The sequence below is a fragment of the Lissotriton helveticus genome, chromosome 8 (genome assembly GCF_964261635.1).
Source record: "Lissotriton helveticus chromosome 8, aLisHel1.1, whole genome shotgun sequence".
Classification (NCBI taxonomy): domain Eukaryota; kingdom Metazoa; phylum Chordata; class Amphibia; order Caudata; family Salamandridae; genus Lissotriton; species Lissotriton helveticus.
The window spans coordinates 600,471,508-600,543,596 of record NC_136069.1 but is presented as its reverse complement, the minus strand read 5'-3'; the positions used below and the strand labels follow the sequence as shown (position 1 = coordinate 600,543,596).

The following is a 72,089-nucleotide window of genomic DNA, read 5'->3' as shown; positions in this document are numbered from 1 at the left end:
TCCTCTATAGCTATCAGGTAGCTCCACCGGGCTTTGGCCAAATAGCTAGGTCTCAATGGGAACAAATTTAAAGAACATGGAGGACAAAATTATTGGAGCGTGGAGGGGACAGGGAAGGTGAGAAAGGGAGGATAGGGGAAGAGACAACAAAGAGAGATGAAATTAAGTCTGTCTAAAGGCCTACTGGGTAGGTGACGACCAAGGAGGGAATCCACGGCCCATCCCCCCTATAGCTAAACCAGGTAGCTCCATCGGGCATCAGACAAAATAGTTCAGTCTCAATACAATGAGAGAGGAGAGAAGGAGAGACATAAATAGAGGGAGGATGCGGGAAGAGACGACAGGAGAGATGAAAGGAAGTCTGGCTAAAGACAGACTGGGTAGGTGACGACTAAGGAGGGAGTCCACGGCCCATCCCCCCTATAGCTAAACCAGGTAGCTCCATCAGGCATCAGACAATATAGCTAAATCTCAAATGACGAGGGAAAATTCACAGGTAAACAGGGTGGAAACTAAGGGCCAGGACAGGTGAGGGCAGAGGTTAGTAGCAGGAAGGTGGAGAGGAGTAGAGCGGGGAGGGGTAGGGGGTAGGTAGTTCGGTAAAAGTTCCCATGGATCTGCTTCCAGTCATTCAAAAAGCAGGTCCGTTCCTTCTCAGGCGCCATCTTGTGGTTAAAACGCCGGGTGAGATTTTCGCCGAATACACTCCCCCAGACAGATCCAAATCATAATGGGCCTAGAAATTTGAATTGATGCACTGACCAGGTTTACTTCTCTGCCCTTTGCACATCATCAACTCACATCACTGCAGATTAACAGTCCTCCTTTCCCAAAGATCTGAATTTTGATATACTTGTGTATGGCTTGTGTGACTTAATGGACATTGGAGGGGTGCTTTTTTCTATGGAATGCTCCTCGGAGCTTCCTCCTACACACACACCGGTCTACTTCTGCTCTACCTACTTTACTTCCCATTTACACTACATTAGTCAAAGGTCCTGAAATTCTACAGTGAAGAAGGCAGCTGTTTGATCCCTACATTCTCCCGCCTCCCACCCTCCGCCCATACAGAAGCTACACTGCATTGCAGTCATTGGCTCACTCTCCTAAAAGCCCAAGATTCTCAAATCCTAGAGCAAAATGGGCAGGGGTCTGCACCTTCCATCTTCCTCCCCACAAACTGCATTGCACTGTTCTAAAGCAGTCCATGATTCAGGGCTTTTTGCAGCACCCCTCCTTTTTGGCCCCACTTGGACTAGTCAATGCAGTTTTTTGGACTAGGAGAGTACACTGAGGCCTGCTGTGCAGATATCGGCCTCAGTGTTCTTCTGACCCACTACAATCTGAGGCCTTGCATCTGGCGATCTGCCCTCGATTTAAACTCAGCAGAATGGGTGGACGCTCTTTCCGGGTGCTTGCTGCAGGATAATGGAACTCGCTTCCAGCGCACACCCGTGCTCTGAATGATCTGTTCACTTTTAGGCGCACTATCAAAACACTCTTGTTCTCCACTTCTGAATAGCCCTTTTTATTCCTGCCTGTTATGTTACAGTACCTGTCTGAGCGCCTGGACGCCCCTTTGCTGAGGTATCAGTGCGCTTTAAAAAATATAAATAACATAACAAGAGATGCTGAATTGGCAATACCCAATTAGCAAGGACTGACTTATAAGTCCCCAGTATATTGTATCCAGTGAATGTAAAGCAGAGTGCCCACATAGGACGGCAGCACAATTCGAGCATCCTTACGTGACAAAGGACAAAATGGCTCCCAGCCTGCGACTGCAGGCTGGAAGGGCAGTGGGTACATGGATAGTTCGACTTTGCCATTAAAACCAATAGCAAAGCAACCACATCTTAATAATATATACAAGTCTCCCCTAAGGAAGGGCTATATAGCCCTATGGAAGGGAGCTGCATTTTATTGAGTTAGACATATTTTCATGTATCTTAACAACTTCAAAATTGTCGTTTTGTTGTGGATAAAGTTAGTAGAGCCATTGGCTAAAACAGGGTTACCCGGCTGGAACCCCAACCCAGTTAACTCCGGAGTGGGACTACCTGACTGGGTCATGTAAGGTATCAAATTAATTGTGACATTAAATGCGACTTAATGGTCAAGTCAGCATTTGTCACTTTTAAAGCTTGGGAACTTTAGCTACTAGCCATTTTTGTGTCCAGCTAGTACAGTGGGCTCACAAAGACTTTAGCACACAGCCAGAGTTCTGCCCGCCTGGGAAGACATGTGAGCAACTCCCACACCATGAACAAAGGCTGTTGCCGTGTAGAGGTGGTCACCCCCTCTCACAGGATGGCCCCTCAGGAGGATTAGCCCAAAGTTAAGCTTTAAGGGTGAAGCCAACTTTGGGAGGAAAGCTGCGCCAATCCCGCAGAGCAGGTTGCCTTTAGTTCCGGTAAAGTGGAGACATGGTTGAGAAGGGAAAACTCACCCCCAAACCGGTAGTCCTCTGGAAGCCACACCTCTAAGGTGGGCTACCACACCCTCATAACAAAGGCATGGTCGTGCTATTTTGAAAGAGGCAAGAATGTGCCACTCTGGGATAGCCAGGGGCCGCAAATCGCAGGAACTTTGTCACTAGGTAGGAGGGGCCCAGTAGCCCATTGGCAAATGACTACATGCTTGAGGAACTTTCCTGGGATAAATAGAGCACCCCTGGCACCCTGTACAATAGTACACACAGGACTTGAAGAAAGGACTGAAGGACAGCCCTGCTGCCCTCAACCTGCACAAAGAAAGGATGCATTGTCAAGAAGACGACACCAGCTGCACTTAAAAGGTTAGTGAGATTGGGACTGTGCAGCTTCTGGCCCCGCTAAAAGTTGGTTTTCCACCTTCATCAACAGCAGTAACTCCAAGGATCAGTCGGCTGTTCTCCTGGAACTAGCTACAGATCACAAGAGCTGAAAGAGCCCAAGTTGCATCGCGGGTAGCAACCGCAGAAGTCTTGCTGCTACCGGATGCCTGGTGAACGCCAAGGACTATTCAGATTTTGTCAAAAGGTGCATCCATGTCTTCTGGACTCGTGAGTGTTGGTTGGGATTAGATTAGTACTCCAAGTGGACCCACCCTCCACCAAAGATTTGCACCCTGAAAGCTGTGTTTCAAAAGCGTCGTTCCCACTCACCTGTGGACTGAGAACTCAACGGGACTTCACCCCTGAGAACCGGACAGCATCAGGAGCTTTCTTTAGCATCCTTATTCCTGCATTACTCAGCATAAGGACCACTCCATTGATGTTTATGGCGGTCGTCTTATAACATCTGGAACTTGCCTTAAAAACAGTCTGGTGGCCAGGTACCTGTCCAGAGCATCCTCTCCGGTCCCTAGACCTTTTTTCTGTCGGAATTAGTCACCCAACCCAGACCAGAGTAGTTGAACAAACTTTTCAAAAGTTTGCAAACTTTCTGGTTTGCGTATTTAAATGTTCTAAAATCTGCAGTTCTGGAACCCTCTGGTGGATTTTCTCCTCGAGGTCTCTAAAAATAGGTTACATTTTTCATAAATTGTTGTCTCTCGTTGCATTACTTTTATATCGTTATTTGGTGGTGTTAAATGCTTTGCACATTATTTATTTACCAAGCATTGCTGTTCAGAGACATAGCTACCCAGGGTTGAGCTTAAGATTTTCAAACAAGCCTGATAGGACCCAAGACAGTTTTTGCAAGTGTGCTGCATGATAAGGTCAACGGCCATATCATATAATACAGCCAAATCCTCACAGACATCTTCAAGCAGAATCCATAGGGCTCAGCATCTTGCACCCTCCCTCCCTTATAGAAACAATAAGCTGCACTGCAATACACTGCACTCGGTTACAGCAAGTTCTGTAAGGCAGTGTATGAGATTGACAGACTGACAAAAGTTGACACCAAAGACAAACAGAGGTATTATCAATTGTGTCAGCATAGGAGCATATATCGAAACCCCATTTCCTACTGATGTCTGCTATGGAAGAAACATATATGTTAAAAAGCGTAGGGCTTAAAGTAGCTCCCTGCGGGACTCCATAATTGACTTTTTTTGCAGTGGAAGAATAGGGGCCCATTTGAGTTATCTGGGTTCGGTTTTTAAGAAAGGATGCGAACCATGCCAGGGCTTTAGAGCAGAGCCCTTTTTCATAGAGAATGTGTAGCAGCTTGCTGTGGGACACAGTATCAAAAGCCGCTGTGAGGTCCAAAAGGATCAGTGCTACGGCTTTGCCCTGATCGACTAAGGACCGAATATTATCAGACACAGCTAACAAGGTAGCCTCGGTACTGTTTGCTCTAAATCCGGTTTGTGAAGGGACTAATAGGCAATTGGTTTCCATAAAAGTTGTTGTTTACTAACCAATTTCTCTAAAACTTTAGACAGACATGGTAATTGAGAATTTGGCCTATAGTTGGCTGTATCCAAGATTTCGAGACCGGGTTTCTTTAAAAGGGGGGAAGACAACGTTTTTTTCCATATATCAGGGAAGGATGCAAGGTCTAAAGATTGATTGAGGGCTTTGGTGACCTGGGGGCATAATATATTATGGAAAGTTAATTAGCTGTGGAATGAGTGCCCACACATTCAGAGGGGGAAGAGGCATCAGCTTCTTACCCACCAGGCCATTTAATTGTATTTCCATGGCCAACCAAATTTCTGTCAGACACCCATTTGTGTATTCAGAGACACAAATCTATTTTATTTTTCACTCACTTTGTTTGTTCCCTAATTATCACACTCTTTGTAAACAGCAGCTTGCCCACAATAGGTTGACACAGGAATGTCCCTCACATGGTAAACCATCATGTACCCCTGCCATGAGTGCTCCACTGCAGGTAAAACTGGCTCTCCTGACTTTTGTTTAGCTCTTTTGTCATGCTAATTGTAGGAAGGTAGATCCCTGACTATGGTTGCCCCCAACTTTTTGCCTGGTGTTTTGCTGGTTTTCTGACTTAGTTGACCTGGGGCCCTGCTATTCAGGACCGCAGGCCTACTGCTCTCTCTGTAAAATGGATTCCATGTACTCTAGGTACATATCTAATTGGATACTGAGTCACCTTATCAGTCCCTGTACGGTGTACCTTAGGTACCCAGGGCAGAGGTGTACCCAGGGCCTACCAGGGGCTGCAGCATGTATTATGACACCCCTGGCTGGCCATCCAAATCTGACACAACTGGCTGCACGACAGCTGGGGCAAGGTGGTGTAATCACCCCTTGCTTTAGATATAGTATTCCTATATCTAACCCTAAAATGGGCACAGAGATCTCCTATCAGTCACTCCTATGGCAGGCCTTGACAATCCTGAAGGCAGAGTGCTTGGAATCGTGTGAGATAGTGCTCTGGCATGAGCTGAGCCTGTCTGCGGCTTTCGGGATCCATCCCTTAGCCGTTTCCATGATATCGCATACCATATACTCTTAAGTGCATTATAATCCTCGCGGTTATATGCCAACTCTGGTATCGCTTTATCAAAACATGTCGAGTAAGGTGTCATACGAATTGGAATACTAACCCCTCGCCAATTCTGGCGACGGGGTTAGCATTCCACCCTTCTAGAGGGACACGACATGTATGTAACCCCTAACCCCGGTTAAAGTCAAACAGAGCCTCAGCTCCACAAAATGGATGCTGCCACCGAGACACAAGTCTGCCCTCCTGCTGCTGGGAGTCCTCCCAGAGCAGTAGATAAGGACAAAGGGTTTTCTGCCAGGGGCGGTGCCAGCACCGTCCCAGACAGGATTTTGTGTATTGTAGGTAGGCAGGGCTTCAGAGGAAGGTGACTGCACGTGGCACCCCGGTGCTCACTGTGCATAGGCTGGCTTGAACCAGTTCCAGGGAAACTCCAGACCCTGTGCTGGGGAAAAGCCCGCCAAGGAAGTGGGTGTAACCACCCCCCTCCTGGTCCCACCCATAGGGCAGGACTTAGTCGCGTGCCAGCCCCCTTTTCCCAGATAAAGGTAGGGACTGGCCCCCTTCCAAATTAGATCATCTTTGGAATCAAGACACGACTTTCTGCGAAAGGACTTCAAGATTTCCTTCTTCAAGATTCTCCCTTGTGACTAAGGAGTAGTCACCCTGCATCCGCAGGCACCATCAAGAACACTGCGGTCTGCTGCACGTCCTTCCTCCGGAATCCGACTGCCCAGCTCGACAAGACCCGGCTTCCCTGGCACCTCCGGCCTCTACTCACCTCTACAGCCAAGCTGAGAACCGTGAGTGCGACGAGACCTCAAGGGACCGACTATTGCCAACACTGCACGACTTCTGCACAGCAAGCCCGCCGAGTACTTTCCTGGCGAGTGCTTTGGGGTCCGAGAAGCCCCGACCCTGAGCAGCTCCAGCACCGAAGAGCAGCCCCCCAGCATCTCCACGATCGGCGTGGGGCCCTTCTGCTTTTTGCTGCTCACCGCGTTGTTTGGCTACTAGCCCGCTGGCTTGTGGCCTTCTGAACGACGCCCGACGACATCACTGCTGCTGGTCTGGTTGCTCCAGACTGGCCCTTGCTCCCTTCCCGAAGAGTAGCACCCCGGACCCTCCTGGTCCACTCAAGACGCCATTTTGAGTCCACCGCGTGGGCTTGAATTAGCCAAGGCTTGTTGCCCAATCCTGGGTAACTTCGACGCCGACAGCTTCATCCATCGTGGGACAGCTCGCCTCTCCATCCTGGTCGCCGACAACGCCTCCTGGTCCGTGAGATCTGCAGAGCCAGCGTCGCACACTCACCTAGTCGAGGTGACTACCATCCGGTGCCCTCCTGGTGCCCACTGACTACTGGCTAGTAGTCACGAACTTGGTCCCCTCTGCTTTCAGGTATCATCCTTCTTCCAGATCCAGGCTTGGATCAACTCGAACAATCTTCACTGGTCGCCTGCCAGCATCTTTCTTCCAGGCTCCTGGTCCGGCAACGAGGATTCCCGACGTCTTTTGAGACATATGCAGCTGCAGCCCCTGGGGTAGGTAACTTCGGCATTTCGGTGCCCCAGCATAGCCTCACTATCCAAGGGTCAGGATCCACTGTCGTTTTCTCCCTACCAGGTCGGGTTCGCCCGTGAACACTAACTTTAACTTTACTAGCTTCCATAGACTTTGTCCCGCATCCCGCGTGAGAGTGCACACTCTGCACCCGAGTCCCCTGGGTCTCCTAGAAGTAATCTAACGATTCTATAGTCAAGTCCTAGCGATTCCAAAGCCTATTAGTACTGTTCTTACCTGCTAGTAATTTCGCATTCCACTTTCAGAGTATATGGTTTTTCGTGCCCCTCGGGCATTTGTATATACTGTGCTAACTTAAGTATTTTCGTAAGAGTTTTGTTGTGTGCCTAGCACCCTGTCCTCATAAAGAGTACAGGGTTGTTGTGATTCTAATAAATACATTGTTTATTTTCATAACACTTGTGTGGTGTCCTTTCACTGGGTGTTCAAGGGGTAATGTGATGGTAAAACAGCTGGCTTAACACGCCCTCTAGAGTCTTAGCCTTAGACTGCTCGTATCCATGCTACTAGGATAGCTGGTCTATAAGGTTGACTTACAACCAATCATCAATAAGGGTTGTTTGGACTGATATTATAGTGATCACTAGAATAGTGAGCACTGCACATCAGGCCAACTTCTCACATTGGTGAGCAGCGGTTGGGATTTGAGCTTGCTGTTGTTTTACCACACATATCCTAAGAATATCTTGTGAAAGATCACATAGGTACTAAAGGTACATATAACTTAGCTTAGAATACTCTGAGTTCTACTGAACCAGCTGTTGTAGCTCCTAGGGCCTAGCACACCCTAAACTACAACTCTAGCAAGGGATCAGTAGGCAAACATATAGTGTAGGTAAGTGCACCACTTACACCTCACTAGAAAAGCATGTCTACCCATGGAGAGTCTACTGAGACTCCCCTTGTGGTTATTGACCCTCCACAGGTCAAATCAAGATATGCAGCTCTCAGTTTCCAGGAGATGAGACAAGTGTGTACCTCCAGGAAACTGAAACAGGGGTCTAACCCCACCATTCCCTTTCTGATAGGTCTCTTAGAGACATATGATGCCAGAAAGATTTCTCAGTTAGATGGGAATATGCCAGCCTTAGAGGGTACCACTGGGGATCCAGACCTCCTTGACACTGAAAATGCAGTTGAGGAGGAGGATCTAGAGGAACTCTCTGAGGGTGAGGCAAACAAGGGTCCTGAGTTAGTCAGCAGACTCACAAGGGCCAACTTAGACCTACTTGGGGAAGGATCTGGGGGACCCCCAGTACTGACCCTGATGAGGCCTAACCTTGGAGTTAGGAGAGATAGATCTCTTTCTAGGGACTCCATTAGATCTCTGCACTCTAATGCCTCTTCTCAGAGGAGAGGGAACTCTCCACAAAGGAGATTGACTTCCCCTCAGAGAAAAGAGCATGAAGCAAGGATGAGACAAGCTAAACTGAGGATTGAAAGGGAAGAACTTGCCCTGGCCAAAGAGAAGCTTGCCTTTGCTAGAGAGCAGCAGATGAGTGGGTTAGCACCCACTGGTGGCAGCACTCTCCCAAGAGAAAAAGAGAAGGGTTTAGATACTAAACACCTGACAAAGATAGTGCCCCCCTTTAAGCAAGGGGATGACATCCAGAAATGGATGGCTGCTTTGGAGAGGGCCTGCACTGTGCAGTGCATTCCCCAAAGTCAGTGGGCAGCTATACTGTGGCTCTCCTTTGATGGTAAAGGTAGAGATAAGCTCCTCACTACAAGAGTGGAGGATGCTAATGATTACCAGGTCCTGAAAAATGCACTGGTTGATGGGTTTGGCTTAACCACTGAGCAGTACAGGTTGCTGTTCAGAGACACCCAGAAAACTCAGTCTCAGGACTGGTCTGACTTTGTTGATTGTGCCACTAAGGCTTTGGAAGGCTGGCTACTGGGTAGCAAGGTTACTGACTTCACAGGATTGTATAATCCTATTATGAGAGAGCAAGTCTTAAATAATTGTCAGAACCAGTTATTACACCAGCACCTGGTAGACTCTGATCTGACCTCTCCACAAGAATTGGGTAAGAGGGCAGACAAATGGGTCAGAACCAGGATTAGGCCCAAGAACCAAGGTGGTGACCAGAAAAAGGAATCAACCAAGCCTCAAGAGAAGGGTGGGAATAAATCTCCAGATCAAACCACATCAGGGCCCCAAAAATCCTCTGAGGGGGGTGGGTCCCAAAATCCTTCCAATAACCAGAAGAAGCCTTACTGTTATCCTTGTAAACAGGTGGGTCATTTAAAAACTGACAGCAGTTGCCCAAAGAATAACAATAAGGAGAACATACCCCCAGGTAACATTCCCAAACCTCCTGTTACTACTAGTAGTAATCCCCCAGGTGGTGGGAGTGCCCCCAAGAATTTGGGTGCATTTACTTTGGGAGTTCCTGGGGACTCTGGCCTAACCAGGTCCCCAAACTTAGATACTCTTGTCTGTGAGACTGGCATGGGGTTTGCCAACTTCACAACTTGTCCCAACACTTTGGGCAAGTACAGACAGGAGCCCCTCATCAATGGAATGAAAGTTGAGGCCTATAGAGATACAGGGGCTAGCATCACCATGGTGACTGAGAGTCTAGTCCCCTCAAGGCAACTTTTACCTGGTGCCACATACCAGGTGGTAAACATTGATGGAGTGAAGAAAACTCATCCCATGGCAGTAGTAAATCTCAGCTGGGGAAGTGTCACTGGCCCCAAGAGAGTGGCAGTGTCATCCAACTTGCCTGTAGATTGCCTACTGGGGAATGATTTAGAGACCTCAGCCTGGGCTGAGGTAGAGCAAGAAACCCATTCTAGAATGGTAAACCCCCATGGTAAGGTTAGTGGGGCAGTGTTAGCCACAGCCCCAGTCCAAGATGTCCTCCCTGAACAGGTCAGGAGGGTTGTGCCAGTCACAACCCAATCTCAGACAACTTCCTTCCCAGAACAGGTTGTCAAGGCTGTAATGGTAACAGCCCACACCCAAACTGAGCCCCCTCCTGAAAAGGTTGGTGGAGTTGTGATGGCCACAGCTCAAACTCAGACAGATAATAGTGTTGTGAAGCCTGAAACTATGGATCACTCCACTCAGACAGAGAGTATTGAGGAGGAAGAGAAATCTCCCTCCCACCAGACTCTAGGAAAGGATCAGCCTCCTCAGGGAACTGATCTGACCCCTTGTGAAGAAACTGCCACAGAGGTAGTCAGGCCTAGCCTGGCAGAACCCCTGATGTCAGTGGACCCTTCCAAGGTGGGACCCAGTCTGGAGCAGGTAACCTGCCCCTCTCTACCCTGCCTCAGTCAGCCCAGGGCTGTAGAGGTCAGGGAGGCCAGTGTTGGACCCCAAAGGGCCCCCTGTCCAAAAGAACCCCCCAATCAGCAGATTAAGGGCACTGAAGCTAGTAGTCCTAGCCAAGTGAAAATAAAACAAACTCCTGAGGGATCCCCCTTAAATTTAGTTAGGGACCTCCCACAGATGGACACTGTTGGGCACAGCCAAACTTGGGACCTAAGGGCCCCAGACCTGACCTGTCCCTCCAGTAAGCCAAACAGAGGGACCCAACCTCCAGCTGTAGGTAGCCAGAGGTTGACCCTGAGAGCCCAAAACAACTCAGTCTTGGAAAGAAAGGCCTCTATGGTGGATAGTGATTGGAGGAAGCTGAGCCCAAAATTAGTGGAGCCTCACTTCAGTACTCCATTTCAGCACCAGCCTTTTACTTTGCCAAAACACACCACAGGTAGAGATTCCCTATGGTGGAGACCCTCAGACACCCTTAGAGTGAGGGATTGCTTAGTGGACCATGAGATAGGGGGTAACCATGCCAGTGCTGGTACTTCCTTATATGGCCACTCAGGCAATATAGGCTTACCTGGCAAGGCTAGCCTTATCTCCTTTCGTTTGGGGGGGGGGGGGGGTTATGTAGGAAGGTAGATCCCTGACTATGGTTGCCCCCAACTTTTTGCCTGGTGTTTTGCTGGTTTTCTGACTTAGTTGACCTGGGGCCCTGCTATTCAGGACCCCAGGCCTACTGCTCTCCCTCTAAAATGGATTCCATGTACCCTAGGTACATATCTAATTGGATACTGAGTCACCTTATCAGTCCCTGTACGGTGTACCTTAGGTATCCAGGGCATAGGTGTACCCAGGGCCTACCAGGGGCTGCAGCATGTATTATGCCACCCCTGGCTGGCCATCCAAATCTGACACAACTGGCTGCACGACAGCTGGGGCAAGGTGGTGTAATCACCCCTTGCTTTAGATATAGTATTCCTATATCTAACCCTAAAATGGGCACACAGATCTCCTATCAGTCACTCCTATGGCAGGCCTTGACAATCCTGAAGGCAGAGTGCTTGGAATCGTGTGAGATAGTGCTCTGGCATGAGCTGAGCCTGTCTGCGGCTTTCGGGATCCATCCCTTAGCCGTTTCCATGATATCGCATACCATATACTCTTAAGTGCATTATAATCCTCGCGGTTATATGCCAACTCTGGTATCGCTTTATCAAAACATGTCGAGTAAGGTGTCATACGAATTGGAATACTAACCCCTCGCCAATTCTGGCGACGGGGTTAGCATTCCACCCTTCTAGAGGGACACGACATGTATGTAACCCCTAACCCCGGTTAAAGTCAAACAGAGCCTCAGCTCCACAAAATGGATGCTGCCACCGAGACACAAGTCTGCCCTCCTGCTGCTGGGAGTCCTCCCAGAGCAGGAGATAAGGACAAAGGGTTTCCTGCCAGGGGCGGTGCCAGCACCGTCCCAGACAGGATTTTGTGTATTGTAGGTAGGCAGGGCTTCAGAGGAAGGTGACTGCACGTGGCACCCCGGTGCTCACTGTGCATAGGCTGGCTTGAACCAGTTCCAGGGACACTCCAGACCCTGTGCTGGGGAAAAGCCCGCCAAGGAAGTGGGTGTAACCACCCCCCTCCTGGTCCCACCCATAGGGCAGGACTTAGTCGCGTGCCAGCCCCCTTTTCCCAGATAAAGGTAGGGACTGGCCCCCTTCCAAATTAGATCTTTGGAATCAAGACACGACTTTCTGCGAAAGGACTTCAAGATTTCCTTCTTCAAGATTCTCCCTTGTGACTAAGGAGTAGTCACCCTGCATCCGCAGGCACCATCAAGAACACTGCGGTCTGCTGCACGTCCTTCCTCCGGAATCCGACTGCCCAGCTCGACAAGACCCGGCTTCCCTGGCACCTCCGACCTCTACTCACCTCTACAGCCAAGCTGAGAACCGTGAGTGCGACGAGACCTCAAGGGACCGACTATTGCCAAGACTGCACGACTTCTGCACAGCAAGCCCGCCGAGTACTTTCCTGGCAAGTGCTTTGGGGTCCGAGAAGCCCCGACCCTGAGCAGCTCCAGCACCGAAGAGCAGCCCCCCAGCATCTCCACGATCGGCGTGGGGCCCTTCTGCTTTTTGCTGCTCACCGCGTTGTTTGGCTACTAGCCCGCTGGCTTGTGGCCTTCTGAACGACGCCCGACGACATCACTGCTGCTGGTCTGGTTGCTCCAGACTGGCCCTTGCTCCCTTCCCGAAGAGGAGCACCCCGGACCCTCCTGGTCCACTCAAGACGCCATTTTGAGTCCACCGCGTGGGCTTGAATTAGCCAAGGCTTGTTGCCCAATCCTGGGTAACTTCGACGTCGACAGCTTCATCCATCGTGGGACAGCTCGCCTCTCCATCCTGGTTGCCGACAACGCCTCCTGGTCCGTGAGATCTGCAGAGCCAGCGTCGCCCACTCACCTAGTCGAGGTGACTACCATCCGGTGCCCTCCTGGTGCCCACTGACTACTGGCTAGTAGTCACGAACTTGGTCCCCTCTGCTTTCAGGTATCATCCTTCTTCCAGATCCAGGCTTGGATCAACTCGAACAATCTTCACTGGTCGCCTGCCAGCATCTTTCTTCCAGGCTCCTGGTCCGGCAACGAGGATTCCCGACGTCTTTTGAGACATATGCAGCTGCAGCCCCTGGGCTAGGTAACTTCGGCATTTCGGTGCCCCAGCATAGCCTCACTATCCAAGGGTCAGGATCCACTGTCGTTTTCTCCCTACCAGGTCGGGTTCGCCCGTGAACACTAACTTTAACTTTACTAGCTTCCATAGACTTTGTCCCGCATCCCGCGTGAGAGTGCACACTCTACACCCGAGTCCCCTGGGTCTCCTAGAAGTAATCTAACGATTCTATAGTCAAGTCCTAGCGATTCCAAAGCCTATTAGTACTGTTCTTACCTGCTAGTAATTTCGCATTCCACTTTCAGAGTATATGGTTTTTCGTGCCCCTCGGGCATTTGTATATACTGTGCTAACTTAAGTATTTTCGTAAGAGTTTTGTTGTGTGCCTAGCACCCTGTCCTCATAAAGAGTACAGGGTTGTTGTGATTCTAATAAATACATTGTTTATTTTCATAACACTTGTGTGGTGTCCTTTCACTGGGTGTTCATGGGGTAATGTGATGGTAAAACAGCTGGCTTAACACGCCCTCTAGAGTCTTAGCCTTAGACTGCTCGTATCCATGCTACTAGGATATCTGGTCTATAAGGTTGACTTACAACCAATCATCAATAAGGGTTGTTTGGACTGATATATAGTGATCACTAGAATAGTGAGCACTGCACATCAGGCCAACTTCTCACACTAATCTACTGTGGCCACAGAGCACTATGCCTGTGTATGGCAATGCAAGGTATAGAACTTGTTCTGTGACTTGGAAGGGAACACCAAGCATGCCCTGGTAGCTAAAATAGCACTATTGCCCCTGCTCTGAGTTAGTCACATAAAGCAGTGTTTGTAGAGTGCCACGATTTTTCAAATCCTTAGTCATGATCAACCTTTTTCTGACATCAGAAAGTGCAGTGTACTGACCTCACCTGTGTAATGTTCTACTGTAATGTAAATCCCGGACCCTTGCACTGACATTCAAAGTGTGTATGTTCAGTATGTGTAGCACAAGTGGTAGTAGGCCTCTGTATGGGGGAGAGTAAATATTGGGTCAAGTAGGATCTATTTTGGATAGCCCCTAATTTAACATGGCACAACAAGGAGGGTGGATGCAACTTTCCTAGGTAGTGAAAGTATAGTGACTGCATTTCTGTGATTTTAGGGTGGAGGCCCAGATACTGAAATGAGGGAGGATGAAGACAGGCTACCCTTAGAAATTCAATGAAGACATTGTTTGCAAAGGTATGCCGGTTTGTTCTTCCTGAGAACTGTCATTTGTTAGATGGAAAGAGTGAGGGTTGAGGAGCTGCAGCCTCATTAGTTCAAGATGTGGACATTTTTAGGCTGGACAGGTCCTTTTGTCTGCCTTGATTGCTGCGGATCTCACACTTCATTATGCCCTTGTTTTGGATTCTCTGCTTGGTGCTACCATCACAGCTAAATGCGGAGAGCCACCGCCATGAATAGTGTGTGGAGCAGTGGCAGCCAGCATGGCCCGCGGGTGGTGGAGCGCTCGCAGGAGATTGACACAAGGGGGGGGGGAAATCGGAATTTAAAAACAAAAATAACGGACAGGAACACGAAGCAGGCAACCAGGCTCCCTCCCCTAAGCAAATCACAAAGCTGCAATGCTGCGTTGTAATTGGTCTGAGCACCGTGATACGGCTCTCAGCCAGGGGCTGGAGGGGTGGGCATGTTCCTCATGCAGTCTGTAGTGCACCCTGTAAGGAGAGCAGGGAAAGTACGAATGACTGTTTTGGGCGGCCTGTGAGGGCCGAACAAACAGTCATTACGCACTTGGGAGTGGGCAAACCACTCCTCCTCCTGCTCAGAGAGCAGAGCAACGCCACCCGCCGCATAGCAGAAGGAGTCAGACACGAAGCATAAAATGATAATAACTTGGAGTTATTATCATTGTAGGTTTCTCATTGCTTAAAAGCAGTGGGGCGACGTTCCTCCGCCATAGCCGCTCTTGGTCTGGTGTGTCATTTGGCTGTGAGATTAATACTTTCTTCTTAACAGATAACCACCTGGTTGGACTGTGCATTATTGTGTCTGTTGGTCGGCTGTTGAGTTCTGACCTCTTCGCCCCCTTCCCCTCCAACTACCTCCTTGAGAATCCTCTGACTGCTCCCTACCCTGACAGTTCAGTGCAGAATGGGTGTTCTTGGCCAAGTTTGCAGAGCCACAGTTATACGATACCAGGATACCAGTGGAAAGCAAACCCAAAGCCCATGTTTGTGGGCAAATATCCCCCATCTGCTCTATGCCTCCCTGAACGGGGCCACTAAAGTGTTGTTGTCAAATCAGAAACTCCTGAAACTAGTTGGGGCCCTGCTTGATAATGGCGCTACAGAAGAGGTTAAAGCGCCCACTGCCCATGCCTGTATCCCCCCACCTTGAGGACACCCCCGTGCCACTGTGACTTGCTCAAGGTCCCAGAGAACAGGACTCTGTGTGGACTCCACCGAGGGGCCAAGGCAGTAACAAGACGTGCTTTGAGTCAACATTTTTCTGACAGAACCCACCATCCAGTACGGATGCTGAGGAGGGATGGCCTGCGCACGGACGGGACACTGTGCCAAAAAAACATACATTCTATCCTTCAGCAAACAGCTCTATTTAGGTTTCATTCAATTAATATTGCACATAACTGTAATCAGTCCCTCGCTTCCCAAAACGAGTGGTGTGCGCGATCAGTCCACCTCTCTTTCCTAATTTCATTTAGATGCTTCCCTGGGAAATGGATGCCAAATAGAGTAACCCCGTGAGTGGTACGCTCGCAACAGCGAGCCAGGTGGTTTAATTATCGCGCCTGTGTCGGAGCACGATAATTGAAACCACATTACAGCCTGGTGCTCGTAATAGACACCAATAGACAATGGCAGAGCAATGCGCTCGCCTTTGGCCAATTGCGTGCTGCCTTTTATAAAAGACGTATGCAAAGGTCAATAGCCTGTCTCAAGAAGAAAAGCACACGCACATGCGTGTGCGATTCCTAGACCAGTTTTCAAACACCCCTACAAGAAGTCTCTCGCTGCACGGCAATGCTAAGCTCTGCATCACTAGGTTCGAGACCTAAAAAGTGATATTGTCTGAAAATATATGCAATGCACAAATCACCAAACTTAATTTAAAATATTCACAGTAAAGTATTGCTAAAACTTTTTTATGATGCCAAACCTAAATAAAATGAAATCTCAGAATTGCCCCTCTTATGACTATGTTGTCATATATCCTTGCAAATACGGACATACAGGTCCGTTTACACATACATCTATGCATAACAGCGAATATCTTATTCATCCAGTTGAATCTATACACTCTGTAAACATTGATCCGAGTATACTTGTTGACCCAGCATTTTGGTGATGCTTAACTATATCAGCCACCTTCCTCAGGACTAGCATGTTCATGGATTAACGACAGCAAAACACTTGACCATTCTCCAGCAAGATTTACAACAGTCAAAAGAGATAAGTGCACCTCTTACAGAAGAAAGTATATTAAAATAGGTGCATCACCTGCCCCAGATGTTTAACACATGCTAGCCTAAACTGAAGTGTATTACACGAACGCACAACTCTAGTCATAGATGAACTCCCTTAATGTATTGAATTATTCGTGCTTTTTTGAAGTTCAACATTAAATCAGTACTGACCCTTACTTAGGTCCAATCTGGTACATTACATAGAGGCTTGTAGTATGTTCGAACAGGGTATGACACTAGATGAAAAGGGCACCTAGGTTAAGAAAGCAATTCCATACCATAGAACAATACTAATTGTAGAGGTTCCACACAAATGCAAATAAGATAAAATGCATTTGTGGGTTAACCAGGAAACCCATATTATATGTGCCATGTGCTCACTATAACTGAATTCTGACATCCATGAGAGAATAGGATGTTTGAGTCCTTCGTTTGGTTAGCATACCCAAGATGGACAGACTTTAGGTACCGGGGCTCAATATATTTTTAAAGTTTCATGCCCAGAATAGCAAGCTAGCTGGGTCCTGGATTTCCTATGTAAGGACCAGTCCAACAATGCACTTAGAAGGAACAGAATATAGCACAACCAACCAATATAGATGAGATATGCCTGAACTTGCGGTCAATGGAGCCAAACATACTCTACATCAACACAAATTCCTGTATTACACAACAGAGAAAACCCTGCACACAAACTACTATATAGTTGGGGATCAATGTGCCCACAAACCCATTTGCTCATACCATCAACACTAGGCATCTACATTGCGTCCAAAAGGAACTCATCACAAGCCATACAAGCATCTGCAATGCAATACGTCTCGCATTTATGTGGGTTTGAGCGATTGGCATTGTAAATGACAATGCCTTTTATTTATGTTTGGTACAATGCCAATAGCTTAAACTTTCACAAATGCTAGACCTATTGCATTGAAAATGCTTGAAGGCATCCTGAGTTGACCCTTTCTGCCTCACATGGCCCCTGAAGAACTCCGTTTGCTATGAGTTAAACAAGCCGGTGGTCACAACTGCGCATGAGAGACCCTCCTGCAGCTAGAGAAACTCATTAAAGAAAATAGTGCTTACAGACTAAAGATTACCCTGTAACAAACGAAATAAAAGGGCCAGTCCTCATGGGAGGTTACAAGTGAAGACAAGGCAGTACTAAGGAGGGGCTAACAAACCTAATAGCGAATCAGAAGCCAACATTTACAAAGGACAATGACACAAGCCAATGACAAATATGGGCGGAGAGAGGGCGGGGCTTCAAGTGCGTACTCCAATACAGCATGGCTCGCAGAGCAGCACATGTGCTGCCTAGGCTCGACCTAAATATGGATATCAGGATCTGCAACACCGCCCAATACTTGGAGTTAATTCACAAAATGCACTCCCACAAGGCAATGTGCAAGCATAATACTAAAGCATTTAAGCATCCTGGCTATTCAACAAATGTTTAAATACCTCAAATCATCAATAAATGTATATCCTCACGCTGCCTACTACTTGGCACAACTATAAACACCGTCAGACTCTAGTCTACGAAGGGATTCTCAAACTGAGGGAGAGAAGGTACTTAACTAGACTGGTGCTGGCAAGACAGATCAGTGGCAGAAAAAGTGCAATATAAATAGGCTTAACATAAGAATATCCCCCATAACACATGTGAATGTGTCCAAAACTCCAAGATGCCATCAACCGAATGCTTTGCTCAAAGCAGCATGAAGTGAAATTACAAATGTATCGAAAATCTGTAAAACGTGTGCCTTCAGATCCCTTATGCTGGCATGGTCGTTGTCCCTGGCATCAAAATAATTAACTGTGCATCTCATATTGCTATGGATCTCGCATTCCGTCTTCACAGATAAAAATGTCACAACTAGAGAGAACATGGAAATGAATGCTGGGTGAGGGGGCTTAATCGTTGGCAATCTTCTAACCATTAAAAACTGACGTCATTGGTTCACATGTTTGCTGGATAGGAACATGGTCTGCTTCACAAAGCTGCGGGGTAAATCACCTTATCCAAGAACGTCTAGTTCGGAGGTTTAAATGCCCATTAACCCTTGAGGTTTTTGCCAAGATATTGTGTGTAGGAGAGTGGGGTCTGCAATCCCATGGCCACCCCAGATTTTTGCTTTTTGCTTCACTGGTTTACGACTTTCCCTGGCTGTGGGCCTGCTAATCAGACCCACAGCCTAGCTGTTCTCTCTCTAAATTGACAAGCATGTACCTTAGGTGCATTTACTAATTGGTACTGGGCCACCTTATCAGTCCCTGTACAGTATACCTCAGGTATCCAGGGCATAGGTGTACCCAGGGCCTACCAGGGGCTGCAGCATGTATTATGCCACCCCTGGCTGGCCACCCAAATCTGACACAACTGGCTGCATGACAGCTGGGGCAAGGTGGTGTAATCACCCTTTGCTTTAGATATAGTATTCCTATATCTAACCCTAAAATGGACACATATATTCCTATCAGTCACTCCTATGGCAGGCCTTATCAATCCTGAAGGCAGAGTGCTTGGAATTATGTGAGATGGTGCTCTGGCATGAGCTGAGCCCGTTTGCAGCTTGCGGAACCAAGTCCTGATCCATGATAACGCTATACCATATACTCTTAAGTGCATTATGATCCTCGCGGTCAAATGCTAACTTTGGCATAGCATTATCAAAACATGTCGAGTAAGGTGTCATACGAATTGGAATACTAACCCCTCGCCAATTCTGGCGACGGGGTTAGCATTCCACCCTTCTAGAGGGACACGGCATGCATGTAACTGTGAACCCCGGTTAAAGATAACTCAAGCCTCAGCATCACAAAATGGATGCTGCCACCACAGACACAAGTCTGACCTCCTGCTGCTGGGAGTCCTTCCAGCGAGGGGGGCTTGGACAAAGGGTTTCCTGCCTGGGGAGGTGCCAGCACCACCCCAGACAGGATTTTGTGTATTAGGTAGGCTCAGGCTGAAAGGAATGAGACATGCCTGGGGCACACAAGGTGCCCTGTGCATACACCGGTTCCAACCAGTTGCTGGGGCACTCCAGCCCCAGCTCTGGCGGGAAACTGGACAAAGGAAAGGGGGTGTAGCCACCCCCCTTCCTGGTCCCACCCAGAGGAGGGACCTAGTCGTAGTGCAGCCCCCTTTAGCCGGATAAAGGTAGGAGCTGGTCCCATTCCAAATCAGATTACTCTTGACAACTTCCACGAAGAACTCTTGACCTTCGACCTCCTGAACATCAGAAGACTGAAGAATCTCCCCTATGGTCAGGGAGTGACCATCCTGCTTCGCAGGCACCATCAAGCTTCTGTGCGGTTTGCTGCAAAGTCCTTCCATCCCGGAATCCGATGACCCAGCTCGACAAGACCCGGACCTCCAGACCTCTCTGACCTCTACCCACATCCACAGCACAGCTGGGACCCATGGGTGCGACGAGCAACGTGGAGACGGCCATCTTGAAGAAACCTGCACAGCGCTTCCAGCACGACCCCGAGGGTTCCTCGAGTGAGTGCATTAGAGACTGAGAAGCCCCACACCGACGCAGCTCCTGCACCAAAGACCAGCCCCCCAGCATCCCCGTGATCTGCGTGGGGCCCTTTTGCTTGGTTGCTGCCCTTCCTGTTGTCTGGTCACTTGCTGGCTGGCTAGTGACCTCTGAGACGACGACCCGAAGATTTCGACACTGCTAGTCTGGTCCCCCAGACTGGCCCTTGCTTCCTTGTAAAAAAGAAGCCCCTTGGACCCTCCTGGTCCACACCAGACACCATCTTTGTTCCACCGCGTGGCTTGCATTAGCCAAGGCCTGTTGTCCAGATCGACGATCCGACACCGCCAACAGCAGCAGACTACGTGGGATAGCTCGTGCCTCCAGCCTGGTCGTGAAGAACAGCTCCTGGTCCGCTCAGCTACAGAGAGAAGCGACCCTTCCTTCACCTGAACGCGGCGACAGCTCCTGGTTCCCTCCTGGCTCCAGCACCGTCACTGGCTAGTGACCAAGACTCTGTCCCCTTCCTTTTCAGGACTTCCTTCTTCCTAGTTCCATCCTTGGAACCACCGGACTCCTCCATCTGGCTGCCTGCCAGCAACTTCTTGTTTCAGGCATCACCGGGATCAACGCAGCAAACCCGACACTACTTCAGCCCTATGCACCCGCAGTCTGTGGGTTAGGTAACTAAAGCTTCTAGGTCCTGAAGTCTGTGTCCACTATCCTAGTGTCTGTGTCCAATATCCTAGTGTCCAGGTCCACTGTTTTCCCTCCATCCAGCCGGGTTCGTCCGGAATCCGTAACTTTGTAAACTGTTGCATCCATAGACGTTGGTACGCATCCCGCGTGAGAGTTTCCACTCTGCACGTGAGTCCCGTGGGCCTCCTGCTCCTTACTTACCTAGTTTGTAGCGTAGTCCCACCGATCCTCCAGCCTCTGGATCTTCTTACCGTACTTTCTTTCCTCGCATTCCATTGTTCGAGTACGTGTAAATATTGTGCGAACTCGTATTTCCTTTTTAGTATTGTCATGTGCTTAGCCCTCTGATCTCGAGTTCAGAGGTGTTGTTAATAATAAATATATTGTTTATTTTCATAACAACCTGTGTGGTGTCCTTTCATCTGGTATTCACGGGGTTATATTGTGGTAAAACAGCTGGCTTCACATGCCAAAAGAGTTTAGCCTAAAGACTGCTTTTGTCCACGCTACTAGGATAGCTGGTCTATCAGGTTGACTTACAACCAATCACCATAAGGGGTTGTTTGGACTGATATATGATGCTCACTAGTTCTAGTGATCACCTTGTATCAGGCCAACTTCTCACATTGGTGTGCAGCGGTTGGGATTTGAGCTTGCTGTTGTTTTACCACGTATAATCTTGAAAATATCATTTGAAAGATCACATAAGGTACCTAGGTACATATAACAAGCTTAGAAATACTCTGAGTTCTACTGAACCAGCTTTTGTAGCAGAAAGGGCCTAGCACACCCTGACTACAACTCTTAGCAAGGGATCAGTAGGAAAACCCATAGTGTAGGTAGGTGCATCACTTACACCACACTAGAAGCATGTCTACCCATGGAGAGTCCACAGAGACTCCCCTAGTGGCTAGTGACCCTCCACAGGTCCTTTCCAGATATGCAGCTCTCAGTTTCCAGGAGATGAGACAATTGTGTACCTCCAGGAAATTGAAACAGGGTTCTAACCCTACCACTCCCTTTCTGTTAGGTCTCTTATAGACATATGATGCTAGAAAGGCTACTCATACAGATGGGAGCATGCCCCCCTTAGAAGGTACCCAGGGTGATCCTGACCTCCCTGAAACTGAGGAAGTAGAGGAGGAGGAGGATGAAGAGTTTATTTCTGGGGATGAGGCAGACAATGGTCCTAAGCTAGTCAGCAGACTTACTAGGGCCAACAGAGCTATATAGGGAAGGATCTGGGGGACCCCCAGTACTGACCCTGAGCAGGCCTAACTTTGGAGTTAGAAGAGATAGGTCTCATTCTAGGGACTCCAGTAGATCTGTGCGCTCTCATGCCTCTTCTCAGAGGAGAATACTTCTCCCCAGAGGAGAATGACTTCCCCCTCAGAGGAGAGAACATGAAGCAAGGATGAAACAGGCTAATCTGAGGATCCAGAGGGAAGAACTTGCCCTTGCCAAGGAGAAGCTTGCCTTTGCTAGAGAGCAACAGTTGAGTGGGGTAGTCCCCACTGGTGGCAGCAATATCCCTAAGGATAAAGACAGGAGTTTTGATACTAGACACCTGAGTAAAATAGTGCCCCCCTTTAAACAAGGGGATGACATCCACAAATGGATGACTGCTTTGGAGAGGGCCTGCACTGTCCAGTGCATCCCTCAGAGTCAGTGGGCAGCTATATTGTGGCTCTCCTTTGAAGGTAAAGGTAGAGATAAGCTCCTCACTACTAGAGCTGAGGATGCTAACAATTACCAAGTCCTGAAGAATACACTGATTGATGGGTTTGGCTTAACAACTGAGCAGTACAGGTTGCTGTTCAGAGACACCCAGAAAATTCAGTCTCAGGATTGGGCTGACTTTGTTGATTGTGCCACTAAGGCTTTTGAAGGCTGGTTACTGGGAAGTAAAGTTACTGATTACACAGGATTGTATAACCTAATTATGAGAGAACAAATCTTAAGTAATTGTCAAAATCAGTTGTTGCATCAGCACCTTATTGACTCAGATCTGACCTCTCCCCAGGAATTGGGAAATAAGGCAGACAGATGGGTCAGGACAAGGGTCAAGCAGCAGAACCAGAACCAGGGTGGTGGCCAGAAGAAAGCAGATCCCAAGGGTAATGAGAATAAGCAAAATGACCAGAAGTCTTCAACAGGGCCCCAACAATCTAAAGAGGGTGGGTCCCAGAATTCCCAAAAGAAGAAGAATAATGGTCAGAAGAAACCATGGTGCCAATACTGTAAAAGTAATACTCACTGGTTTAGTGAGTGCACCAAGAAAGGCCCAACTCCTACCACTACTGCCCCTAAGGCACCTGCACCCCCTAGTACAGTTAGTAGTGGTAGTAATCATCCCAAGGCTATAGTGGGGTTAACCCTGGGAACTGAGGCGGGTTCTGACTTAGTCAGGATACCTACTCAGGCTGTTCTTGTTTGTACTGGGGACATGGATATGACCCCTACAATAAGTCCCAGTACTCTGGGCATGTACAGGCAAACGCCTTTGATAAATGGAAAAATGGCTCAGGCCTACAGGGACACTTGTGCCAGTGTCACTATGGTGACACCCAACTTTGTGGACCCCGACCAGGTAATACTGGGTTCAGAGTACCTGGTGACCAATGCTAGCAATGCCACTACCTCCCATAGTATGGCACTTGTTAATTTCTCCTGGGGAGGGGTAAATGGCATCAAAAGGGTTGTTGTTAGTTCAGACCTCCCAGTGGACTGTCTTTTGGGCAATGATTTGGAATCCTCCCTATGGTCAGATGTGGAGTATAGGACTCATGTGGAAATGTTAGGTTTGTCAGCACATGTCCTTGCTGTGACTAGGTCACAGGCCAAGAAATGCCCAGCTGAACTAGTGCTGGATCCTGGAAGAATGGACCAGACACTACCCAAGAGAAAGAGCACTAGGGGTAAGGTTGACCCTTCCCCCCTGCCTCAGGTGGAGGATCAGCTCTCTCAGGAGACTGACCCCAAGACCCCAGAAGGAACTGTCCTAGAAGAGCTTGAGCCTGAACAGGTTGAGTTTCTTGGGACAGGGGGACCTTCCAGGGCAGACTTGAGGCAGGCACAGTTAGACTGTTCCTCTCTTGAACCCCTCAGACAGCAGGCTGCAGGGAATGCTACAGGTGCCCATAAGGTATATTGGGACGATGGACTCCTATACTCTGAGGCAAGAGACCCCAAGCCTGGTGCTACCAGGAGGCTGGTCATCCCCTTGTCTCTGAGAGGTTTCCTTCTCACCTTAGCCCATGAAATTCCCCTTGCAGGTCACTTAGGCCAGAACAAGACTTGGGACAGGCTTGCCCCACACTTTCACTGGCCCCATATGTCTGAGGACACTAAAGAGTTTTGTCGCTCATGTGTCACCTGCCAAGCCAGTGGCAAATCAGGTGGCACAACAAAGGCCCCCCTTATACCACTACCTGTGGTGGCGGTTCCCTTTGAGAGAGTGGGGATTGACATTGTTGGACCAATGGACCCCCCCAACAGCATCTGGGCACAGATTTATACTGGTGGTAGTGGATCATGCCACCAGGTATCCAGAAGCTATTCCCCTTAGGACCACTACAGCTCCATTGTGGCTAGGGCCCTGGTTGGAGTTTTCTCCAGAGTGGGGTTCCCTAAGGAGGTTGTCTCTGACAGAGCTGCAAACTTCATGTCAGGATACTTGACTGCTATGTGGAAGGAGTGTGGTGTAAATTACAAATTTACCATACCCTATCACCCACAATGCAATGGGCTTGTTGAAAGATTCAACAGGACCCTCAAAGGGATGATAAAAGGGTTACCTGACAAGCTTAGGCGAAGATGGGACATCCTTTTACCCTGCCTTCTGTTTGCTTACAGAGAGGTCCCACAGAAGGGGGTTGGTTACAGCCCTTTTGAGCTTTTGTTTGGACATCCTGTAAGAGGACCCCTATGTCTTGTGAAGGAAGGATGGGAGTTACCTCTCAAAAAGCCTAAACTTGACATAGTGGACTATGTACTTGGTCTCCGCTCCAGGATGGCAGAGTACATGGAGAAGGCATCTAAAAACCTAGAGGCCAGCCAAGAACTTCAAAAAGCTTGGCATGACCAAAAGGCTGTCCTAACTGTTTACCATGCAGGACAGAAGGTGTGGGTGTTGGAGCCAGTGGCCCCAGCAGCTCTCCAGGATAAATGGTCTGGACCCCACATCATCATTGAACAAAAGGGAGAAGTCACCTACTTGGTGGACATGGGAACTCCCAGGAGCCCTCACAGAGTACTTCATGTGAATAGGCTCAAAGCATTTGTTGACAGGGAGGACATGGGCTTGCTCATGGCCACAGATGAGGGAAAGGAGGAAGAGAGTGACCCTCTCCCCGACCTGCTCACTCAGAACCATGATGATGGGTCAGTAGATGGTGTAGTCTTTTCGGACAGCCTCTCTGAACATCAGCAAAAGGATTGTAAGCAAGTCCTTCAATCCATCAGACAAATGTTTTCTCTGACCCCGTGAGACAAACTGGTGCACACATGAGGTGGACACTGGAGACAGTCTGCCTATAAAGAGTAAAATCTACAGGCAACCTGACCACGTCAGGGACTGCATAAAAACTAAAGTACAAAAGATGTTGGAATTGGGAGTCATTGACCCCTCAGAGAGCCCTTGGGCTAGTCCTGTAGTTCTAGTGCCTAAACCTCACACCCAGGATGGTAAGAGAGAGATGAGGTTTTGCATAGACTACAGGGGTCTCAATGCTGTCACTAAGACAGATGCCCATCCAATACCCAGGGCAGATGAACTGATAGATAAGTTGGCTTCTGCAACTTTCTAAAGTACATTTGACCTCACAGCTGGTTATTGGCAAATCAGGTTAGCTGAGGATGCCAAGACCAAGACAGCATTTTCTACCCCAGGAGGTCATTACCAATTTGTGGTGATGCCCTTTGGTTTGAAAAATGCCCCTGCCACTTTTCAAAGGTTGGTGAACCAAGTTCTCACTGGGTTGGATGACTTCTGTGCAGCATATCTAGATGATATTGCTGTCTTTAGCTCCACCTGGGAGGATCACCTGATCCACCTGAGAAAAGTTTTAGAGGCCCTGCAAAAGGCAGGCCTCACTATCAAGGCTACTAAGTGCCAGATAGGGCAGAGTCAAGTTGTATACTTGGGCCACCTTGTAGGTGGAGGCCAAGTTCAACCTCTGGAGAGCAAGATACAGGCCATAAAGGACTGGGCTCCTCCAACCACCCAGACACAGGTCAGAGCTTTCTTGGGCCTGTCTGGTTATTACAGGAAATTTGTCAGAAATTATGGAACCATTGTGACTCCACTTAATGACCTGACAAGTAAGAAAATGCCAAAGAAAGTTCAGTGGACAGTTAGCTGTCAGAAGGCATTCGATGACCTAATGCAGGCCATGTGCACTGCACCTATTCTCAAGAGTCCAGACTACTCCAAACCTTTCATTGTCCAAACAGATGCTTCTGAGTTGGGTGTGGGAGCTGTTCTATCTCAGCTGAATATTGATGGTCATGACCAGCAAATTGCTTTTATAAGTAGAAGGCTGACCTCTAGAGAGAAACGTTGGTCAGCTATTGAGAGGGAGGCCTTTGCTGTGGTTTGGGCCCTGAAGAAGTTGAGGCCATACTTGTTTGGTACTCACTTCAAAGTTCAGACCGACCATAAGCCCCTCTTGTGGCTAAATCAAATGAAGGGTGAAAACCCCTAACTTCTTTGGTGGTCCATTTCCCTACAGGGGATGGACTTTACAGTGGAGCACCGCCCAGGGACTGACCATGGTAATGCAGATGGTCTCTCCAGGTACTTCCACTGAGAACAAGAAGACTCACCTGGTCAAGGTTAGTTTAACCCCTTTAAAGCGTTGTAAATAGACCTCCCCAGTGCTGCGCTGTCCATTGGAACTAGTGCTGAATGGACGTCCAACGGTCGTGCGCAGCACTGGGGAGGTAGTGGCCGTGACGACCGTTGGCCGACGGCAGCAATTAAGGGGTTAATGTCCCTAAGTTTTGGGGGGTTATGTAGGAGAGTGGGGTCTGCAATCCCATGGCCACCCCAGATTTTTGCTTCACTGGTTTACGACTTTCCCTGGCTGTGGGCCTGCTAATCAGACCCACAGCCTAGCTGTTCTCTCTCTAAATTGACAAGCATGTAACTTAGGTGCATTTACTAATTGGAACTGGGCCACCTTATCAGTCCCTGTACAGTATACCTCAGGTATCCAGGGCATAGGTGTACCCAGGGCCTACCAGGGGCTGCAGCATGTATTATGCCACCCCTGGCTGGCCACCCAAATCTGACACAACTGGCTGCACGACAGCTGGGGCAAGGTGGTGTAATCACCCTTTGCTTTAGATATAGTATTCCTATATCTAACCCTAAAATGGACACATATATTCCTATCAGTCGCTCCTATGGCAGGCCTTATCAATCCTGAAGACAGAGTGCTTGGAATTATGTGAGATGGTGCTCTGGCATGAGCTGAGCCCGTTTGCAGCTTGCAGAACCAAGTCCTTATAGCTGTTCCATGATAACGCTATACCATATACTCTTAAGTGCATTATGATCCTCGCGGTCAAATGCTAACTTTGGCATAGCATTATCAAAACATGTCGAGTAAGGTGTCATACGAATTGGAATACTAACCCCTCGCCAATTCTGGCGACGGGGTTAGCATTCCACCCTTCTAGAGGGACACGGCATGTATGTAACTGTGAACACCGGTTAAAGTTAACTCAAGCCTCAGCATCACAAAATGGATGCTGCCACCACAGACACAAGTCTGACCTCCTACTGCTGGGAGTCCTTCCAGCGAGGGGGGCTTGGACAAAGGGTTTCCTGCCTGGGGAGGTGCCAGCACCACCCCAGACAGGATTTTGTGTATTAGGTAGGCTCAGGCTGAAAGGAATGAGACATGCCTGGGGCACACAAGGTGCCCTGTGCATACACCGGTTCCAACCAGTTGCTGGGGCACTCCAGCCCCAGCTCTGGCGGGAAACTGGACAAAGGAAAGGGGGTGTAGCCACCCCCCTTCCTGGTCCCACCCAGAGGAGGGACCTAGTCGTAGTGCAGCCCCCTTTAGCCGGATAAAGGTAGGAGCTAGTCCCATTCCAAATCAGATTACTCTTGACAACTTCCACTAAAAACTCTTGACCTTCGACCTCCTGAACATCAGAAGACTGAAGAATCTCCCCTATGGTCAGGGAGTGACCATCCTGCTTCGCAGGCACCATCAAGCTTCTGTGCGGTTTGCTTCAAAGTCCTTCCATCCCGGAATCCGACGACCCAGCTCGACAAGACCCGGACCTCCAGACCTCTACCCACATCCACAGCACAGCTGGGACCCGTGGGTGCGACGAGCAACGTGGAGACGGCCATCTTGAAGAAACCTGCACAGCGCTTCCAGCACGACCCCCGAGGGTTCCTCGAGTGAGTGCATTGGGGACTGAGAAGCCCCACACCGACGCAGCTCCTGCACCAAAGACCAGCCCCCATGCATCCCCGTGATCTGCGTGGGGCCCTTTTGTTTGGTTGCTGCCCTTCCTGTTGTCTGGTCACTTGCCGGCTGGCTAGTGACCTCTGAGACGACGACCCGAAGATTTCGACACTGCTAGTCTGGTCCCCCAGACTGGCCCTTGCTTCCTTGTAAAAGAGAAGCCCCTTGGACCCTCCTGGTCGACACCAGACGCCTTCTTTGTTCCACCGCGTGGCTTGCATTAGCCAAGGCCTGTTGTCCAGATCGATGATCCGACACCGCCAACAGCAGCAGACTACGTGGGACAGCTCGTGCCTCCAGCCTGGTCGTGAAGAACAGCTCCTGGTCCGCGCAGCTACAGAGAGAAGCGACCCTTCCTTCACCTGAACACGACGACAGCTCCTGGTTCCCTCCTGGCTCCAGCACCGTCACTGGCTAGTGACCAAGACTCTGTCCCCTTCCTTTTCAGGACTTCCTTCTTCCTAGTTCCATCCTTGGAACCACCGGACTCCTCCATCTGGCTGCCTGCCAGCAACTTCTTGTTTCAGGCATCACCGGGATCAACGCAGCAAACCCGACACTACTTCAGCCCTATGCACCCGCAGCCTGTGGGTTAGGTAACTAAAGCTTCTAGGACCTGAAGTCTGTGTCCACTATCCTAGTGTCCAGGTCCACTGTTTTCCCTCCATCCAGCCGGGTTCGTCCAGAATCCGTAACTTTGTAAACTGTTGCATCCATAGACGTTGGTACGCATCCCGCGTGAGAGTTTCCACTCTGCACGTGAGTCCCGTGGGCCTCCTGCTCCTTACTTACCTAGTTTGTAGCGTAGTCCCACCGATCCTCCAGCCTCTGGATCTTCTTACAGTACTTTCTTTCCTCGCATTCCATTGTTTTGAGTATATGGTTTGTCGTGCCCCTAAGGCACACAAGTAAATATTGTGCGAACTCGTATTTCCTTTTTAGTATTGTCATGTGCTTAGCCCTCTGATCTCATAAAGAGTTCAGAGGTGTTGTTAATAATAAATATATTGTTTATTTTCATAACAACCTGTGTGGTGTCCTTTCATCTGGTATTCAAGAGGTTATATTGTGGTAAAACAGCTGGCTTCACATGCCAAAAGAGTTTAGCCTAAAGACTGCTTTTGTCCACGCTACTAAGATAGCTGGTCTATCAGGTTGACTTACAACCAATCACCATAAGGGGTTGTTTGGACTGATACAAGGTGATCACTAGAACTAGTGAGCATCATATATCAGGCCAACTTCTCACATTGTGAATAAGACAGGAGTATATGTGTGTAACAAAGACAGGAAACCCTGTTATCCACTTTTAAAAAGTGTAAAAACCCACTACTGGATCCGTTTTAGTTTGAGGAGCCTCTTGTGGTCAGAAACATGCATTATAGTTGTCCAAAATAAATATATAGCCCCATCTGCGGTGTTGGCTGACTCCATAAAATATCTAGGTAAATGGAAAGTGCATGTAACAGGAAATGCATGCATGCATGCATGCATGTGAGCACCCTACAGCAAGTCTCTAGAGTAAGGTCCACTCCAGTACTAGAGTAAAGGGGGGGGTTGATTTGGGAAAAGCCACTGTACCCATCGCAGCGCACAGTGCTGATCCGTAAACCGAGAACAAAACATTCAGCATGGCCCTAAGGTTAAGTGGACTAGAGGAGAGGCCAAGGTAGGTGGATGAGAAACAGGTGGTTGATAGTAATGCTCACTAGAGAACAACCACTCAGATTCCCTCGGGCACCATATGATGGCTTCTCACCCATAATGCCTGCTAACAAAGTTCTTCTATCATAACTGACGACTAACAGAAAGGGTTTACCAACAATCAATAGTTATAAACTTCCGTGAACCTCTACAAAACAAACTCACTATGTACTCAGATACTCAAAGTGATCGATGTAAACCAGTCCACCTCGATGTCATTCGATTGGTGCTGATGGCCTTCTAGAGCCAGAGACCAAATTGAACAGTTACAGGAAAATGACTTGCACTGCTGACATCATGTAGGCTCCAGTTGAAGGAAACAAATATCCCTGCAGTCTGTAATAAGAAAGCAAATCCTGCCTTGCCAAATCCTAACCCCACCGCTGATTCGGAGATAAGACATCAGCTGATGGCCTTGGAAGCCCATGGTCTTCCTGTACCCTGGAAACTGCAACCGGAAATGCAGAGCAACGGGTCACCAATTATTTAGGCACTTAGGTTTATTTTTCAAAAACATTTGCAATATAGTGTAAATCATTTCAGTCTCTCAGAAAACAAGTCAAAAACTATACAGCTGTTTGCTCCACATTTCCATTGACAGTATTACAATAAAAAAATAAAGAAAAGAGACAGAAGCAAAACAGCAAACATTTTCCACACGCATTTCCATTTATAAACATTTTGAAGCCTCTTACAAAAAAAATATACAACATGTCAAATATTTACATTTTGTTTTTAAAACGCCACGTAGCTAGAATATAACAAAAAAATACTATAATTTATTAGAAGTAAAAATAGCATCAACAAAACAAAAAAACTACCGTAAACCACAAAATAAATAAAGACAATGAAATAACGATGCTTATTAAAAATGAGGGTCTCTCAAGACTCTTGGTATTTTACCCTTTTTGTTACCCACAGCATCACAGTTTGTAGGTCGTATTACACTTCCATAAATGATATCTGAAGTTCTGAATAGCATTGTTATTGCATGTATAATGTATTAATAAACTATGCACCGTAATTTGAGTAAATTACTGCGTCATTTACCTAACTCTACCAGTGATTATACAAATCACATCGGCACTAGAATAGAAAAGGAAATATTTCGTTTTTAATGAAAATATTCTTAGGACTCTACTCCGCATAAAAATGCATCATCCACGGATCCTAATTTCTGGGGGTTGCAACCCTTATTTTCACTTAACAGCTCTGGGGAATGAAGTTCAATCAACTGGTCTCTCAAAGCCTAGTTACCAAGCAGTGGGAGAAGCTTATGGCCGAAAGGTCAGCTTTACCATTTTTCTAGTAAGACACATCTGAATCCAATCCGATCCAAAAAGATGTCGTCCAGTAGGCCAAAACCTCATTCGAGCGATTCTCATGAAAGAAAAAGATGAACAAGTGCAAATTGTCTTGCCCTCGTTTTCAGAGAGCAGGGTTATGGGATAGCTAAAAAACAACTAAATGTTACGATACACCGCTTTCCATCCCAATCATTAGAGAGCAGGTTTATGGGATAGCTAAAAACTAAAATGTTACGATACACTGCTTTACATGCCAGGCAGAGGATGATGTGTCAATTCATTTCCTAAAGCCAAAAATCTAAGACCACAAGAAACAGAGGATTTGTTAGCAAATGTGGTCCTTCAGTTTATATGGGAACCCCATAATGGATCCATGCTATTCCTGACTAAAAAGGCTATTGATTCAGGAACAGCAGACCACAAATTATTTTTGCCGAATAGCGATTCTGAGACCGAACATGGTCAGTCCACTGTTCAAGCAAACCGACACAGAGCATAATAAGTCTTCCCAAAACTCACTTGGTTCCTCCTACAATATTTCTATGTAGGCAACATAAATTAGCTTATCATACATTCGGCTTTGGTAAACACTCTATAAACAACCCTTCCTGGGATATGAACCCCACAGTTTGCTGTGTGCTGAGCTGCGCAAACTTTGATATGCAACCTTCCTTCACAACAGTCAGTGCGTTCCAGGTTTCCTAGGTAAACATATGCGGATCGCAAGCTCCTTTGTTTTCAGTAGCCCTTTGAATATTTGGAAACATGATTGTTCAGATGTGCCACACGCAAGTTAACTCGGCTTGCACAGTCACAAGTAAAACATCTGCAAGAGCAAAAATATGCAGGTAAGTGAGCATAAACTTTGTTCCGTGGCTGAATTTATACTGGTGTAATGTATATTTACATTACCATTTCTGCAGCATTTAATAAAAAAAGTCTGCCTATACATATCAAGTAATGTACATTATTTGAGTTTTAAAAAAAATGATCAGGGCACCATGGCTTGTCCTTTGCGTGCATTTGTCCGTGACCCCTCTGCATTTACCAAACACTGCCACAATAAGAGCGGTGCTTTGGTCATAACATCACAAAAGTAAACGTAACGCTGTAGTGTGTTGAGATGTAAATATGTGTAATGAGACAAAACCGGCTGACAAGGTTGTTTTACAGGAGACCCAAGAAATGATGCTCTCAGAGGACGGATGACATTTGAATTTTGTTCCAGTCTCATCTCGCCCATAAACAAACACTTCCAGTTTTACATTTCTTCCAGTGCCTCTTGCAGGTGGCAATGTCCTTCCCAACTGGATATAGCAACATACTGTCTATTTCAGTTATGAGGCAGTAAAGCGAAATTGCATAGATACGGGGGAGGGGGGCCTCATTGGAAGAGTCCAACTCAATTCTGGTGCCTCTTCATATGTAGAGCCAGGTGGTCAGAGCGTGAAAAACTTCGGTTGCACACTGCACATTGGAAAGGTTTCGCCCCGGTGTGCTTTCTGTAGTGGCGCGTCAGTTCGTCTGAGCGAGCGAATCTCCAGTCGCAGCCGTCCCACGTGCACTTGTATGGTTTCTCGCCTGAAAGTCAAGCAAAAATGGAATTTATAAAGTGGAGTCTCAAAATAACATTGAAAGTTGTAACATGATGGGGATCCATATTACATAGTTATGAATCAATGAATAAAAAAAGAAACAAAAATAACTGCTGTACACCTGTAGATATGAGACAACATCCCTGATAAGCGATACCCATAATCTAGACAGTGTTTAAAATCACGATGCATTCAGGCACTAACTGTACAAATTCTGCCTCCTCCTCCATCATGATCCCACCTACACCACTTTTACCCTCCCTACTTGTCAATTAGACACCTAAGGCTCGCTAGTCAACAAATCATCACTCTATTGTGGTGCTTCTTGTGTTTTTTTGGGAGGGGGGCACCACCCAACGCACAAGACTCCTTCCTCGTTCCTTCTAACCTTGCCCTCCCACCTGATCCATCTTTTATATTTTTTATTTTTAGAGTTTCATATAGCGGGAACTGGACCCGAAGATATTGGGTATCAGAGCACTTTACATGAGCATTTATTCTGCAAGCCGCCACGCTTCGCTCAACATTTTAAGGTAACATTAAAGTGGCAGAAAATCATACACAAATAAGCAATATAACACTTGGTAAACTTGCTAATTACCAATGTGTCTTGCCTTATCAAGACACAAGTAGCATCCTAACCATCCGACACCTATCAAGAGACAACAATGTGGATGATCACTGTTGTGCATTTTGCCAGAACAGGCTCCATCTACTGCGGGTGGCTGATGCAACCATTTTTTTTTTTACAGTGCTCAAGAACACAATTCCAACAGATTTTTATTTCCAAAATTACCTGGAGAGATAGTGTTGAACTGGCTCTCAAATCCTTCAAATGTAAGACGCTCAGAGCACCCATTGCAGCGCTCAGGTTTTTTAGGTTATTTTTTAGTAACAAACACATGTACAATATACTATGCAACCACTGGACAATATTAAGTTGAACACATCCTTTTCTGTAAAGAACTTAACACAATCTGCACAGAATTAGCGGAGGAATAAAATGCTTCATTACAGTGATTTTGCACTCTTACACGATTTGTGGCTTTCAGGTGGAAAACTGACATTAACTGCATTAAAAAACCGCCTCTATATAATGCCTTAAGATTTGGAGAAGAGAAGGTATACTTGTGGGACAAATGAAAGAAAAACTGAAAGATATGATGTAGTGGGATGCTAGTAGTAGTGTAGACCCAGCTGGGAAGCAAAAAAAGCAGTGAAAATGAGAAACCCCCACCTAAATTACGATTCAAATGAAGAGATTACAGATAAGGATTTTTGGGTGGGTTTGGGGGGGAGGGGCAAGATAGAGTGAGAGGGTGGGGGATGGTACGGCGCCCTGAACAGCAGCAGAGTTGGTGCAGTTCTAATGTTGATGGGCGGTTTGTTCATCTAGATATTGGGAGCATAGACAGGAGGCCAGGCTTCTGGTTGTTGTCTTCTTAAACTTAGTTGCCTGCAATCTAGCGGTGTCATGGTTCCTGGTGTCGTGCTGTTTGCTGATGCCCATAGTGCTGTTTGCTGATGCCCATAGCATCTTAACCCCTTCCATGCTCATGACGAGCTCAGTTCGTCATGGCATGTACCTCTCAGGTGCTCATGAGCAGAGCTAGTCATGACCACACCCGTTTTCGTTGCTGTCCAGCACAGCAGGGGAAACTCTTAAGCAGCTATGTGGTTAAAAGATGATCGCGACCTTTTTGTTGTTCTGTCATTGCCAGAGTGAAGTGCTGAACTTCTCAATGCCCTTAGAGAGCCGTGCCACAGTTTGTAGAATGCTTGGGAGACCATGGCCTCAATCCAGAAGTGAAAGATTCAGAGCTTGCAGTTCTGTTCTTGAGATCAGCATCTGAAAGAAAAGGATGACACTTTCTTCAGGAAGCGGAGATGGGGCCATGCTCTGGAGGTTATCTGGCAATGTGTTCTTTGAATGTCAAGTCTCTGTCAAGGGTGAATCCAAGCAATACTGCATTGTCTTTCAGCTGGTGAATTCATGTCTGCCACTCAGACTTGAATCTGTGGTTGTCTGCAGCCATTAGTGAACAGGAATTCAGTCTGATGGACTGAATTTTAGCTAGGTACCTCAGATCCGCTTCCGAATTCGTTTGAGGCAGGTTTTGATTGATTGAGCATCACTGGTCGAGAAGATGTCACGGTAAACCTGGTAACTGTTGGTATACTGATTGGCCACGAGGTCAGTGAAAAGGGATTATGATGTCAGTGAGATGGGATCATAGGGTTTTTAAAAAGAGGGGCAAGAGGATGGGGGAGCGGATAGAACCTATGCTTCACAGGAGATGAGGAGTGTCTGGGATCTTGCATTTCCAATCTGTACTAACCATTGCCGGACTGTGCAGGAAAGGTCATTGCAGGTTTCCAGGGTGTGAGGCAGCATGTGGTTGTTGAGTCTGTGCGAGCCTACAAAGGAGTCAAGCAGGATCAGGGGCAGGGAGGAGGAAGAGGGTTCTGGTACGGTCTATCAAATCATCTCCTTGTTGGTACTTCCATGCACTGCACTAGTCATTTAGAACTAATCATTATTTCGCATCCGATGGGGTTGTCAGACAGGCTGGATTGCTGGCCACAATTCACAAAGGCCAGGACATAATCCAGCAAATCAGAGCAGATTTATTGGAAGAAAAAAAGATGGCTTCAATGTATAGGTGTGAGCAGCAGCACATGAACTCCCCAAATACAGAATCCACCCTACCCACAGCACCTGCATCTCGGACCTGAGGGGGACCAAAAATAAAGAGATTTCATCTAGCTATTTAAAGCTTCTTCGCCTGGTCACTTAGCCCATGTGCCCCAGAGACCCAAATAACAGTGTGCATTCCAAACGTGACCGCTTTAATAAAAGTAATGGATCATCATCCTGCAAATGGCAAGCACTATTAGAATCTCCACCCACAGCACAGTCCATTGCAAGTTTCTGAAAGCACCAATCGTATTTATGGAGCTGAAACCCATAACGGGCAGTGAAATGCACACGTCCATTTGCCTTCCTATTAACAGACTGGTTAAATTGAAAAACTCTCTTCACTGTACCTATTTTAGCTCAGGCATTCAAGATGTGAGATCTGGTTAGGAGTGCCTTGTTAGCCAAAGAGCAGATTCATATTTACATTGAGGCAATAAACAAAGATACTATTTACGCTAACAGAATCATTTATTCGCTAGATCTCATGAAAACATCTCACCTTTTCAATAAGTGTCCAAATACTGGATAAGTTATGTGACGTGACGTGACATAATTAAGTGAAATTTTTCCATGAAAAGTAGTGAATACAGGATTTTCTTGGACTAAATTCTTTACTTACTTCAGGTGCATAATCCAAATACACATGAAATGTAGAACTACACCAATACAGCACATTTAAGCAAGTATTAGTATCTCTCACAGAGGCATGTTACAAGGACTTTATGCAGGTAAACAACTAACAGCCATGATGGCTCCTCTGTGTAATGTTACCTTACTGTTCAATTTTAACCTTTACATCATGATTTTGATTAAACAGCTTTAAAAAACAAATACACATGACAATGCAATGACAAACCCTGTGTGCATATATGCAGAGTGTAATATGTTTTCTATTTATCACCTTTGTTGAGGGAAGGGGAGAGGGATATCATGAACCCAGTCAAGGCTTTGCCCTTGTGACTCATGGTCCCACTCCACCCAACTACAATGCCAGACAAAATAGATCACAGGCTAAACATCTGCATATATAGTGTATATTACTTGTTTGAGTGTTTTAGTGCACAATAATGAAGTAGCGCAACAACCCATATTTAACAAGAAACCGTAAAATAAGGAAAGGAGTTCACAGATGCCCGTGATCTAGGGTTTTAAACATCATAATAATGGCCCCCAAACCGCTCTGCACAGCTTTAACATTGTTTTTGGCCATTAAGATAATTGATGCAGCAATGGAGGACTAAAATATTCAAGACAGTCATCTAAAGTACACAACAAGAAAAGGCAAATTAAGCCACACTTTCACTGGCAGTTTAAACTTGAGCCATTCCACCTAGAAACACTTTTCAGTGAAGTCTTCAAATAATGCGGCAAGTGTGACAATTTCATAATTGTTTGATAAATACTGCAGCCACAGAATATCATAATTCCAATGGCCCCAGCACCATTGCTCTGTTGCATTATCTACAATACATTCACGAAAGGTAAAGAAAACCTAACCTTTTCAATTCCAATATAAGTCCATTATTAGCCACACGTTAAAGAAAACATCTTCAACGACGTCCGCCTTCTACAGACAAAATGCATGTTTTTTTTCTTTAGCACCACTATAGGTGAGCTTTTTAAAATTCTACAGTTGTCACTATAAAATGAAGTGCTGTTCCTTTTATACAGCAGTCTACCAAACAACGTAGCCTAGTATTTCACTTACTATTTTCAGTCAACATTTCAGTTTGAACATAAAAAAAATTCCCTTTCAAGCAAAGTACCCCAACATAAACATGTAAAAAAACTTTAGATATTGGGTAACGTGCAATATCATTTTATGGTTTTTGAGGACCCATACAAAATACTGGGCCATCGGTTTATGTCACCAGATGTCCTTGATGGCAATTAAGCACCATAACACACAATTACCCAGTATGAAAATCATATATATATATATATATATATATATATATATATATACACACACACACACATATATATATATATATATATATATATACACACACACACACATATATGCATGTGTTATAAAAGTAACACAGAGAAAAGGAATGTTGAGTGGGGCCGTTCAGGTTACCATACTGCTTGAGCTTCTACAAGCTTACAAAATACAAAGCTACTCAAACTCCTGTCCATGATGCACGTTTAGTAGTAGGGAACTCAATTCTGAAATATAGTAGCTACAAAAAAGAAACTGGTCTGAGATTCCAAAACGCAGAAAACGTGTTGCTTATCTCTAGAATTAATTTTTTTTGTTTCTTATCTATAATAAACGCCTAGCGTCTTCTGTTTCCTACATGATCTATGACTGGAAAAGCATTTCTTTACGGTAACGGCGGAGTATTCCTCCCACTTCAAGTTAGGGGAATACTGGATTTGTTTAAAAAAAAAAAAGTCATCACTCTGCAAGCAGAGGAAGGTGGTGCCAAATTTAAGCAAATTAGACTCCTGGCCTTAATTCGCCAGCCAGAAAAAAACAGGTTATGCTATGCTTCTGGGAAACAAAACACGGTCCTGTAAATTGCACTTCAACGAGGCAAGATTTCACAAGCTCTGCCGTCAATTTACTGAAATCCTTTTCCACGATCACAAACTTTTTTTTATACTCAAATGCAAGATAAGTTACTGGCAGGGGAGGTTGACAGAGCATTAGAGTGCACAATTCTGGGTTCCAATTCGTCTATCTGAAACGTCCTTATGCATGCTAGTCAATGAAGCCAGGTGTCTTTTGGCCTCAAGCTAAATTGGCATTTTTTTTTTAATTTTATATATTAAATTGAGAGGTAATTCGTCCTGGACTTCCATATAGGACTGCCAGGTTAGCATGAATAAGGCATGCAACGGACGCTTTCAAAAAGCATAAAGTGTTGAACAATGGCTGGCATCAAAGAGAAAACATTCGCGTACATTCGTACCAGTATCTATCTGCTAAACCCTTGCTCGCTTCAGTGTACCATGCCTGGTGCTGGTTAATAAAATAGGCCTCGGGTGTGCAGTAGGGTGATCACACCTCCCTACAGGTCATTAGGACACAGTTTGCATTTCTGGACTTTTGTGTGGCTGTCTTATGAATTCTAGATGTTATCTTGTCTAACTCCCTCTGAACTAATTCGACTAAGACTTGAAATCAAAGATTTGTAAGTTAACACTCCAGGACTGGAGTTTGTGTCTGAAGTGAACTGGAATGAGGTGGTCATCATAATGTGTGTAGGAAAGGGCTAGCATGCACAATAAAACTATCTACTTAGAAGCACGCTCAATGGCAAAAAAAGAGCACGTGCCTAATGCTGGATGAGAATCCTTCCGAGCAGGTTCAAAGAATATCAAAGCATATCCTCTTTGGCTGTAACTGCAAATGTAGCCAAGATATGTATTTGGAATGACAGCACTATCAGAATACACACATTTATGTTGTTTGCACGTTCATAAAGTACCAACAAGGCCAGGGCATTAGAGCGCTTTATGTGAGCATCAGACTACATTACTCAGTCACTTCTTTGTTCAATGTATTTATTAGACACTGAAGATGAAGTGATATTCCCAGAATCACAGGACGCTGAGCTGGTGCCGGACAGACTCGAACCTGGTTGCCCAGTTCCAAAGTTTGCAGCTCTAGCCGCCTCGCCATATCTCCTTCTCCAGGCAACGAGGCCCTTTAGTTTTATATGAATGTTAGCGTGGATGTGGCTGAAAAACCAAAAAGCTACTCATGTGACCCAAATCAATGATGGCACAAGTTAAGGTCTGCATACATTTTGCATTCCCAGCTTGGAAATATCATCTCCTTAGATTGACCTATATTGTTATTTTACTCCACAGTGCATAGTGACTATCATACGATCGTAGTGCGCATTTGGCGATGGGCGCATCGCGACAAAAAAATGGCTACGGAAGCCTGAGCCGAAATTGAGCTTTGGCTCATAATCTAGCTCTAAAGCAACGCAACCTCGACCCCCCCCCCCCCCATCATCATCACAAAAAGGAACTGATCCCCAAGACTAACATCAAACTTGACGGGATAGCGTGCATACGATCTACTTTTGCAAAAACATGTTGACGTCTTTTTTGGAAGTGACAGTGGACTATACAAGGATTGCAAACATCCGGTTTAAAAACCTCGAACCAATGTACATTTCAGAGGCTCGCGCCCTTAATTAGAGGTGTTAGCGGCGACAGGTTATAAATAATTCAGGCCCAAGGTGGAAACAGTACCGAGGTACTCGGATGCTAATGTGAGCCGAACACAGATGCTGACGGCAGATAAGGGCCGGGCACATTTAGGTCTGCCCGTTCGTTTCTGCACCTCTCGCAACTCCCGAGCCTCCCGCTCTGCTCGGTCCCGGGCTTTTTTAAACCCAGACATTCCTTGCAGGTTTCCTATCTTTCAGCAAAGACAGGGTTCTGGTCCACTGGGAAACAAGCAGCAACACGCTCGCTGACACGCATCTCTGTCAGCGGCCAAGAAGACCGCAGAGAACCGGCAGAGGCCCACTCGATTAATGACGGGCAGATAAAGAGACCGAATGCGAGGGGACCCGAACAAAAGCCACCAGGAACCACCCCCCTCCATCTATCACTGAACGCCATCGGGAAAACAACCCGGAGAAGTCAACCTCCCGGGTCAACAGTGCTCTTATCGGCAATCAGATGTCCTGGGGGCGACATGGAATCCTCTCAGCGGCAGATAAACAACAAGGTTGAAAAGGGTCTGCAGTTTGAAAAGATTTTACTGCCTTTCCACATCTCTTAATCAGTCATTGATTCGACCCGCCCAAAAAGACAATATAGTAGTTAGGACGGGGAAAACGTTTACAATTATCCGGTTTATATACCTGTATAAAGGCATCCAAAAACATAATGACAGACGCTTGGCCCTTAACTATCATACACGCTTAGCCCTTGACTATCATGTAGCATCGCAACAACCACCAAATGCGCCGTTTCTCCCCACTGATACTCGTCGAATAGAAGGTTCCACAAAGTAGGCCGCCATTTGCAACATCCCGTGCTGTGCGCGAGCACGTCTAGAGGCCCCCTGCGCACTAATCCTACATCTAGGCCCTGCGGAGTCCACAATGACGTTATGTTTGCATTAATTATTTGTAAGCCTCCTTTTGCCGAGCAATAGTGGTGTGAGCTCCGGGTCTGTTTTGCCTGCTTATAGAAATCATCAACCTTTAAGCGTGCACCAAACACCATATCGCGTGACAGCTGAAAGCCAGTATCACCTTTCCCTGTGAAGTGATGAAAGAGAATACAAACCTCTCCTTTACCCATGTATCAAAGGAAAGAAAAGGGAAACAACAGTCCAAAGAATCAAAAAGGCAGCCAAAAATAGGACTAGCAAAAGCGGGAACATATATATTTCTATTATCTTTCTGAGCCGGAAGACTTTCTGGCTAAGGAATATTTTTCTTCTAGACGGACTGTGATATAAACAAGATTTAACAATGTAATGTGATGAGATTCGTATTTTAGGTCTAAGAACGCCTACAGGAATTCCAGTGACACTACGCCACTTTCATGTAGTAAATATGTGGTTTGCCACAAACCTAAAGTCAAAGTCCACTTCTTCATAATGCATTCAATAATGCAATGCAACCTGTTAAGCAGGGCCAACTTTCGCAGAGGACGGAAATGAGACACAATGAAGCAGGGTTTTTCCTAGGATCACCTTTTGTCCAAGCAAGGTATGCCACGCTCGGAGCTATAGTCTCTAGGACACAAAACTCTATTTTATCAGTAAACCTAGTTTTATGGTCTTCTATCCTCATTGCAGTACGTGGAGAGGATCATTTTGTTCCAGAGGAGGTAGGTGTTTGACTTGGAGAGGAAATAGCAGCCAACCGTTACCAGTTCTTCACCCTGCTACAGGAATGAGGCTATCACCTAAGGGACCACATTGCAATTTTAAAATCAAAAGCTATTCTGAAGACCCAAGTGAGAAGAAATGCTGCTAGCCCGCAAAATGAACCCTTCGTATCCTTTTGGGGGTATATTTGATAGCTTTAAGGATCAGGGCAGCCTGCCATAAGGTGAAGGAAGGCATAAAAAGGCAAGTAGTTTTCCCTAGCTGAAGGACTATTTTGTATCCGCTGCAGTCCCTTGCTGCCTAAAAGAGGAAACTGTAGTGTCACCTTGGAAGGCCACACAGTCTAGTATTTCCCAACACCCAGGATGGAATGGGAAACAGTAGATGCCTGGCAAGACAATAGTGTGCCACCTCTTCCTTCGCTAACAAGATCGAATAAGAAATGCAAATTGATTTGCCATTAGTATTATAAATTAATATGTATTAGAAAGGGTGCCCTAGTAACGGTCAGACTGATTCAAGGACATGTGAAGCCAATTTAGGTTGAGCAAAGCCAAGTCACCAATTGCTTCCTAAAGGCTGTCCAATTGCTCTGTAACCTGAGGGTTAGAAGACCATTCCAAAGTTTGGGAACTATGCAGGAAAATAAGCAGGCACAGAACTAGAACTAGAATAAACTATGTAGGAAGGAACATAAAAAGTGAAAAATAAGCATTAGAAGGATGTCTAGGAAAGAAGGTGTGAGTGAAGGAATAACATTTGCAGTTATATGGCGAGATGGTAAAAGCTTGAACTGAAAACTATGCGCTTCAGGACAGTGATCTGTGCAATGATAATGTGGCGATAATGTGGCAGTGTATGGTAAGAACGTGTGCTACGCTAATATTTCAGAATAAGCTATGCAGCCCCATCCAGGAAGAAAGATGCCATACGTCCATGAAAAAAGCCAGAGTATAAAGCATATCCCTAGGCGCCACAAATATTTAAAAGGACGGTGACCTATGTCAGCCTTCATTACAACCTAAATATTTTAAACACATTCAATCGATGTACATCTTTTTTACCCCAGAGGCAGCAGACATATTGCAGGATATTTTACAGTTGATACCTAGCTGACATTTTGCCACAAATTAACAGAGATCATAATGCTATTGCTCCTAGACCAGGTAATATATGATGGTTGTAGTATCTTACTCTAAAAATCATCCTGCAAGCTCATAGCATTAGCAGAGCTCTCTGGCTAACATCTACAAACTGCAAACCATTGTGTAGTCTGTAAAACCAATGGCCATGGCCATGTCCTCAGGTTAATCTCCTTTGTGTGTCCAAATATTACATATTTGTGTACCATGGCAAGCCTTATGGGTAATAACCTTTAAATATGGCCAAATGGAAAGTAATGGTCAGAGAAAACCCAACGTTTTTCCAACGGAACCATAAGGTCAGCAAGTTTGATGCACTTTTGCGCTGTAAAGCAAAGACTTCTCCATTTGTGGCCTTGAAACTGATCATGGTCATCTACAGATTCATAGAGTTAGTGTGCAACGATCCCGCCACAAGTACTCTGGGACATTTGAATGTTATATCAAAAGTGACATGGAGGGGCGGATATTGTTTATACATTTATTAATTAATCTGGGCATAATCACAATCACTGAGCAAAACTGGAACCTAAACTGGAAGAAAAAAAAGTCATGAACAGTTGACTGAGTGACGCAATCCAGGAATAAAATGAAATTTAATAAATGGTGCTTTTACTGCTTGGGTCCTGCCAAGTTACCAGCACTTCACTCCTCGTCACAGGATGGGCATAGCCAAGTCAAATGTGCATATTGTTTTTAGAACTATATCCCTGACACTTCATTGCATGACACCAAAATACTGGGCACTTCACTGAGGAAAATTAGTACTATAGCAATGTGTCCATTTTATTTAATTTTAAGTGTTGCTCTAGGGGGGTCATACAAAAACAAATAAGTTCTACTGTTAACGTTGTACGAGGAGTTGTAACCCTTTCTTCTGCGCTGAAAAAAGCCCCAGAACTTAAGTGACAGAAACACGTCCAGGTGAACCCTCAAAGGTTGACCCTTGTGTAAACTTTGACCGGTTTCTACTCTAACGGTGGCAATGCCTGGAGACAAGGTATTGCTCTGTAATTACTGTCCATGGGTCGTCTTTATGCCTGATTTGGACAACGATGGAAACTCTCAAAGCACCCTGCACTGTAGCTTACAGGGAAAGAAACCCGTCCTTCAACATGTCTTCACACAGCAGTTAGGATTTTGAAGCCAGTTACAGATATTTTTTAACCAATAAGGCTATTCGCAAGACAGAATAGAATGCTGCTAAAATAGCTCTGTTGGTTCACAGCCTAGAGCACAGATCCGTAGGCAACTTACAGTCACAGGTAGGATTTACTGCGGGTCCAGAGAGCCTTTTATTGTTTTCAAGTTGTTACACTGAGTACCAATGATTTGGGTTAGTATGAACACCTGCTATGGACAGCAGCTGGAAGCTACAAGACTGTGTTAAGTACCGCCAACTATAAAGGGGCTATAATTATCAGAAACATCCATGTGAAGAGAGAGCAGAGGAACGCCACCTGCAGCATTAAGCTACGCTGCACCTGTAAATATATAAACGGATATAAAGATAGGATATCTAGACAGGATGCGTGTGGGTAAATTACTAGTAAAAAAGCAACTGATTATGAAACAGGTTTAAAGAAAAGGTTTGCATGTAAAAGTACAGTCACACCCTCAAGCTGGTTTCATTTTCCAGAGGAGAGTGTAGACATCACTATGCCAGGCTTTGGGTATGCACCATCAATTTTAAGAAAGATAAAGTTATTGAGATAGCGAGCATCTGGGAGTCTAACATACGAGCTGCATGTGTGGCTTTTATTTGCCCAGCTCTGCAGTGCCTGACTTTGGGTCTTGCCTCTTTCAAACAATTTTTTTTTGTAGCCTTAGAGCCCTCCATAGCGGGCTCTACTGGCCATAAAAGGCATACGCCAGTGTTAAAGGCCTGAGCCAAAGGCGAGGGTCTTTAACAAGGAAGTAGGACTTTAATGACCGGTCGAGCCCGCTACGGAGGGCTCCAAGGCTATTCGAACATTCTGCTCCTAGAGGGCAGAATGTTCTAATATGTAAAACAAAGGCATCACGGAGCCCATGGGGGTTGAAATCCCTTCGCGCTCCGTGAGGCCTTTGTTCACAGCAACAGCTGTGGACAAACATTGGAATGTTGATGCTCTAGGCTTCTACCAGCTATAAGAAGCCCTGCTCAACATTCCAAAGCTCTAATATACATTGCTATGCCATAACCGACAACTTTATGATACCACTCAACGCGTAGCTGAACACATTCTATTTAACCCATTTGAGTTGTCAACATCCACCCTGCACTGCTGGTCTATAAAATACTTTTGCTGGTGGTCCCAACATGTAGCTAAGGAAAGATAAAAGCTTGAGCAATATATCATAGGTATTCAGGAGCTAATTATGCCTGCACAGATGGTCCGGGGCACCCTTAACTCCGGGAGGGGGTGGTGGTGGGGAAATAGGTAAGAAATCTCAATTATCACAATACATACCCCAAACCCTGCTAGAATTGATGAGAACTACTGAAAGCATCAACTTAAAAAAAAAAATCTTTTTTGCGCAAGGTCGATAAAGGATTAGGGCAGAGACATTAAATATATCAAATATCACCAAGAAACAGCCTCCCTGAAATTGAGATCCAAGATCTAGGAAGTGTCAATGCATACGAACTTGGCTGGACCATGGTTAGGTAGCTAGTCATGTAAAATCATACTGTATGAAATCAAGCATAGGAAATCCTTTGGTTTTTTTCAAGTAAGATCATCGGAAACAGGAAATTGCTATACATTTTAAATAAAGGAAAGCACAATGAATTCCCCGCCCTCTTTCCATGCATAAATGCAGGTTATTAGAATAACAGAATAAGTATGTCAATTTAATGTGGGTGGGGTAGGCATGGCCTTTAAAAGCATCATGCTGGCAGGGCATTCGAAGTGCCAATATCGATGCTTCACACCAGATGCAGCCAGGGCTCTCTGCATGCAAGTATCAAAGGGAGCTGTGAGACACAAAGAAAAAATGGCTCCGCTAAGTATTTCCGCTAACCAACATCCAGTGACAAAGTAGAGGCCAGTAAAGTACAAGAAAAATTGTTAGTTTCACCACAGTTTTGTTAATGGTGATGCCGGATTGGTAGCTATGCTTAATGGCTTGATTACATCAATTTGAATACTTCTATTTTTTTGCTTAACTATGATTTTAGCATCAGTCTTTTAAAAACAAAAATTTAATAGAGAAAGCTCCTCTGTGTGTAAACATCCGGTGTCTTCATTTTCAAAATTTGTATTTCAAAAAGTGTAACAGTCCGTATTGTGGGTCAAATAGCATGTGATGTCACGTGTATCACCCCCATAATATAGGTGAAAGGGTAGCACTAGGTAGGTGAACCCATGTATTGGTTGGCTGTCTTTCCATTTAAGTTAAACTACTTGGGCAAGTGAAGGGAGCGGGAGGGAGAAAATGCCCACGTAACAAAATAGATGAATCTGCATAGTAATAAACCATGGCGCCAGGGTGGCTAGAAAAGATATGGGGTAGGTTTCGGGAACTAACATGTAATGATCAAAGCAAAAGCCGGTTGGTGGTTTTATAGAAGTGATTGCAAGTTAACTGCCACCATTAAAGCCTTTAGCAAACAGCAGTGACCTATGCTATGTGGCGATTAGCCAGGGCACTCAGAATACATTTAAACTGTTTTTGTGGCAGTCCACCCAGCAGGTTGAAAGCCCCCCTTCTTCCAAAATCGATTATTTGAACCCACTGATACAAAATCCACACCAGTAATTCATCTCAAAAGGAGCTCACAAACATTTTATCCTATGTTCCCTTCATATTTTCCCTGAAAACAAGTTCTCACAAGTAACAATGATCAATATCAATTGTTTCACCTATCCACCTTTTTGATCAGTCCTCTGAAACTTCGAGTCTTCAGTACACAAGAAAAATAAATAAGTTCCTTAAAAATATGTGCTGTCAAGTACCAATAAAAAACAATTGCCTCGTTTTTTCTTCTTTTAGAACCTACTTTGTTTTCCTTACTATTCCCAGCGGATTTTCACGGGTTTCTTTCAGAAAGGCAGAGAAATTCATTGAAAAGTATGAGAAGACCATACTAAGAGTCTTATTGACCAGTCTTCAAGGATTTTTGTAAGAGTTGCTCTATAGGAATCACACTGTAGAACTTCATAGTAGCCAATGGGAAATTACTAAGTGACTAGTAAGAACAGTGCCATATAGGGAAGATTGTGCAAAAATGATTTTTGCACTTTTCTATACGAAGCCCAAAGGACAGAACACCGTCTGTTAATACCAAGTACCCACAACCCCACCAACAACGAATAAGACCGTCTAAAATGATCAGCTCCAGGGATAATTTGCATATCACCTTTCCCATCTTGGTTGACACTGATTAAGCCCTGGAGCTCGAGATGCATGGCCTAGACAAACAAGCCTGTGGGGTTATTCATGTGGAGACAACACTTTTGCTATATCCAGCCATCAGTAACAACATCTCCCCTTGTACGTTTGCTCAGAGTAGAAAACCAATTAAACTCACTCAAAAGCTCTTTAGGGAGGCGAAATACACTAAATAAACACACTGAAAAGTCTAGGGATTTTCCAGCACAAAGAAAATCCATGCATGTCTGTTTTGACTTCTTGGTGGAGACAAACTTTACCTGGGGCACTATTTCTTTTCAAATGACAGGCTGAGGGTCATCGCAAACAGGTGCTTTAATGGCATTTTCCAAAAAACCCAAGATTAGCAAGAAAATGCAGCTTCAGAGCCCGCCATTAAAGAGCGGGTTCAACCAGACAGACGAGTCTGCAATCCTCGCCTAAAGGCAGAGAATCAGATATTAGAAGCTTGCTTAAAATTGCATGTATTGTATCTTTCATTACATGGAGCCTTCCTTTTGTATACCGCTTCATCCACCCTATTCTACTTTAAAGATTATAAATGTTTGTGTTTCCCTGGGTACAAAGCCTAGAGCAACACAACCCTGCGGTTTGGGTGAATTCCCCTCTACAGATTCCCAAAATAACTCAGATATCCAAATAAGATTTACAAAAAAAAGCTGAAACACTCCTGGAGCAAACATTGCCACACAGATTGGAACAGCCTTCAAGAAGTGCTACAGTTTCTATAAATAAATCAGTTATTTTCTACATAAGTACAGCTTGACTATGCATGCCCGTGAACTGAAGGTGGATAGCTTGTTGGATTCCCACAGTTTCTCATTGCACCTATTAACAGGAGTTACAGTTTGTCCATGCACAGTACACTAGAAACAAAATACTTACAAGACAGCGCTTCAAGAGGCAGATCAGGACTTTGGGCGCCTGGATTTACCAGGGTATTCCAAATGTTTATAAATAACTGAATTTTCGACAATTTGAGACTCCCAGCAAAGAAACCAAACATACATCTTTTCTGCCAGGACGGTGTAAAGATCCTGTTTTTATTTATATGAATTTGGGGCCACAATCTGCTACTAAGTATGCTGTAAAAGGCTTGAGCCTGAATAAGGCAAAGCTACACAAAGATTCAATATTGAATTTATAGACTACCCTACCGCTCAAACTGGGCACAACTCTTTATAGTGGGAAATCAGACTGGGAGGGTGACAAGAAAAAAAACATCACAGATTAGGGCTACTCTGTAGTTGCTGCTAAATTGGAACCCTTGGATTTAGGATTCATAAACTGTAGTCCACGTTTCCTCAGTAGAAATGACAATATCCTTGTATCGATGTCCTTTTTTGAAAAAGTTGTCAAAGTCTGGAAACTAGATAATCCACAATATTAATGGAAAATGCTATATAAAAACAGACATTGGCAACGATTACATCATTTCATTTCCTGGCAGAGTACAGGCTGTTCCTCACAGAAGGAAGCTTTTGTGAGCTATGTAGACCCTATCCTCATGAGTGAAGAAACATGATTTAATACCATCATGTGCAACACATACAACTCGCGCCACAGAACCCTAGTGCAGTTCTTTAGTAATATTTGTGTCTTCAGAATGTACAGAGAGAGAATGAGGAAAGAGAAAGAAACAGATCGTCACGAGTGGAGTTAAATTTAGACAGCTAGAGGGAGCTTATTTTGTTGATGTGTATAAATAGATTGCGAGCAAGGGAGGATTTGAATTATCTGCACTAAAATAAGAAAATATCTGTCTGGATTCAAAAGTATGTGAATCTCGGTCAGCAAGACAGCGTTTCAGCTATCTGCAGAACTGTCTGGACAGCATCCACGATCTTCACCTAGCACGCCCTTCCCTCACACTAATATTTGGGATTATAGGGGTATTTTATTTTTTTACAGTAAGGGGTTGTTAGAGAGGGTTACAACAAATGTTGTGTTCTAATATACACTGTAATGTGAACATTCCGAGTGAGGCGGTTTGTTACCAACTTCGAAATGCTTGCCAGAGTTGTGTGCTTTGAAAAATAAAGCATCTGAATTGTTTCATCTATACATCTCGCTACTTTCTATATCGTAACATATTTTGGGGACTAGCTTTGAGCGTGGCTACTTTCTACATCGTAACAAACAAGTTATCATCACTCTACAACTGTGCTCCGTTGTAATTCCATGACTTTTACACTGTCAAAGTAATGAGAATCGAAAAGTAAACCAAATCCATGCTATGTGTATGCACACACACAAAACACACACACAACCAAAAAAACCACAACAATAACCCCGCCACCCCCCCCCCCCCCCCAATCCTCACCCCCTTCTAAATGTGGATTCAAGGTCTATATTACCTTGAATGTGCATTGGTAAATGACCAAGAGACGGAAACTGTGTGAATCAGAACAACTAAGTAGTATATTTACCTCACAATCTACAGTTGTTGCAAGATATAATTGTAACTTATTGTCAAATGTGCGCCACTCTCTCTACCAATAATTATATATTTATTGTTGAGTTTTGTGCAACACTGCAAGTTGCCTTCAGCACTTCGGCTCTCTTCCAGCTGTGTTGAAGTTGAGCCTGAAAAGATTTGTCTCCAGGAGTTTCTTTAGCTTTATGTGGCGGGGTTCGACTCCAAGACTTGGTTTAAGGGTGCACTGGAGTCTCAGACCTTAAACATTCAGACATCTGCTCTAGATCACTTGAAAGAACACAGATTAATCTAATGGGTCTGACCTAGTTTGAAGATCTAGAGTGTGGATGTTTTGATGTGTCAGCTTCTGCAGGTAAATGGGACCTTTCAAATCTGTAGGTTTAATGCCAATGTATTTGAAGTTTGTGCATATATTGAAATTAGTACTGTCTAGTCTTAAAGTGTATCATGTTACACAGTCTGTCATTATGGGTAACCCTAGGCACCGAGATATAAATATTTAACAAGCAGGATAAATATCAGCGCCCATTTTAAGGATGGTGACTTGCAAAGTTGGCACCAGTTCGCTTCCCCAGTAATACCTCGAAAAATTAAAAGTAAATGAAGTTCCTTGAAAAAACGTTAATTCTGATTTAACATTGCTTTTAGGATCAGCTTCCTGGGACATTATGGAAATAAAACAAATGGCTTTTCATACTGTCAAGGTTTAACAGTCAATACCAGAAGTATGCAAGAATCAAAAGCTTCAAGAGACGCAAAGCTACATGTGGCTTTCTTTACATGTAGTTGGAACAAAAGTGGTCTGGACTGATAGTGCCACAGTCTTTCACCGCCATATGGCTTGCAAAGCATGAGACAGATTCTTCACCAGCCCTAAAGAGCCAATGGAGGTCAGGCATATGAATACTTTCTACTGGGCAATCTCAGTCCGTTTATAGTAGTAGCCCATAACTTGGCCACGGTCCTGTTTGACCGCCAGATTCCAACGTATTCAGGACACGGCTGCCCGATCGCTAACCCACACTTGGCATCAAGATCACATTACACCAAGCCTGTGATGCCTGCTTTGGTTGCCAGTCACCTAGAAGGTGAGATTTAGGTCTTTCGGTGTAGGTATCTTCCGCCCCCCCCTTTGTCAATGACAATTTTAACCAACAAATGCTAACCCACGCCCCAAGAACATGCTCTCAAATGTACAAGGAATTCCAGGATGTAAATGTGGAAGCGCAACTTCCCTGTCCAGGCCCCACTTCCATAGAAGAGAACTGCATTCCCCCTTTAAAAAGGCTACAAAATGGTGTGGGGTCGGGTGGTCGTTATGTTTTCTTTTTGACCTTCTTATTAGGATTTTTTAAAGTTGTATTTTATAGCGCAAATTAGAGAAATATTCTCTCTGAATGTATGCTTTTGTTTGGATTCATCTATGCAACAATAAAAACTGATTTAAACAAACATAAAATTGCTACAAACAGAAGTCTCATCAATCCCCGCGGCACCAGCCTGATCTAATATCCTAGTGTTTTCTCCGCCATTTGTGATACGGAAACGAAAAGTTTGGTGTTGCTACTCTTGTTGCACCTTAAAAGTAACAGAGTCCTAAACCAATGCTATTTAACCTATGGTTTGGAACCAGAAGCACACTGCCGAAATAGAAAGGTGTACTGTTGAATTGCTAACGTAACACATTTGCAAGCATTCCCCTTCATTAAAAAATTAAAGATTAATTTGTTTGAAAAATATTACGCCTATAACTTGTGTGTGGAGACAGCGGTGCATGTGCTACAATAATGACGAGACTGCAACAAGCCACAAGGCCCTAGGCCCATTCCTGAAAGGTCATGGGTCATCATTTGTGGAGCACAAGACTCAGTGGCATCACGTTCCATTGGGTATTCCAAAGGTGGCTGCAGGAAACAGGACCGGCAGGATTCCTGGTCTTCGTTGTTTTCCACCCCCATCTGTTTTCGACAAACCTTTTAGACAGCGTTTACTCTGTGGCTTTTTCTGATGGAGATCTGACATCTTGCGCATGGAACACACGCCACCTCGCCCAAATACTGACTAGAGACAACTCGGCACGGGAGAAATGCTAATTTAGTCAGAACATATTTGCTCTCAGGCATGGGGATGCCTCTCGGCTAGTAAAAGGAGCCTGCTAGGAGCACTGGAAAATGGAAATTCACGTGTTCTGACAAACCAGAGAGAAAAGAGCAATGCTTCCAGAATAGCGGGTTGCACCACAGGCCCAAAGTTCGGGGTACCAAGTGGTTAAACTTCTATTTTTGGATTCAACAACAAACACTACGTGGTGCAGTGGGAACCCATGCAACAGATATCAACACGACCGTGAAGTAAAAGACACGCATAGCTGACCAAAAAATGAAAAACAAAGAAATATAAATCTATATTTCTGCCTACGCTGCCTTGCCGTTATTTTTACAATCTGTGCTGGCGTCTAAAAAGTTATTTTCTGAGTTTCTTGGACTTGAAAGGGATCCCGGCTGCACGCAATAAAGCCGTGTTTCCGTGAGCGCAGCACAGTAAATGGAAAGCCATAATGGCGTGCCCGTTTCAAAGGCAGGATATTTACCACTTTACAGCGGGCCGACTCTATTCACAGTGCGCCGATGTGACCTTTGTTGTATTCTATTCATATTTTACTGGGGCTGTTACAGAGATAACCGGCTCATTTATCAAAATGAAATTTCCATAGTAACATATAGCCTCGAGATATTCTGTTGCTTTACACAAATCCAACAATCCATTCAAACTGCCGAATGCAAGGCCCGGTCTCCATGGCGACGGGGCAGCGCACGGTTAGATCATTGCTTATGTTAGCAAAGTTTTGTTGTGTCTTTCTTTGAAGCCCGGGCGAGATAGTGCCGTGCAGGGCGCACAACACGGCTCGGCCTTTGCCGCCACAACTGCCGCCTGTTTACACCTGCAAAGTGTAGGCCTTTGTAAATAAGGCTATGAAAGACGGGCACAATCAGCTGCACTTTTAAAAAACGGGTTTTACTGTGTGCTTCAGAATAAAAAAATGACAACCTCCGTGCGATTCCAAGGGGCCCGTCTTTTTTTTTGCGATACATTGCAGTGCGTTATTGCCTCAATGAGCATTCCTTCCATGCTTTTACATTCGCATATTTTCTAAGAGTCAGCATGCTCTGCACGTAAGGAGGAGTGAAAAACAATACAGTGTACAATTTACTGGCGATTATAAACACACACCTGCCTCTGCACACTATATATACTTAGAGGTGTGCGTAAATATGTATTAAAAAAATATATTATATATATGTACAAATACACACACACATCTCTAAGTATATATATTTATACAAACATGCGCACACACACACATTTCAATTATATTAGCCCTCACACGATTTATGGGCCCACGGTGAGGGCATACAAGGAATCGAAAGGATATTACCCAGCATGGAGTCTCAAAGGGGCGCAATGCGATTAACACATAAATGCGTGATCTCCTTCACCGCGCATCATCTCCAGGTCCTTTGAAAACAAACCTCGGACTGTCAAAGCTAAGAAGTCTGGCTTATATCTCACAGTGCCTCTTTTTGAAAGATGTGTGGGAGGTAGATAGCGAAATACCCTCCGAAATGCTCACCGGTTGACACCATATACTCCGCTGCTGCTATAGCAAAGCGGCTTGAAACACAGCACAGACTGGGAGTACACAAAGTAGCAGCAAAGCATACAGCGGACATTCACAGACTATAATTAGGGATCACACAGTACAGCAGGCAGGGAAGCCGCCATTTTTAACAGGTGACTTCTCTTTCTCAGTGGCCAAAGCATTTCATGAACTTTCACAGCTGGAGAAACCATAGGACCCAGGTTCCTGACCGAAGCTTTTCAGCTTTATACTCCCAGAAGGCAATTAAGATCGGCCAACACCAGTCTCCTCCCTGTGCCACGTACAAGAACGGCCACCTGGGGAGACAGGCGTTTTCTTGTGGCCACTCCAAAACTCTGGAATCTTTTGCCACTTGTCAGCAAATCAAAAGGGAGAGAGAGGACTAGGTAAGCCAGTCCGGGTCCCCTGGTTATATGTAGGAATATCAATATAGGACTAGCTACGTTGTATTTAGTGGAACTCAGAAGGTATATCTGCGGGCAAACCCTTAGGTTTGGACATGAAGCCCTCACACACCAACCTAGTTGGTGTCATGCTTCATCATCGGGCCCACCACAGTGACACCGAATGTGTCCCGGGTGTGCTGCGACTCCAGATTACTGAGGAGCTGGTATTCTTGCTGAGTGTGCAGTGCTGGTGAGAATGAGGGTGAAAGGTTAAAAGCTATACAGGTGGTCCCAGTTCCCAGTGTATTAAGACCTCCACGTAGGAGCTCTTAATACACTCCATATCGTCCACAGCCTTTTTATCTTGCTAACAGGGGCCCAGGTATTAAATTTACCTTTACCCTCGGGAACTGGGACCACATTCGTTGTCACTGTGGTGGGCCCGATGATGAAGCATGACACCAACTAGGTTGGTGTGTGAGGGCTTCATGTCCAAACCTAAGGGTTTGCCCGCAGATATACCTTCTGAGTTCCACTAAATACAACGTAGCTAGTCCTATATTGATATTCCTATCTTTTGCCACTTGCCATCAAAACTGCCCCGAACCTGATGAGCTTCCGCAGGCTCTTAAAAACATGGTTGTTTAACCAGTAAGAGGATGGCTGACTCCAGTAGCTCCACAGCGCCGAGACACCCCAGGGTATTTGTTGCGCTATAAAAATTACGTAAATAAATAAATAAAATAAATTTAGTATTAGCACAATACTATATTATTGCGCAACACATTTCTACAAATCAAGGTTAGGAGCTCTGTGCACGGCTTACACCGGTTTAGAAGAAGTCGGGCTGCAGAGCAGTTAGGGTGAGGTCACCAAGCGGATGCTGTGAAGATGGAGGTAGGCCATTCACAGCCCACACTGCACCCTCCACTGCCACAGTGAGACCCAAACCAACATTCCGGTCAGCCAACTGGAGCTACAGGTTGCAGAACAGTAAATCGCAGCTGCAGTGCACCTCAGCTCTCACCACATCTGCTGCTCCATAGAGCAGTGCACTGCTTTTGGGAGTGTATGGACTGCCTCTTCATTACACTGGAAGCATTCTTTAGGCAAGCAGAACTGAAACACCCAAGAGCAAATAGCTAACAGAGAAATACTGCACTAGTCTGATCCAAAATGTGAATGACACTTCCTCAAAGTAACAATTGAAGAAGGCTGACAAAACAAGCCAATAGCTGTAGGGGGCTGACCTGAAAAACCTTTATATATATTGAGTTGTTTGCAAGAGTTTTGGAAATCAATTATAGCGTTTCATAGCTAGACCTCAATAGTGTTGTGGAGGCTGCAGCAAGAGGGCCTGTACTAATAGTTGCAGACAGCATTCCAAGTAATCGGATAGGTTGTTCCACTCCAAACGATGAGCTAAATTAGGGGCTCTTGTTACAGGCAAATATACTTTTGAAAATATGGAACTGGGCATAATATGCTCCAGGAGTAAGGGGGGAATCACAACTGGTTTGCTTTTCTACAGATTCTCTATAAGCACAATTAAGTTGACGGGTCAATAGGAAAAACTTTTTTTTTTTTGAAGATTGCTTGTGACTGTGGGCAGTTTCCCAAATCTGAGCAGAATGGTAAAAAAAAAAACACAAATTACAAATAGCTCACCTGCAGACCATGCCATGCACTGTAAGCAGGAACCCTACACATTGTGGGTGGCCGAAGACCCAGTCCTTTACACAGCACTCCTATTACACAGCACTCATATGGCACATGCCATGAGGGCACACAGGACAGCAGCTAGCGGATATCACAAAATCCAGGAAACTTCTACTTTTAAAAATAAAAAAAGGCTGAAGTTCTAAATTCTACTGTTCTATCCAACAGCTAGCTCAATTTTCAAAATAATATCCACAACACAGTACTTCTCTTTAAATCTATAGATCAACTAAGATGTAGAAACGCTTCAAGTGTTTTGAAATGTGATGCCGTTTTGTACTTAACTTTTTATGGCAGCTATGGATGCTATAGGTGCTAAAACTGGAACTGAAAAGCAAGTTTTAAAAGTGTTTGTAATGTATGACATCCTGGATCAATATTCACAAAACGGAACATGTGCAACAATATGTAATTTTCTGGAGGCTACGTGAAGGTTGGCGGAGCTTGGGGAGAAAAAAAAGCAGTACATCTCTAAATATATATATATATATATATATTTCTGAAAAACTATTTAAAATGCACGTTTTTTGGTTCTGGTCCAATGCTCTGCGTCCCTTTCGTCTGATTCAAGAAAAAACGCACCATGTCCTAATCGAGCTAGCACACGTGTTTATTTGAGGTCATTCTTAGGCTCAACAAGTCATGTATACACATACACAACACCCACCCACTCTCCCTTCTCCACTGCAGTACACATAGGCTACAAACATGGGGCAGTGCAAACATAAAACACCAATGGAAATCCTAGGTGTCAAAATGAATAATTGAAAACTCCACCAAACAAAACAAAATAAATGAAAATACATTTTGATACATTAAAAGGAAATCCACTAACGAATTAGAGCATGTCACACCTAAAAAGGTTAACCTGTTTTACAAGGAATATAGAGCAAGAAAATAGAATTCAGTGGGCTGCAGTTTAACTTGGACTTTCTGAAACTCTGTTTTGTTTCGATACTATCTGAGCATGGAGGAGGGGGTCATTGTTGGAGGAGGGCAGCCAACCTTCCCAGGTAAAGCCTCGACAAACCGATACTCTCTCTGTACACAATAGTTCCTCAGCGTTGGCTTACTATCCAAACAGCATTAGTGCCTCAATAGCCCAGCAGAAACAACATGTCAGTGCTGCAGTGGTAATAATACATGCTGTGTGTACAACACCATCTCCAGAAAGCAACCACCCTCACTCTGCCTTAACAGTTCTGAAGCCCCACAAAGCAACGCCAAACAGAAATGTCCTCAAGATAAATGAGAGGGATTACTCTCCAGTGCAAAGTGCCCAGGTGATTTAACTGAACTGTCACCAGCTACAAAGCCCATTCTGCGAAATTAGGCCATTAAATGATCATTCGGAAAAGGGGAAACACGAAGATAAAAGAACAGCTCCAACTATAGAAGCGCAGCTTCATCCCTGGTAATATTTAAAGAACTCCAGGAGCGAGCCAATGAAAAGTACATACCGGTGTGTGTTCTCAGGTGAGCTTTTAAGTGAGACGACTTTGTGTAGACTTTTGTGCATCCTGAAAACAAACAAGAGAAAGAAAATTAGAAATATGAAAAGCGCACCGAGGACTAAAACAAAAGAACACGTTTGCCAGCATTTAGGAAAAAGCGGTATTGCAGTCCTGCCACACGCTTACAGCCTCATACCTCAAAAAACAGGTTAGATAACGTTTAAGAAAATGCTCTGTTACAGTTAATTAAATCATTCCAAGATTATTCAGAAGTTTCATGCTACAATCTTAGGCCTCATTCATAAAGGCGAATTCTAAAAGTAGCTCTCAAGATTCTCCAGGAATTCATATTCCTTGCCACTTTCATTTGCCCTACACAGTCCAATATGTTTTTGGTTGAGGAAAGCCACAAACCTCCACTAAGTCCCCAACATGGAAAACAAAAACGCCGACGGTCACAGTGGTATACTATAGAGTTCGGCATTAAACCGGCAAGTGCTAAGATTTAGAAACATCAACCAGCTGCTTTACAGTGTACGCAACAGAGAACTGAAACAAACAAGCATTGTATTAGTTTGCAGGAACTAGTTACTTGAAAAGAAGTTGTGAAGCATCAACATTATTTTAATGCTAAGTAAATGGATACCACTCAAATAAATGAATAACAAATAAATACATTCAAAAAAATACTACAAACTTACAAAAGGTGCCGATTACTCAAGTACAGAAAAGAAAAATATTTCCTAATGTGGTGGATCCAACTACAGGTTTTCAAAAAAAAAAAAAAAACCCTAGCCATTTGCACCTGCTCATAATTTGGTGCCGGTGTACAGAGAGGAGTTGAACTTTACCCTAGGGCACTAACTGTGGTATGTAAGCTGGGGTCTCCTTTAGGTTCCCCTCACAAAACATTAGCATTAAGCTATTCAGCCTAAGAGACGGATAGTGACATTTACTGCTGTATCTAACAACTTGCATGGTTTCTTGATTAGCAGGTGCTGGAACCAGTTACGTTTCACATTGTTTTGTGTACACAAACTACAAAATGTGATGCAATCAAGATAGTGCTTGACAAATCTGGTAAGTGGGAGAAAGGCATGTAGTTTCCTGCACAGCTACATAAGCCAATGTTGAATTATGCAGCACACATCACAATAAAGGTCATTGGGAGCTTCTAATATCAATATTACCCATCTGCATTTTGGAGTAGGTACAGAACTCTTCTAGGTACTCTTGAATGCCTTTCTGAATTGCCCCCAAAAATCTAAAATGGGAATGAAACTGGAATACTCATACACAGTTAGTACAAATAGGAAGGGGTTTACCCTCTTCGCATGTTTAGAACTAGTGAGAACGAAGATTAGGGCAGTTCACAGGGCACGTGACAGTACATAAAGAGTAACTGCTGCGATACTAGCCCCGTATTCATAAATACTTATGTTAATAGATTTCCATGTGAGCTGGACAGTATAACCTATCAACAAACAGATAACCCCCATATTCAGATCTATTACATGCCAATATTATCATGAGGATTTGTGACAACTCAAACGCTTGTCTGGATTTTTCTTGAGGTAGTCAATGGTAATCGAGTGACACCAGGCAAACACTAGGTCAAAATACAGAACTGTGCCCATCAAAAACATAATTGCCCGAATAACCATTACTGTGGTATTTCTCTTCTCTCCTGCCTTCCTTTGCAAGCCTAGTCTTGGAAAAAAATTGCCAGATGTATTTGTCACCGACTTGCCCTAAGCCTTTTGGGCCTAAAAATGTTCACTGCAGCACCACAATCTCACCTGGATAGTCGCAGTAATGTATCCGTCTCTTTTCAAGGTCAGGGTTGCTCCGCCGGTTGTATTTGACAGGCTGCATCGGTTGGGAAGGAACAGGCAAGGCCGCTGGTAAAGAGGGATTATGAATGGCCATCTTAGATGCAATGGTAGCCGCATAGGATGGGGGTGGATTTAAGTTCTGCAAGAGCTCAGCTTGTCTTTCTGGGCTGCCAGGCTCAGAGCTAGGGGGTGAAGGAGGGAAATAGGTGCCCTCCTGCTGTGGCTGCTGGAGGAACTGGGTGGACATAGTGTACGGACAGGGAGGCAATCCCTGGAAATGTTTCATTGCAGTTTGCTGGGGGCCCGGCGGGCTGAGCGTGTTGCTGTATTCTGCCATGGAGGCAGACATGGTCACATTGTTGAGAGTGTTCATTGCGGCAGCTTGAGAGGCCGGGTTGGACATGTCCATGTCAGGGGAGCTCAGGAGCTGATAGAGCTGGCCCTGCTGACCATTCATGGGGAGGTGTAGCTCCGGGGAGGGGAGCTCCTGCTTGATAAACACGCTGTTGACATCAGCATTTTGGTGGGGGCTGAATATACTAGTGAACTCTGGCAGCGCCTGGGTGGGGACTGTGTCGTTCTGCTGGCTGAAAATGACATCGGGTTCTGTCTTGATATGGGTCACTGAAGGCCTCTGCGGTTTGTAGAGGCCCGTTCTCAAGTGGGTGATGTCAGGTAGGAAGACATTCATGTTGATGCTGTAAGGCAGTCCATCGCTGTCGCCGAAAAACTGGTCGATGCCTGAGGCACTGTCCCTTCGATACTTCTTCTGTTCCAACATCACCGGTGTTGGGGGAGGGTGGGGTAACAAATACTTCTCCATTTCACATCGGGTCTAAATAGCAAAGAGAGAGAAACAGGCATTTTCGTACCATTACAACTGGAAGACAGTCATTACGACAACAAAACAGATTTTATCCCCAGCATACATCTGTTAGAGAAACTTGAACGTCCCAAACACAACCAGAAAAAATACAAGGTTTCATCAATTTCACACATGTGAAAAGAAAGTTTGTTTCTCAAATCTCGCCTGATCCATGGCGAGAGAGAGAGCGAGAGACTCACTGGCGATAACCAAACGCTTAAGACAGAAACAGGCCTTCAGCATACTAACACAAAACTTGTTCCATAATCATTCCTTAATCACACTGTCTTAACTACTTAATTACACATACATACAAACAACAATGCAAACCGCTATCAAACTGCTGCTAATTATAAAGATTGGCTCATGGAGGACATGTTGGTCAGCCTGTGTTACTCTACCTAAAAGGGAATTATTTTTACAAACTATATCATGGAAAACACCTCTCAAGACGTAATTTGACAGCACTGTATTTTGCCAAGATTAGCATACACGGATGGCTGTTGATCTCCACTCCCTATCCTTTAAATGTGCAAGCCAGGGGTCTCCAACATTTTCAATAACAAGAGCAACTTATGATTGCTGAAAATTGCCCTGAGCTACCAACGACTTTAACAAGTGTTGCAGTGGCGAGTATATCAGAGACAGACAACAGTGGCCACACCTTGCCAGAAATAATAGTATTTGCCACCCAGCTGTATGTCACAATGTTGACTGTTGCCAAACATATTGACTGATCCAATATCATGAAGGGACATATATGCGAAAGTATTGATTTCCTGTTCTAAACTCTACAACTACCTACCTTGAAGATATACATGTTCAAGATAGACGTGGAGTTAAGAACGTAAAAAATATATACTTACATTCAACATACTAATATTTTGGTTGGATGAGAATCAAATTGGATACCATAGAACAAGAACCACCCTGATGCATAAGACAGAGTTACTAATAGTCAGGAAAAGCTTTATCAGAATAAAATGCCTTTACATGACTAATTACATATCAATAAGAAGAGTAATTGCCCACAGACACAAAGGAAATGTAAAAAGCAATACATCTCCACAACTCTGTCATTTGCAGGGCAGTTTAAATAGGTTTTGGATTTTCAATCATTTTGTACACAAACATCAATCAGTTTCTCAAAATATATAGTTTTCTATTTTGGGTTAACATTCTCAAAGAAAAATGTTTACTTTTTCTTGCAAAGTGATCTTCAATATGACTAGAGCAGATCCTCTGATTAAGTACTGTGCCAGGTTGCTCTTCGGGAGCTACTTCTATGGTACTGGCGTAAACTACCAGTAACTCCTGAGCTACCGCTGGAGAACCCTGGTGTAAACACTAGTTAGCACAAGGCCCCGCCTCCATGAATTCTCTCTGCTGAGAAATACCTCTGTTGCCGTTGACATGTTTTTCTGCTGCAGTAGCAAAAGTGGGAAAGATAGAGGTCTACATACACAGAAAACGTGAAAAATCCACATTTAACTAAACAGTAGAGTGGAGTTCCTGGAGAGCTTTGGAGACTCTCAAAACTAGCTACTACAAGAGATATTCACAAAGGCCTTCTGGAATATATAAAGTAGTACTCGCCTTTGGGATCTATCCCGAACACATCAGAAATGGAAATATTCCTATACAATTAGTACTAAAGAAAGAACTGTTCTCTGTTTGCAGTTTAACTAATATGGAGGTGGGTGTTTCGGTCGTTTCATATCACAATCCTGTACTCAAATTCTTTTGTGAATTGGCACCAGTATGTGACAATTTTTTTATTTTTTATCTGCAGTGTGGCTGGTAGTGTGTGAACTGTGTCCACTATACGATCTAATAGAATAGTCTCGGTATGGACTTCAGCGGCAGTACGACGATTAGAAAGCAGTTCAACAACGAGAGAACTTTTCCATGCGTAATTTCTATGAATCACGGAGGCGATGGCCTAACGGCCAGAGCTGCAGACTCTGACACCTGGTGACTGGTTGGAAGAGTCCCGGTATCGGCTCAGCATCCTGAGATTCTGGGGAAATTACATTTTCTCAGAGACTGGAAAAAAAATCGGATGTATTGGAATCTGGTATTCAGGTAAATTTTAAGGCCTAGTTCACGCTACATAAAACTGAAAAAACGAATTTTCTCTACCACGGGATGACGTATGGAATTGAAAACTAGCACTCAAACAAGGGGGTACATGTTGGACGCACACACACACACATCGGCTTTGCAAGCCCGCTTGCTGTTTTCCCCTTTAAAATCGTGGCAGCAGCTAGGAGTAGTGCTGCAGTGTAAGTGGCACCAGGCCTTAGGAGTGGGAGGGGCCCACTACACCCCAATTATTGCCGTCTTTCACTACCCAACTAAGTGGCAGGAGGCAGACTGTCAGTGTGCACGAGGGCCAGGAGCACGCTTGCTACGTCACTGTGCGTCCTGGGGTCCAGCTGACAGTACGTCCCTACCAGCTACCGCCGCTTGAGGGGTGCTGAGCAGTGGAAAGGTGAGGGGCTTTCCTTCACCCCGCCGGCACATGCTTAGCAGCCCCCTGCAAACAAAGTCCTGCAGGCTCCGACTGAAAGAAGCTAGTGGGAGGCTGAGGGCGGGTGCAGTCAACGGCAAAGCATTTATCGTCTACTCTCCAGTGGGCACGCGCTACATTCCCCCTGGCAATGTAAAAAGGCCGCGCGCACCACCCACGAAACACTGGCCAGCTGACCCGACGCTTGTTCTCCAGAAAAGAAGGGTCCTAAAACGCCTTACGGGTTGGTACATTTAAACGCCTTACGGGTTGGTATACATTTAACAAACTTTTACAAGCCACCTGAGGTAGTTTTCCCAGGATAGGCGCATTCACCTCGCGCGTGCCTGACAGACACAGGGTGTGCGGGTCGTGAGGCAGAGGGCCACTTCAGCTGGAGCAATGCGCTGCCCCAGAACACCATTCTTTTTAAAAGAAAGCCTTGGTTACCTGTTGGGAGGGGGCGTGGGCGAGGTGGCCTAGGGCAAGGTCTCCAGCAAGCAGAAGGACAATAATGAGCAGGCTCCATTGTCAGAAAATTACCACCCACAAATTACAGTTTACTCCTCTATATCTGAACGATATATAGATTTTTTTCAAAATACTGAGTAATATTTAACATGTCCACTTGTCAGTTTGTCTCCCCCCTCAAGATATATATATATATATATATACACACATATATACACACACACACTGTTTTGGCAACTGAGACCACGTTACCATAACTAAAAATAAGGATCAAATGAGCACCAGTTGATATAAAAGCATGAAGTGGAAAGTTCAGGCTGTGGTTGGGTGTTTGCTGGTTTTAGCTCCTCCAGCTGTTGTGTGTGCCTGTGGCTCTCTGGGCCCCGCTGAAAGTCCCGGGTAGGCCTTTTCTGGGCTGCATGACTGCTGTGCGTGGGTGAGAGCCGCGGCGGCCAGTTGCTCGGTAATTCTGTCGGGCACGTTGTGCAGACCAGCTGCAGCTTTCAACACTGCCCAGACGCAATACAGCAGCAGCACAGACACAGCACCACCAAGGCAGCGGGAGAATCGCAAAAAGGCTCAGCCTACAAAATATCACATGAATTCAACAGTACTGCCAAGTCAGCATTAACGAATCCACAGTACTACGGCTATAGATCACAGACATACACATGCCACTACATAAGGCACCAGCAAAGCAGCAGCATAGACAGAGCACCACTAAATCAACATAACTCCCAGCCAAGTCCCAACGAAACACCACCGTGAAATAAACAACACTGCTGAATATCGCCAATGCATCACCACACCCACATGACAGGGCTAGTACAACTACCATGAAGCAACGCAGCTCAGTGGGGTTTCCAATTCCTTAACAATACAGAGTCGGCACTGAAAATTAATTAAATACATAGGCGCTTTCTTTTCTGCTAGTTTTGTTTTGACTGGTCAGGGAAGGGGGCTTGTGCAGCTAGGAGCTTTGAGTTTGTTATGGGCGGGGTTGGTTATCGGAGTAGTGGCTGCGGCATGTACACAGTGTATATAGATACGATCAACTCTCCCCTGCCAGAAAGCGCGGACATAAGTCAGAGCCCAGAGAAACAAGTCAGCGTGAAATATATAAGCGCTACGCGTGAAATATATAAGCGCTACATTATCACAGACCGTAAATGTCCCTCACATGGGGAATCGACCCCATCAAAGCTGCTCCGAGGCTGGACGCGTTGCCTCGCACGTCAAAATTAGCCTGAAATTGCAGTTCAATCTGAACCAGCCTTTAGCAGCCAGTTTGGGGATGCAATTTAAAAGTGCAGGTACTCGGTCTCACAGTACCTGTTTGCTGCTGTTCAGAGCTATTTGTGGGTGGGGAGGGTCGGTGTTGGTCACCTCTGTGCAAGCTCTGCATCTGGGGAGGGCTGACTGGGCACTGCACACACCTGGAATACCAGTATTCCAACTGTGAGCGGGTGTGGCACTGCTGGAGGGAGACCGTGCCAGGTGGGTGGGCAAGTAAGTAGCCTGGATTCACTACTCTGCTCTAAAGGGGGGTGAGCGGGCTTGATGGCATATATAACACGGATTTTTTTACATGAAGTAATTAAGTTATATTCTAATTTGCCCCTCCACAACTTGGCCATCTCCGCTCGCGGACTTGCCATCCGCAGAAACTTTTAAGACTCAACTAAAGAAATGAATCTGCACTGCCCCGAGCCTTCCCGCTAAAGCTGCGTGCCACCTACCTGCACCATGTCCTCCGGCAGCAGCCGGTCGCCCCCGGAGGGGGTCTTCATTGAGTCCTCTCCATAGAGACCCGCGCCGCCCCCGCGGGCCCCCGGCTGCACTGGTTTGAGCTGGGCGAAGACGGGAGGCTCCTCCTGCGGCATTCCCGGGTAGAGGCGCTGCGGGCCCAGCCGGGAGGACATGCTCAGCACGGCGCTGGTGGCCATGGGGCGTGCAGGCGGCGCGCGCTGCGGGACGGGGTGTGGTGCGGGCTGCTGCTCGTGCGCTCCGGCTCCCGCTCCGTACCTGTGGTCCTGTGAGTGTCTCCTGCCTGGGCCCGGCTGCCTCCGCCTAACTCCCCGGCCCTCGCGGGCGTGGTCGCCGTAGGCGTTGAGCGACGGGCGCGAGCGCCAATGGACGCCGCGGAGAGTGGGCGGAGGGGCGGTGGATCCAGGAGGCCACGCCCCCGGCCCTACCCGGGGAGCTGCGCGCTGCTCCCGAGCACTGAAGAGCGCGGAGGAGGCGGGGACGAGTTGTCCGGGGACCTGGGGCTCCGAAACCCGCACCTGCGTGGAGCCCAGTGCGGGACCGACTCTCTTCGGGTCTGCCCCAGGCCCTAAGAATTTTCGAGTGACAGTTTATGCTGTAGTAATGTGACCGGTTTATGATCCAACCTGGGAAAATAAATAACTTGAAGGTGGGCGCGTTCTTTACAATAACCACACAGATAACTGCAAGTCGTCATGCTCATACACCTGAAGCATATCTGCTACCTGCGTCATGACCTGTCTTCTAAATACTCTCCTGTTATGGTCGCTGTCTTTGTGCTTGCAAGACTTAATATACCTTATTTCTTTTTCTAGCTGTTCTACCATCATCCTTTACTGTGTCTCCAAATCCCAATTTCCCTTTTTCTTACTTTCATTTATGTGCCCCTCCATTATTCATTCGTCCCTTCACTTGCTTGTGTTTTTCACTTTTTGTTTTCTCCAGCTTTTAATACATTTCTCTTCCCATTTTCACTCTTTCTATTGGCATGTTTTCTAAATCGTTGACTTTAGTTTCTGTTCACGCCTTCTTATCCTACTAAATTGTACATTTGCGAAAAGAAACGCGACTTCTTTACATTATGTGTAAATGGAACACTGACAATTAGCAAAACAGCTACCTAAACAATACAACCAAAGTAACTTTTAACATCTTGGGCAATAAATGGACTTTGACTTTTGACTTGCGATCTGCTATGTATGCCCAATGATTTCAATGGAAATGTAGAAGTGCTGGTACTCACTATCCCAAATACATTTGCTTCTGAAAAGTGCCGATACTCTCCATTAAATATACTGTAGCAGTTCCGAGAAGTGCAGGTACTCTTAATTTCAAGTGCAGGTCCCTGTTAGTGCCTGCCCATTTAAAGCATGTCAATTTCAACTGTATTGTGCAGGTGTTACGCTCCACACCTGTTACGTCTGTAAAATATCATTTTCACGAACTAATCCATCTTTCATGTTGCAAAAAAAAGCACGTATGTGCTGTAGGCAACGTTTCTCCCAAACAACTCAGCTTAGTTCGAAAACTGCTTCATTAGGATGACTCCTAGTCATGAAACTACATTTTTTAAAGTTTTCAAGAAAAATATAGTCAATACAAGCAATAAAAACCTAGATGCAAACCAACTCATTTACATATTCAGCATACACAGGCATCCCAAATCTAATTTCATGACTCACAAGTGTTTATCATTTAGTTGAACAGGTAACAATTTTCTATTAGGCCCACATTTTGCAGTCTTATCCATAGACAAATCAGATGTTTTCCTGCACTGTCACTCTGTGTGGCATGAATCAAGGTCTTTGCCACAGTGAGCTGTTATAATGTAATGTCCCTTTTAGGGCCTCTTTATCTGACAGAACCAATGCGTTTTAGGAATATTAGGAAAAAGTACTGTGGCCGTTCCCCAGCCAAGTGTTTCTGTTTCACTTTCGCTTGGCCTGCTGCCTGGTGGGGACTTTTTGGTTACAATCTACATTCAACTAAATAAACCTGCAATTGAACTAGTCTCCTGGCGAGTATCATCATGCCTAACAAATTGGCAACAAGGATAGGTTTCAAACCCACATGTGCAAAGTGTAATGCATTACTCTCCTCACCCATTACCAAATCAGTTTACTTAAAACGTTTATTGTTGATTAATTAAAATCATTACAATAAAATTGGCAAAACATGTAATTTGAAAAATTTAACATTACAAACATTATTGGCTTTTGTATCTTCTCAGCACATCAATGGTGGTTTGCTGTTATTAATTCTTTTTTGTCACCAAAGGGTTTTTGTTCTGGAGCTCTGATTTTAATCCATTCACATCATAAATATAAATACTGCTTTTTAATTTCTGCAACATTTGCAAGCAATGGTTCATAATCCATGTTGACACCTAGACCACTTAACATTGCCGGCCAACATCACTGTAGTAATTTGTTTGACCCATTTTAGACTGGAGGGGAATATTATGCCCCAAAATACTATAGATGCTAATTTGCAACTACAACTTAAAAATCACAATTTTCAGGACACAGCTCTCACCTCCAATAATTTCTGGTGAAGGCTGGGCTCAAGGGATACGTTGAGTGAAGCATCTTGTCCATCTTTGATTATTACTTCAAAAACGCCATGCTTTCGCATGGGGCCACACTTGGGTTGCCATGCCCTTGGAAAGTCCTCATTGCTATCTCTAAGAAGGTTCTAAAAGCTTTAAAAACGTTGCCTTTGGGGAGCACTACACCCGTCTTCCCATGAAGGTGGCCAGTGAGGTGTTTTATATGGATGCATACTTCTGGTCCATCATGCAACACCAGCACCTTCAACTGCTGTGCATTGACAGCCATAGGAATATGTGTGACGCAGTGTCCACAATATATCTAATTTATATGTTTTACAGTTTGTATTTCCCCATTGTGACCATGGCACACTTTTTAACATACTTTAGTCTAATTACCATAATCTGTGTTCTAGTAACCGTAAGATAATTTACACAAGCTTGATATTGTATGTTCCAGGCATGAGCCCCAGAGCTCCTGAAATAAAATTTGTGAAAAAAACATTGTTGTTTTATGTAAACCCCAATACTGAGCTTATTAGGCTTGTTTTGAATGCTCCAGATTTTGACAGATAAAGCAAACAAGGCTTAAGGCAGAAAATATTTGAGTACCTGCAGCTAATCCAGAACAACAAGGTAACTGCTGTTCATCTAGGAAGACTAACATGCAAGGAGTTATACAAATAATGACAGCTATCTGTAAAATGTATGGTTTGAATTATATAGGTGATGAGGGAATTTATGTGCATTATTAAATCACTGAAGTTGGCCAATCTCTGTAAACGTAGGTAATGTACTTTGTTTCCGCGCAAATCAAAACAGCAACTAATTGGAAACCTATGTATCAGGTTTTATGAAGTCGTGAGGAAATACTGTTGGTTTATGCATGTTAGCTTGTAGTGGTGTTTTGGGTGTTTTCCTAAGACCAACTCTTGCAGAAAACAAGCATCCCAAATGAATTACAAAAATACTGTTAACCCATCATCTAAATTGGTGTTGTTGTGAAAGCTGTACGTTACACTGTTAACTGATTATCTAAATTGGTGTTGTTATGAAAGCTGTAAGTTAAACTTAGGTATGTTCGTAACTTACACCTAATCAAATTGACATATCTGTCAAGTACTACAAGGAACAGTCATAAATGTATGGGATTTACTTAAAAACTGTTTCCTTGGACATACATTTACTAAAACATGCCTTTTTAGAAGGTTGGAAAATAGAAACGTGATTTAATTAAATTTGTAAATCCTTTCTTTTCCATGCAAAACTATTTTGCCCTGATGCATCTATTCTTCCTCGCCCCACGCTCTGAAACCCGGGGTAAATAGTCCTCTTTCTCAAACATTCTGCGGCAGTTACATTTTCACCATTCATTTGTTACATACGTGTGCAGATAAGTGTGGGCATCACACTTACTAATTAATGTCTGTTAACAGTCACAAAGTTACATCTGTAAAAGTCCTCACCATACTTGCATGGGAACTCTCTGCCCACTCACATGACACACATATATGAACTGGGCACTCGTATTTTAATGATTTACCACAATTCTTCAAATTTCCTTAACACAGTATAACTTACGCTACCTGGTACAAGGCAACTGTAAATCTTTAAAAATCGGGCCCGAGGTACATATGTTTAATGCTAATGCCCTACTTATGAGCTGAGCTATTGATCTTTGTAGAAAAGCACCGTTCTCAATCCTACACATTTTCCAATATGGTACCTGCTCCATGTCTTTAAACAAAACCCTCTAAAATAAGCATTTATGGTTCGCCAAACTATTAAAACATGATTTTCATGAAACTTATTTTTTCCATTAATATAATTTCTAATTGCACCTTTCAGTGTTAGGGCCCATTCAAGTGCCTACAGGCAAATCAATTCGAAACGCTGTGCCATATAAACTTCCAAAACAAAATAATCAATATTCATTTTCCAGTGCTCCCTCATTTCACGAACCTGTCTGAGAAGATGTCACCATTAGCTGTGGACCCAATACACACAATCTTCTTTTCATCAATGTATTTTCAGTTTTTCACATTTTTTTCTGACAGCCGTGGAATGCCCCTCATTATGACCCTTTCACTTTAGCAGCCGTGTATATACATTTACTTGTACAATTTGCCACGGTCCAGTGAGAATTGTTAATGATCCGTGAATCTGTTGATTTCTAGGTCGGCTTTAAGAGTGCAGCCCTTTCTTCACGGCTGCCTTTTTCAGTAAAGGCTGTTACAAAGTAAATACCACTTTCCACAATTGTTTCTTATATGGAGGCCTCGTTTGCTTACAAATATGTTCACAGTATTCGGTGTCTGCACTCCAGAATCAAAATATGCACTTGACGCCATACCTTAAATAACCCTTAGGCCTAGAAATGATGTGTTTCCTTATTACCACCTGTTTGTGACATCCCAACTAGCCAAAAGCAAGAAAATTACATCACTGAGCTTCAATAACCTCTTGCACCACAGGCCAAAGGTTATCAAATCATTCTAGTGCTTGAGGCATTCACCTGTTTACACAATTCCAGGTTCAGTTCACCACGGTGTTATAAACAGACATGTTGTGAAGCACCAGGTATTATAAGAAATAAAGTACCTCAAGCAATATTCACTGATGGCCTAAGGGCCCCTGACCTTAAAGCGCTATATAGTTGTAGACATTCTTTTGGGGGCAATACACAATAAAAACGGTAACTTCGTGATACGTAGGCTTATACGTTCGGCTTCCTTAAGATATTCTCTACATGGGATGTTAAACAATGAAGTAAACTACTCACACAGTTATACTTAAATCTCGGATTTCCATGTGTAAGTCTACCATTTAAAGCGTCAGATTTCTGGCTGTGGAAAATCTGCCCCCAAATGTTGCAGTGAGTTCATGGTGAAAATGCACACATTTATTTCATCCACTTGGAAATAATTGTCGATCTGAAGGAACCCCTTTCTCTGTAGCAAAGAAATATGGATGCATTTGAGAGTTTTTCAAACCAAATTAGCACACTTTGGCCACCGTTTTTTTACTGTAATTCTAGGTGCACAGATAGGGTGCTATGAACATTGGGACGTTTTGAGAATACCCACAAAGCTACAACTTGTAAGTGTATTCGTTTCCTCCCACCATCTGTAACTCTTCCCCTGCCATCCCTTGGAAGCACCCATTGGCCTGCATTACTCACAAAGCTCTTTATAACAACTCCCATACATTTCTCGCACAAAAACTTGTGATATCAGGAGGACTCAGAAACTCCCGATCTGCCAAAGACCTACTGCTGCAACCAGCACGCTTCCGGAAGAAAAAAACCTACAATTGGGCCTTCACTGGGGCTGCACCAAGGAATTGGCACTCTCTCCCACCCGCCATCAGAAGACTTCCGTCCTTGGCACACTTTAAGAAGGAGACCAAAACCTTCTTAATGGGTAAATACCTCGTCTAATGAACAAGTCACATTATTATCATTCTATGGACAATACCTATTCCTGCACTACTGGGCATCCCACCAAGAGTTGAGACTATGTGCCTTCTTGTACAATGTATCTACCTTTTTTAATTTATTTCCCACATGTAGCCAGGACTTTAGACTGCGTGTTTTCTCGCATTATGTATCCACTATTTTACACAATTGATCCCTCCCTTCCAACACTTTGTACACCACCCTTAATACTGTAAAGCGCTCTGACACCCTCATGGGTCTGGTGCGCGCTCTATAAACTATAAAATAAATAAATTAAATAAATGTTCCTGGGGCGTCTCTAATCATTAGTGCAGCTGGTACAGTGGCTCTGAGGCCAAGGGGTTTCAAAGGCCCAATGCACCCCAATCATAGTTGTTTTTTACTCCCCAACATCAGGGTCGTTTTCCTTGTTTGATTTAGAGCCAATGGCGTTCTTGCAACATCAATGCATGTTTGTAATCCTCAACGTACAGAAAAATTAACTTCCAGATTTTTCATAGTTATAAGATCCACCTGCCGACATTCACATGTGAAACGTCTGCTTCTGTGAATTTGTACCTGCCATTTCTACCTCTAGAAGGCACTTTTCTGAACTTAACTTTGAGAAAGTGGATTCTTATATAGTGTGGTTGTGCAGCCTCACCGTGTAAATAATGCCACAATTCTATATCAGGCCCAGTTAGGTTTGTTTGTAAAACCGTAGCTCAGTCTTGGGTAGCTGTGGCACAGAGCAATCAGGCTTTATTAAAGGAACACGTGCAAAGCATTAGAAAGACCAAAATAGCAAATAAAAAGAAAACACGACAGAAGGAAAATCAGACACTGCTTTATAAAAATAGCTTATTGTGGTGTCTTCTGTACATATAAAGGAAAGTCATACACAGAGTTGAAGTCGGGTCCGGTTTATTTACCTCAGCCATCAGGAGCTTCCCAGTAACTGACAACCAAAGAATGTTCGCTTTAGAATTCTACATGGAACTAAAAGGGAAGATGCTGCATGGAACGGAGCATGACGTCACAAATCTTCCCTCTTTACAATAAATAATATGTTTAAAAAAAAAAAGGAGAAGAGAACAAAAGAAAAAAACAACATAGTCCTTAATATGTAAGAGTAATTAACAAACATAGGGGTCGATTCCGATCGGGTAAAATGCGCTCCGAATCGTCGTACGGAGAGTTTTTTCCCCATACGAATCGTACCCGTAGACGTCCCGTACGTACGATGAAGTACGATCCGTACCAGGTGCCAAACTCCGTACGAGTCGTACAGGACTCCGTACGACTCAAATCTCCGTACGAGTTTCACTCGGACCCGGCTGTACGCGACATCACTACGGTTCGCGGCTGGTTTTTACGACCCAGCAAGTACGATTCGTGTCGGGTACGCGCCGTACGACCCTTTTCCTACGGGAGCCGAAAACAGTCGTAAACGCAGAGTTCGCGCCGAAACAGGTACGGAACGCCCCCCCGGGTACGGCACATACCCCCATGATCGCAGGGGTACGTGCTGTACCCCTGTGATCATGCGGGGTACGTGCCGTACACCCAGCGTACATGGGGTACGCACCGTACCCCATGTACGGTGGGTGTACGGCACGTACCCCATGTACGCTGGGTGTACAGCACGTACACCGCATGATCACAGGGGTACGGCACGTACCCCTGCGATCATGGGGGGTACGCGCCGTACGGTGTGTAGGTGATCGTGCACTTTCCCGTACGAATCGACGTGTACCGTACGAATCGCGTCTGGGTCGGCCGATCGGGATCGGAATCGTCCGGTCGTACGGCGTCCGTACGAGTCGTACGGAAACGGCTCCGGATACGATTCGTACGGACGGGGATTTTACCGGATCGGAATCGACCCCATAGTCCTTCATATATAAAGGTAACCTACGGATCCTCTTACTCCTCTCTCTGACATTAAAGGGCAAAGAATGTGAACCCATCAGAGAGGAATCAGCATTAATTGACGAGGAAGAAGAGCAAGTGAGATCCATAGCAAATCTTCTCAGTAACTGACAACCAAAGAATGTTCGCATTAGAATTCTACATGGAACTAACAGGTAAGATGCTGCATGGAACTGAGCATGACATCACACTTATATTTATATCTTTAAATAGACACCTTAATGACCAAAATCCGCAGGAGGGATCAAGAGACAGGATTTTTAAAGGAAGAATAAATCACCTCTTTTTGACTCAATACAATAAATCATTGTAAATGACCATGATA

The 72,089-nt window shown here is 45.0% G+C and overlaps 1 protein-coding gene across 2 annotated transcripts; it reads right to left on the bottom strand.

The window, feature by feature from the left end:
* Nucleotides 1-30,280: 30,280 nt before the first annotated feature.
* KLF5 (KLF transcription factor 5) lies at nucleotides 30,281-64,151 on the bottom strand. Of its 2 annotated transcripts, none has more exons than XM_078657425.1 (4): nucleotides 63,821-64,151; nucleotides 58,198-59,068; nucleotides 56,405-56,464; nucleotides 30,281-32,686 (listed from the first exon to the last, which is right to left on the bottom strand). In XM_078657425.1, exons 1-4 carry the CDS (start codon nucleotides 64,025-64,027, stop codon nucleotides 32,508-32,510), a joined length of 1,317 nt encoding a protein of 438 aa, XP_078513551.1. In that variant the 5' UTR covers nucleotides 64,028-64,151; the 3' UTR covers nucleotides 30,281-32,507. The 2 variants fall into 2 exon arrangements, with proteins under 2 accessions (XP_078513551.1, XP_078513552.1); XM_078657426.1 differs by lacking the exon at nucleotides 63,821-64,151 and adding an exon at nucleotides 63,414-63,485.
* Nucleotides 64,152-72,089: the final 7,938 nt, after the last annotated feature.

Coding starts and splice junctions, on each gene's coding strand:
- KLF5 (XM_078657425.1), bottom strand. CDS start 64,027: ATGGCCACCAGCGCCGTGCTGAGCATGTCCTCCCGGCTGGGCCCGCAG. Junction 59,069..63,820: donor TGCCGGAGGACATGGTGCAG/GTAGGTGGCACG, acceptor TTTGCTATTTAG/ACCCGATGTGAAATGGAGAA. Junction 56,465..58,197: donor ACATTACTGCGACTATCCAG/GTGAGATTGTGG, acceptor GTTTGTTTTCAG/GATGCACAAAAGTCTACACA.